Below are 70211 nucleotides of genomic sequence, written 5' to 3' on the forward strand. Positions count from 1 at the left end.
TCCTTGATGTCGTCATTTATAAATTTGATTATTCTTTTACAATAACATAATGAAAATAATAACAAAACAAAATTCCTTATAATGTTTTTAATTCTACAAATAAATGCATAATATCACTAAACTTCAGGACGGAATCTACATGATAATAATGTTCACTGGATTTTGGTTATTTTTTCATGTAAAAATAAATAATTCAATAAACAAACTAATATATAATAACTGTATTAAAAGTATAGATTTAAAATCTTATACTGAAAAACAGTTCTAAATTTGAATGAAATTTTGAAATGTAAAAATTACACTATTAGATTACCTCCCCTGAGCAGTTCTTCCTTCTAACCGAAAATGTCTTGTTAGAAGAATCTTACACCTAAATAACCTAAAGTAGAAATGTATTAGATAATTCTGAATATTTCTTAAATCCTATAAATATATTTTTCCTAACATTATTCACAGTTATTCTTAAGCCTTCAAAATATCAGTTGTGTGTCAAAGTTTTTTTTTCAAATTAAGTTCTTTAAACTGATAACGGTTTGTTCATTAAAGTTTTCATGTTTATTTTCACAAGAATTGTGTCCAGAATATATGGAAGCAGCTACTGTAACATATCATCTAGCTTTTACAAGGTATAATTAAAGGTGAAATGGTTGATGTTTGATGCCATTTAAGAAACAGCAAATAATACTACATAGATGAGAAATCTATTCTAAACGATAAAAATGCACAATCATACTCCCATTAACTGAAGAAACACACGAACCCAATATATTAGAGCTTTAACCACACTAAGTTAATTCAAAACTGACAAATTAATAATATAATTTGTCCAAATATTTAACAGCAGATAATTTTCATAAATAAACAAATCAAAAGCCATTATATATGTGCAATTTAGTATAAGTAAATTTCAAAGATATTTTATGATTTGTTGATGAAAAGGCTCACAGAAAAACCATTTAACGTTTGAAGAACCATTTTTTGTTACAAAAGAAACAGCAAGCCATTATATTTTAAAATGCAAACTACATATAAAGGTATATAAACTAAAGGCTTAATAAAAAATATCACAGTTAATGTAAAAATAAAACTATAAAAAAAAATCACAGATTTACAAGGCTCATTGTGGTTTTATTGATATGATACAAATTATAATAGAGTTACTTCTCTTATATTGGACTTTTTTTTGTTGTACTCTTTCCAATAAATCTATGCATATTTTCTTACTTTATCATTCTTTTACATAGATATATCTGACTGTGTATAATTTGATTAAAATCTTTCATGTCATACATCTTTTTTTGGGGACTTTATAAAAAAAAAATCTAATCTCATTTGAAAAAGCACTTTAGAAAAGAAAAAACCATAGTAAATATCTTTGTACCAAACATCAAGTCTAAAGTCTCTAAACAGAAAAAAAAAATATCACAACTACCTTAACAAACAACAATATAATTTAATAAAGAAAACTTAAAAATAAAAAACTGTGTACAGTTAATACTGTGAAATAATAAAAATAAAAGAATAACAAAAATGAGCAACCAATTACAAGTACATAACATCTGTACTACATTTGTACTTTTCAATTTGTACAGTTCAGTGCATCAAAAACTGAAACTAAATAACTAACATTTTGTTACTGTTTATATATGGTATATGGAAAATTTCGAATACTGATTTATATTTTCAAGCTAAAAATTGAGCTTAACATGGATACCCTGTGATGATCAAATACTGGAATGTTAAAGAAATAAAAAATCTAACTAAAACTTTGTATACATTATATAACATGGATGAATTATTTAAAGTTCTATATTAAACTCTCAAAACATCAATATAAAAAAGAAGGGAAGTTACATCAAAACCAAAACAAGTGTTCACTATTTTTTTGAAACTATTCACTTCATTTTGAATTTTATCTAGTGCTATTTAAACATTTGTTAGGTATTGAAAACAAGATTAAAGAGTAAAATTGTTGTAATCAGGTGGCTTAATGTTTGATTTATCCCACTTCCAGTGGACAACTTATTAAGAATAAGTATATTATCCCTTATTTCACAAAAGTTTGTTAGATTTTCCTCAAAAAAATAAGTAATGTGTGAAGATATTTAAAACACTAGCCATATTGATGTATATAACTGTGTATTCCATAACAACAAATATTGGAAAAGGGAAATAGTGAGAATATAAACAAGTGGGGGGGAAAATAATACATTGTACTTGTAAATTCTCTTTAAAAAGGCTGTTAGCCGGTCGTGCATTTCTTCTACAAAAAATCACCAATGATGCTCAGATTAAAAAAAATTAAAAGGCATAATAAAGTACGAAATTGAAGATCATTGTGGGCCAAATTCTGAAAGGTTTTGCTATATACAGCTAATGTAATCTATGCCTGGGGTACACAAACCTTAGAATTTCAAAATATTCAAAGTTTTGTTAACAGTTATCATGATAATTCATGTCAACATAGAAATTATCATTACTGGGTTAGTGATTCCCTCGGAAGAAACCTACACCAGCTTGGGCTCCGACCAAGTAGTTATGTTTAAACTAGGAAGTTTGTGTCCTCAATGCTCTTTAACTTTGTATTTGCTTGGCTCAATAACTATTTTCTTCTGAGCGTTGCAGATATATAAAGCTGATAAAGTGTAACTCGTGTATAGTGATGTTATGGCGGCAACGCTAGTTTGTCTATATCACAGAAGGGCCGAAGTGGCTGAGAGTCTAAGTAGTTCTTCTACTTTATCAATTATCAGTCAACACTGATGTTGTGGCACTGATGTTGTGGGTTCGAGTTCGCATGTGGGAGGTGTTTTAGACTCAAATCTCAATTGTCTAGGAATGTTAGTTTACCTGTCAAATGTAGGTTGTTTCCACCAAAACAAGTTCAGTAAGCAACTTTTAAATACTGTGGATTCGTTATTATTCGTTGGATACCAATTTCGTGGATTTCTTGGGAACACGTGAACCACGAATTATAATGTTCAACAAATAACAATTTTTCTATGGACTTTGAATGTAGAGATTGGGGGAAATAAACAAAATCAAATACCCATTAAAATGCAAGTTTTCCTCAATCCACGACAATTGATACTAACGAAAATAAATGAATCCACAGTAACATAAATTGATTAATTAACTAAAGGAGTAGGTCCCAGTAAGACCCCTTTTTGGCCCCAAAATATAGCAGTTTTACAAAATTGTTAAAATGTAAACTTTTACTTATTTATTGGACAGTAGAATGCTTCTGCTACATAAATATGGGCTCTTTTTGACGATACAATGCATATATATCGGGTACTAGCACCATTAAGTCATGCTAAATTACTGAAATCTTCACAATTCTAACTTTTAGTTAAATTTTAGTGTAAAACGAAAGTGGCCGCAGTCGTGTTCATCCTTAATATTGAAATGTAAGTTGTATTTTATGATAATACATAACATATATAAAGGTTGAGGATGAACACGGATGCGGCCACTTTCATTTTTGACAGAAAACCATCTGAAAAGTGACATTTTTCGGCATATTTGGTAGATTTTTCATATTTGAACTTGAATCGGATCGTTTTTAATGACTACATTAGTGAAAATCTTTCACATAACCTAATTGATTCAAATGAAATAGACACTTAAGTGTTTAAAAAGTGGTCAAAATCTTTCGTCAGATGAACTTGAAATTTGAGGCCAAAATCGGTCCTTACCGGACCTTCTCCTTTGTTCTTCAAACTTAAATCAAAATCTGATGAAAAAATGGTTCAAATCCATTTCACGGTTCTTCTGATTTATTATATTGTGTTTATTGCCATTTTCAGTATAATTTGCTATTTCATGGCGATTAGTTTTTATTGGTGGAGAGAGCAAGAGTGCCAAAAGAGGGAACCACGACCTTTGGCAGGAAGACTGACAGTCTCAAAAGAGAGAAAGATACCAGCGGGACATTCAATTTCGTAAGTCTTAAATAAACTTACAACGCCATGGCTACAAAAAGGACCAACAGACAATCAATAGTACACAAAAAACAACATAGAAAACTAAATAAAGACTTAGCAAAACGAACCCTACAAAAACCGAGGTTGATCGCAGGTGCCCCGGAAGGTTGAGCAGATTTTGCTCCACATGTTGCATCCGTCCTGGTGATCATGTAAGTACAAACCCTGTTACAAATCTAATTCGGTGGGTCACATTCGTGAAAAGGAAACAGGATTATAGTTACGACATTATTAACATTTCCGCTATCATCTGTGAAACGATAATTCGATAACGGTCAACCAACTCGTGATGGCCTCGGTAAAATTTAAAAAAAAAGATTATGATAACCTCACCACCATGAAGTCTAGGTTTAATTACTTAAATACTGTAAATTTAGAAATTATTGCGAAAATGCGACAAGGTTAGAATCGCAATAATGTGAACTCGCATTTTGAAATTTTGTATATCAATTAAACAGGATTTTTCTCAATATATCAAAAATTTAAATTGAATTTTAGACTAAAATGACAATATCGCAATAATAAATGTACCCAATAATATCTGAAATAAAGAGTAGTTTCCTTGTGAGCAACAACCCGTTATCTAGAAAATCATGATAGAAAATACAAGCCCTGGAATATCGTATCAACTGTATTAACTGAGAGATATATACTACGTATGCAGGTACTGGTGGAATGTTGCTACCTAGAGGAAATTTCGCCATTGGAAATCTGAAATCGTAAAGTTTTCTTTTCAACCGACCCTCAGTGTAAATTATCAGATGTAAGTCAAGATATGAGGTAGACTTAACAATATCTGTTGTATTTTTAATCTCAAGTTTGATGGGATAGATGCGTTCGACAGTGTCACCAAATTTTGAATTATTTAATGAGAGAACATCATCTATAATGGGGAAAGTAAAGTTAAAGGATACTTCTAATTTCTTTACTTTCTTCCTCAGAAGTTTCTGTGTTAAGTAAGCCCCATATGAATAAAAAGAAACAAGTTGACAAGAAGAGGAAAACAGCTAATTCTCATCGGAATAGACTGCAAACGTAGCATATGCTGTAAATCAAGAAATCGAGCATCATGATAATGTCAGTTTCAGGATTTTTTTTGTTTAAATCGTTGATTCTTTAACAAAGTAGAATGTATCCCTCCCTAAGACGTCTTAGATTGAGTGTTCTAAAAGATCTTTGGATTTTTTTAAATATCCAGATTTCAGATTATTGTCGAGCACACTTGCTACTTACCAGACTTAAAATCACAACCCAAGTCTTTGACAGGCTAGTAATACAGTAGCTGAGCAACTTAGACCCCTTGGCCACGGAGGCCCTACAAATCAAATCAAATCAAATCAAATATATTTTATTGCTTCAAGAAGTGTTCAGTCCGGTTCAACTACTATAAAAGTGTTTGTTGGTAAATTGGCATCAATAAATGAAAACTCAGAATGGACCTTGTGAGAAACATGTCTAACAAGTTTTTCTTTTCATTTCATTTTGATTAATGGATTTTGAGAAGAAATTCAAAATAAGAAATGTTAACAGATCATCAGAAGATAGACACCAAGTGAAGTTCCTTGAAAGGTTTGAAAGGTCAATCTTACAAGAGGGAATGGATAGGGGACAATTGGTTTCCTCTAAACCAAAATCTGAATTTAAATCTGTTGAAAGAAAAGTTAAAGCTGATTGAAACACTTTTCTTTGATAATCTGAAAATAGTTAGATCTGTCCATAGCCTTTAACCCATAGGTAACCAAATCAACAAATTAGTTGCACATGCAGTCTTAATTGAACTTAGTTTTAGTGATGCAATAACAATAGGGCTCTCAAATTCATGAGCAGTGTTCCTGGCAAGTTTTATGTTACCTTACTTTTACTTTTACACTGTGGTAAAAATATAGTGAATCCCAAAGTAAATATGTACGGTCTACAACAAGTATGTTTAATATGATTACATAAATAGTCAGCATGAATCATGTTCATGTCAGAGTGAAGTAAGTTTATGCTTTATTTCTTATTAACCTGCATTAATGAACTTTTTTTTTTACTAAAAGAATTCTTTTTGTTACATGTAGTCATGAACGTGTTAATTACGTCCTTGATGTCGTCATTTATAAATTTGATTATTCTTTTACAATAACATAATGAAAATAATAACAAAACAAAATTCCTTATAATGTTTTTAATTCTACAAATAAATGCATAATATCACTAAACTTCAGGACGGAATCTACATGATAATAATGTTCACTGGATTTTGGTTATTTTTTCATGTAAAAATAAATAATTCAATAAACAAACTAATATATAATAACTGTATTAAAAGTATAGATTTAAAATCTTATACTGAAAAACAGTTCTAAATTTGAATGAAATTTTGAAATGTAAAAATTACACTATTAGATTACCTCCCCTGAGCAGTTCTTCCTTCTAACCGAAAATGTCTTGTTAGAAGAATCTTACACCTAAATAACCTAAAGTAGAAATGTATTAGATAATTCTGAATATTTCTTAAATCCTATAAATATATTTTTCCTAAAATTATTCACAGTTATTCTTAAGCCTTCAAAATATCAGTTGTGTGTCAAAGTTTTTTTTTCAAATTAAGTTCTTTAAACTGATAACGGTTTGTTCATTAAAGTTTTCATGTTTATTTTCACAAGAATTGTGTCCAGAATATATGGAAGCAGCTACTGTAACATATCATCTAGCTTTTACAAGGTATAATTAAAGGTGAAATGGTTGATGTTTGATGCCATTTAAGAAACAGCAAATAATACTACATAGATGAGAAATCTATTCTAAACGATAAAAATGCACAATCATACTCCCATTAACTGAAGAAACACACGAACCCAATATATTAGAGCTTTAACCACACTAAGTTAATTCAAAACTGACAAATTAATAATATAATTTGTCCAAATATTTAACAGCAGATAATTTTCATAAATAAACAAATCAAAAGCCATTATATATGTGCAATTTAGTATAAGTAAATTTCAAAGATATTTTATGATTTGTTGATGAAAAGGCTCACAGAAAAACCATTTAACGTTTGAAGAACCATTTTTTGTTACAAAAGAAACAGCAAGCCATTATATTTTAAAATGCAAACTACATATAAAGGTATATAAACTAAAGGCTTAATAAAAAATATCACAGTTAATGTAAAAATAAAACTATAAAAAAAAATCACAGATTTACAAGGCTCATTGTGGTTTTATTGATATGATACAAATTATAATAGAGTTACTTCTCTTATATTGGACTTTTTTTTGTTGTACTCTTTCCAATAAATCTATGCATATTTTCTTACTTTATCATTCTTTTACATAGATATATCTGACTGTGTATAATTTGATTAAAATCTTTCATGTCATACATCTTTTTTTTGGGACTTTATAAAAAAAAAATCTAATCTCATTTGAAAAAGCACTTTAGAAAAGAAAAAACCATAGTAAATATCTTTGTACCAAACATCAAGTCTAAAGTCTCTAAACAGAAAAAAAAAATATCACAACTACCTTAACAAACAACAATATAATTTAATAAAGAAAACTTAAAAATAAAAAACTGTGTACAGTTAATACTGTGAAATAATAAAAATAAAAGAATAACAAAAATGAGCAACCAATTACAAGTACATAACATCTGTACTACATTTGTACTTTTCAATTTGTACAGTTCAGTGCATCAAAAACTGAAACTAAATAACTAACATTTTGTTACTGTTTATATATGGTATATGGAAAATTTCGAATACTGTTTTATATTTTCAAGCTAAAAATTGAGCTTAACATGGATACCCTGTGATGATCAAATACTGGAATGTTAAAGAAATAAAAAATCTAACTAAAACTTTGTATACATTATATAACATGGATGAATTATTTAAAGTTCTATATTAAACTCTCAAAACATCAATATAAAAAAGAAGGGAAGTTACATCAAAACCAAAACAAGTGTTCACTATTTTTTTGAAACTATTCACTTCATTTTGAATTTTATCTAGTGCTATTTAAACATTTGTTAGGTATTGAAAACAAGATTAAAGAGTAAAATTGTTGTAATCAGGTGGCTTAATGTTTGATTTATCCCACTTCCAGTGGACAACTTATTAAGAATAAGTATATTATCCCTTATTTCACAAAAGTTTGTTAGATTTTCCTCAAAAAAATAAGTAATGTGTGAAGATATTTAAAACACTAGCCATATTGATGTATATAACTGTGTATTCCATAACAACAAATATTGGAAAAGGGAAATAGTGAGAATATAAACAAGTGGGGGGGAAAATAATACATTGTACTTGTAAATTCTCTTTAAAAAGGCTGATAACATGTACACATTTACAAGTTTCCAGTTGAATATCTTATTCATCTAGACAATGTGATTTCTAAAAATGCAACTAAATTTTCCTGAAGACAAAATACCACTAAGATGAACAAATGTTCACTTCAAAACCCCAAAACAATCCCCATCTAGTCTAATGGCTATAATTCAATTTGACATTATGAAGACAGCATAATGAGTTCTTCTATAAATAATTTCCATATATATACAAATATGAAAATGCATAATGTTTAAATTTAATACATAATTCTCAACATGCATCCATTAATGGATTAGATTCGTGAAGAATACATCTACAACAATGATTGTGAATCTACGTAGAGCTTACACATTCATATTCAAGACATTCAGTCTTCTCATTTCAGAAATGAAGGGAAATTGATAACAACAAACAACTTCCATCTCAAGAACCATTGTCTATGGCATCACTATTGTTTGACACTATATCAATATTTCAGTTAATTAGTCAAATCTGTAAGTCCATTTTAGATTTATAACATAACAATGACAAATAATTTTGATCAGTTTTTTAGATATAACTATTCACAAGTGGCTACTGTGGTCGGTGCTGGTGCTGTCCACACCAGCTTTGGTGGATCGGCTATAACTTGTGTTGTTTCTCTAACAGGAGCAGTTTGTGTAGGCTCTTGGTGGAATGTAACCTGTCGTTCACCCTCCGATGTGGGAGCCGGTGGATGTGGCATAAAACCATCAGTCTGGGTTGCTGACTTTACTGGGGCTCTAGGACTGCTTACCCAATTTAAGCATGAGGCAACTGTTTCCCTGTACCTTATAGGTTTTGCAGACATACATCGGTTTTTCCTGTTTAAAAGACTAAGTTTTACAGATTCGTTGTTGCTTGCATCAATAGTTGGTTTATTAGGACCTCCTTCACTATGAGCATAACGATAAGTGGATGTTGGAACACCATCGAATGAAGTTTTTGGACGTTTTATTATTATCTGTGGTACAGGTATAGGTATGGGTACAGGAATCTGATTTGATTTACCACCCGAAACTTTAAAGTCAACTCTGTATGTTGAACATAAAGGTCGAGATCTCTCTGTGAATTCTCTCTCTGGCATCCATGTGATGAAATCTTGTTTGAAGTTATACGTCTCATTAGGAACTCTCTTTCTGCCAAGACCCTGAAATGAAGGCATGTAATATTGTTATATCATTTCTGCCATAGCTTATAATATTTATATCATTTCTGCCAAGACCCTGTAATGAAGGCATATTTATATTGTTATATCATTTCTGCCAAGACCCTGTAATGAAGGCATATTTATATTGTTATACCATTTCTGCCAAGACCCTGTAATTAAGGCATATTTATATTGTTATATCATTTCTGCCAAGACCCTGTAATTAAGGCATATAATATTGCTATTAATTTCTGCAAAGACCCTGTAATAAAGGCATATATTACATTTTATAAATCATTAAGCAAATATGATTTTTTTCCTTCTAAACTTTGACTTTTCTTTAATATTGTTATTTATCAAATAAAATGTCTTTTAAAAACCTATACAATATTTTGTGCTTCTAATTATTTTTACATGGCAAACTATCCTTTTACGAAGAAGATTGAAATCATCCGTTACATAAATGTATTGTAAATTAGCAATTCCAAATCAGTTTTGTACCAACAATTCTGTCTATAGATCCAGACAGACAACTGCTATAGGTAGCACCTTTGACCTTAGTACAATGTACATAACCTTGAGAAATTTCTTGAATACTCAAAAATGTTGCAAAATCTATATCTTATATGATCTTAATCAGTATATATAAAAAAGGAGATGTGGTATGATTGCCAATGAGACAACTTGTCACAAGAGTCCAAATGACACAGAAATTAACAACTATAGGTCATCTGTATTTTTTGCAGATAAAGAAAAAACAGTGTGATTTATATGCATTCTTTTTTTCTAAACTTGCAGGTTCCAACTACTGCAATATTATATATAAAGTTGTGACACAAATGTTTTATGAGATAAACATCAAATTTCTCATGCATGTGACGAACACAATAAGCATTTAAATCGCACAATACAAGAAATACCAGATGATATTCAAACCCAACCATCTGTGTAGTCAAGACATGTGTTTATCAAACATTTCTTATTTACAATCAAATGTTTGGTGTTTATCACAAATAAACGATGTTAGTTTACAAACATTTTTTTTTAACTTGAATGTGTAGATCTTGCTGCTATGGAGCGTTTGTCATTTGCTTCTTTTAAACCTTTTCATAAATCAAATTAAAGTTTTAAATTTAATCAATGTTAATCAGTAATAACCCTCAAGACCATATAAACTCCCAACACCAAATGTAAATACATGAAAAAGCAATTTAAACTATTTAAAACCTATCATATTAAGTCTACTCAACCTTTCAGTTCTAAACTATATACCCACCCAACGAAAGCTATAATCATTTCTTACTTCATGGCATGTTTATACAACAACAATAATATCAAATTATTCTGATAACCACTTCTAAAATCAAATATAATAGTACTCAATTTGGAATTTTTCTGACATAATATCAAATTATGACTTTACCAAAATTCAACTGATCAGAAAGACATTATTAAGCTAAGTAATTTAATGTTCATAAAATTTTAAAATCATTTAAAACATTTAGGTATTTCTACTGCTAGGTAATAATGACCTTAGCCAGGTTTTGGCACAACTCATTTCAATTTTGGGGTTTTCAATGCTCAGGCTCAACTTCATGATTAATTTTGCCATCCAACTGATTTGAGTCCCACTTATAAGTCTGATAACTAGTGATAAAACATGCATGGTTTACAAAATTATAAGCCTTATATTATTGATGACTTAAAAAAATATATACATATACATGCATTATATCAACAGTCTACATGTAACTCCCTCATTAACATATACAAAGAGATGCAATGAAAAGTTATTGATGACATTCTGTGCTTGTATATTTGATTACATACCATACTAGTATACATTGTACATGTATTTGAACCATGAACATTTTTCAATGATACAGAATATTTAGAAAAAATTCATGCATTTTTATAAAACAAATCAGTCATATTGGAAAAAATTTCACTTTCAAACTGTGTTCATATCAGTGTAAAACTGAACATGTGAATTCCTATGTAAACGTGGTCAATCAAAATTAATACTGACATAACGAACTGCTCAACTAAAAATAAACATAAATTTGAGGAAATACCATCTAATCCAACTAAAAGTCATAGGGAAACTGGATTGACTTACTGTGAAACCATATACAGCTGCATTGTATTGCTGTAAAATTATTGAATTATAATACATCTACTGTAAACAAACTTATTTCCAGAAACATTCGTTTAAAAGACTTGTAGGAAAATAACAGTATAAAATCATTGTGATGAGTTAAATATGGAAATTTCCCCAATAAACTGTTTGAAATGAATTCATCAACAAAGTTTTAAAATCCTCAAAATACATCAACAACAAAAATATCAAAATTGTAAATTGTATTAAGTTCGATATCAATTTAATCACCATAAAAATCTATAAAGACAGGTTCCCATGATAGACCAGTCAGATATACTCTAGGTTATGTAATAGCTAGAATGTGGGACTCTCAAATATCTTCAAGTGAAATCCCCATATTAGTTTGAGGAGCTTTTCAACTGCTCTTAATATATATATCAACTGCAAAGTTGTGTTGATGCCAATGAAACTCTACTGAGCTTATACATTAATCAAAATATTTCCATAAATGTGTTTAAATCTTTTTTGATTAAATGAAAAACATGAAAACTAATACCTTGAACAAACAGTTCCAAGTGATCAATGAATGTTTTATAACTGGATATATTTTATCAACATTTCAGCTGTTAATACTGAAGTACTATTGAAATATAGCATGTATTAGTAGTTACCAAATGTCTGTTAAAAGTCAGTGTCACCATAATCAATTTCAACAATCAGAGATTTTGAAGTTATAAAAAACAAGAGGGTTAAACAGTCAACATTTATTTTAAAGTTTAATTCAGAATTTGCTCAAAATTAGACGAGTCAATGATAAACTCCTACACAGAGATTGATGATTGATGTTTTTTGTTACATGCACTCTACATTAATATCTTTTTTTTGCAAGACCAAAAAAATCTGTAATGCATGGAAAAAGAAATCAAAACCTATAATAGAAAACACTTTTTAAAGGTATTTTGTACCAATTATAATCAGAAAACATTAAAATTCAGACCTCTTCAATGATTTTGAAGTAGTGTTGTTTATTTCAGTGCAGATGGCCCACCACCTGGAGAAAAGATTTGTCAATAATATTGTCAGCTGATAGTCTAATTCAACAAATTAAGGGCATAGGATAAAGTTACAGGGGAGGTAATGACGTTGCTAACGTAAAATGTTATTTTCGTGACATCAAACTGTGACATATCGGGAAAAGATGCATTTTCCGACTCATTTTTATCATTCAAACTGATTTAATTTAAAAACGAGTGCATGGACTCCTATTTCTTAAAACGACATTTTGCTTCATATATGCAGGAAAATTATGTAGACCAAATTTTATAAAACTGTTTATAGTGCCATTTTTTTTATAATTTGATAAATACATGTATACAGCAAAAAATTACGCTTTTTTTCTCAATTCATGACCATTTGATAAATATGACTTATTTCTGAATAAAAAATGCATAAATTTTTATGATACTTATAAAATACAGAAATTACAAATTATTTAACAAAAAAACAATTTGTGTTTATCTTTTAAAACAAAAAAGTTATGCCTTTCTTTTGAAAGGAAAAATACGGCCACAAATCCAAATTTTGAGCAAAAATACAAAATTTCGACCTCATTTAACTCAAAAAGTAGCACATGAAGGTATATTTTTTATTACATATTTGATTTAATCAGGCAAAAAATAGCCTATATGGAAATTTTCATCAAACTGTAAAAATGGGATCAAAACTGTATCGTATGCCCCTAAGTATTATTCTATTTCAATTTGCATACATCCTGGTTTGCCTTCATTTAGTGGTAAACTATATATAAGATCATATTTTTAGTATCTTATCGTTTTTATAATGTTTATATGTTTGAGAAAAAATGTATTCTGTATGGTCTTCAACCAAGAAAAACTTTGATTTCAGAATTCAGTAAAAATAGCCCAATGGAAATAATATTGTTTCAAAATTTCTACCAAGTTCAGGGTTGGCAAAGTATTACCCGCCCGGGAATTCCCGGGTGGGAAAACCCGGGTTTTCCCGGGCTGGGCAATACTCACAGAAATGGGGAATACTGGGCATTACTGGGCAATATGATTTTTTAAGCTTATTTTAACACAAAATAGTAAAGTCTAGTTGTAGTTTTGTAGTATTACAGCTAAATATATACTTTTTATACAGATAACTATTGACAGTCATTTCTAAAATAATGAAAAATTCTATGTAGACAAAATACAAGATTTGCACATTTAAGGAAACCTTGTTAATTACTAAGCATTGTTTCAATAATCCATACTTTGAAAAAAAAATTATTGCAATGTTTAAGTGAATTGTTAATTTCAAATGTTATACATTCATACATTTGTCACATTGCTACATAAACACCCTAAGGGGTCATGCCATTAACACTTATAGAATTGAAAGGGCTGATTATTGTTACATAAACAAATCTGCATTCTAATCTGAACGGCACGGGACGTTTGCGCTTTTTCATAGGACATTTGCGCTTTTTTTTGTGGACACTTGCGCTTCAAAACATAGATAAAGGAAATAAAGGCAACAGTAGTATACCGCTGTTCAAAACTCATAAATCCATGGACAAAAAACAAAATCGGGATAACAAACTTAAACCGAGGGAAACGCATTAAATATAAGAGGAGAACAACGACATAACACTTAACACTAAAATGTAACACATATAGACAAAATCCCACGAGAATAACAAATATAACATGTATATATAACATCAAAACCAAATACATGAATTTGGGATAGACAAGTACCGTGACACGTCTTATCGCAATGTGAATTTACACTCAAAAATAAGAGAAAACAAACGACACAACGTTATAATGTAATACACACAGAAACGAACTATAATATAACAATGACCATATTCCTGACTTGGTACAGGGCATTTTTAAAGGAAAAAATGGTGGGTTGAACCTGGTTTTGTGGCATGCCAAACCTCGCACTTTTATGGCCATGTGAAATATAACATCAAAATGACAACACAGGACTACAATATAAATAAATTGGAGAACACAATTGACAAAGAATCACACGAACAACAGCCAACAAAAGGCAACAAGTTCAAAATTTTAATACGCCAGAAGTGTATTTTGTCCACACAAGACCTATGTGTGACGCACAGATACAAAAGTTTGAAAGCCGAAACGAGTACAAAGTTGAACAGCATCGAGGACCAAAAGATCAAAAAGGTTGTGCCAAAAACGGCAAGGGTTTTCCGTTAAGTTACCAGAAAATCCCTATAATTTAGAGTAATTTATACTTTTGCAAACAGTAAATTAATAAAATGAATATTCAAAAGATGTACATGATAAAGCTGAAGTATTAACTAATTACAGGAAACAACTGAAATACATTTACATAACCAGACATTTGAAACACAAAAGTAGACACATCCGAATACGTTTAAACCTCTACGCCAAGTGACGTCCTATTTGAAACTGAAAAATGACGAAAAAATGACGTCATTAGAATTAGTAAAACAGAGCATCAAAAAATGAAAAATGACGAAAAAATGACGTCATTAGAATTGGGATTAATTTAAGATTATATATTTGAACTAAATACTGATATTGCATTTAATAACAAAGCACATTTTAATTCTTATTAATATAAAACTGAGGTAGCAATTAACTATATTATAAAACTATGTCAGGTTTGTTATGAACATTTGCGCTTTTTAAAAATGGACATTTGCGCTTTTTACATAGGACATTTGCGCTTTTTTTTATATATATATCTATAACTTCCCAGCCTCCTCTTTTATCCGGGCTTGGGACCGGTAGGTTTGACCTGGCAGAGTTAAAGTCATCTTTATGGTTAAAAGTTTAAAATTCATAGCACCTTCATATGTCATAGCACATTGTTGATATATGTTTAAAGTGTATGTACAGAAATAAAATCAAGTACTGTCATCACAATTACAGGTCAGTTTTAGCTTGATATTTGAAGCCCAATGAGTGAACAAATTTTGCTCTTGTTAACTGTCCTGATTGGTACTTATCCCACATCTCAAATAAATGAGCGAGTTTCTCATTTTCAACGGTACATCTCCTTAAAAGGTCTCCAATTTTTAGGGTTTGGTCGAAACGATATAAAAATCCATCAAGACATATTCATTTTTTTCCTTTACTAGTCACTATAACTTTAAAATCCATGTTCACTGTGTAAATGTGAACTAACTAATGACAAATATAAGTTAAATTTATTTATGTAATGATTTACTTCTCATTAAGATTACAGGTAGTCGACTATAGGTAAATAGCGCAAATGTCTGGTGAATTTAATACAGGTGAATCAAAATTAAAAGCGCAAATGTCCATAGTATTTGAAGCGCAAATGTCCTATCGTTTTACAGGTAAAAAAGCGCAAACGTCCTGTGCCCAATCTGAATAATTACTTACTAATTACTAATGACAGTACATATACATTACTTAAATGTAATTTTTCTTACATGTAATTGTTAATTCTTAATAGTTATATTTATTTTAAAAAAAAGTGTTTTGCTTTATGATTGACAGTTCCCCAAACAAAACAAACAAAAAAGGTTATATATAAATGTATAAAATTTGTGTTTGATCACTGAATTCTATATAAAATTCAGACCAGTATTTTATATTACCCAGTATTGCCCAGTATTACCCACTAAAACCCAGTAAAACCCGGGTTTTCCCAGTATTTCCCACTGGGCTGCGCAATACTCATAAAACCCGGGTTTTTGCCAACCCTGACCAAGTTAACTCATATTTACCTGTTCAAAATATAATGCACTGTCTAAAAATGATTCCCTGTTATCATGATGAGAAAATACATGTTTGGCTGTTGGTTGCTGAAATTATAAAAAAAACAGAGTCAGTAAATAATGTGTATAGCAATCATTGACTATAATGATGTTCTTCACACAAAAACCAGATTTTGAGAAATGTTATCATGCATTCGTATTTCTCTTGGTACTAATTTGGTGAGCATTGAATTTGAAATTTTTGAAATGGTCTGCATCCATTGGCAACATAAAAAAAAGCCTTGATAAATATTAAAATATGTACCAGAAGATCATTGTTTGTTTAATCATTAAATAACTGTTGGTTTAATTTATTTCTGCATTTTGCAAACATTGATACTGTGGATTTGTTTCCTTTTGGGGGCACCAATAAGAAATATTTTTGGACTAGTTTTTCTCTAAGAAATCCAAGAAAATAGAAATGCTGATAATGAATCCACAGTATGTAAATTTGAGAAATAGATCAGATGTGTAGAAAACAAAATATTTAAACCATTAATTAGTACAATGTAATAAATTGTATTTTAGTTTCTTGTGTACAATTTGGAAATTAGTATGGTGTTCATTATCACTGAACTAGCATATATTTGTTGAGGGCCAGCTGAAGGACGCCTCCGAGTGTGGGAATTGCTCGCTACATTGAAGACCTGTTGGTGACCTTCTGCTGTTGTTTTTTTTTTTTATGGTCGGGTTGTTGTCTCTTTGACATATTCCCCATTTCCATTCTCAATTGTATTCCATTATAGTTTCATTGATTTATCAGTGTTTCTATTCTAATTTTGCATGTAAGAAGTGGTATGCCGTATGAATTGTGATACAATTTTATTGGAAATAAAGATCATTGATCTTTTTTAATTATTTATTACCAGTCATGGTTAAAGTATGGTTTAATATTCTAGATATCAATAAAGTCTTGAATTTTATGTAAGGAACACCAATTAGCAGATCAACTGAAACATTTATGGTACAATGAAAAAGTGGATATATGTAAATTTGAAAGACAGAGATCAATTATCTTGATATAAATGCATATAACAATATACTTAAAACCATAAATGAGTATTGGATTGTATATCATTCATGTGTCATTATAGATTCATTGATTAACCAAACTTTCAAGTACCATAGCCATTATATTTAAATGGCACCTTGTGCTATGCATTCTAAAATAAATAAAAGGAGATGTAGGCTATATATTCCAGTTTTTCAATGTTCAATATTTATTTTTGACTGTCCAATCATTGTTAATAACAATTCTGAAGGACAGGAAATTAAAAATTACATATGTTTTAGCGCCACTGAATTTAAATGAAAGTTATAAACATGGATAAACATGGATAACATGATACAATCCATTCTGGATCAACATTTACTTGAACAATCGAGAACAATATCAATGAAAATATCAGTACCTGCCATAACGAATAATCCTCTATGCATTGTTATAGGAAACTTAAAACTGTTTTCAGTAACTAAGACACAAACAGTATTTTCAAATTAACCAAGCAAATTCATTGCTTTAATTACCAATATCTGTCATTTTGCAAGCGCTCGTCCTTTATTTGTAAAATTTAACATCTAAAAGTAATTTATCTTTATATTTGATGAAATTTTATGAATTCTTGAACTTCTCCTCCCACCCTGATTTTAGAGAGAAAGGCTGTTTTTTTTAAATATAAATACCAGCTAGAAAAGTGGCTAAGTAATAGATAAAACATAAAAAACCTGACTGAATTTTTGCTGTGGGCAAAATTAAGAATGATAGCTTTGACAAATTACAAGATTTTTATTTTTTTCAGCTCTGCTCATGTTCTTAAAAAAACAAAACAATTGCTGTATTTTTTATCATACATTAGAATATATCAGACAAAAACTATCTGACTGCTTTGTTAAACTTAATGCAAATGTTTCAAGAAGAAAAAAATCAAAGTTAGAAAATACCATACATAAATTATCTGCAAGCTATAGCTATGTAAAAATGTACAATCAAGAAAAATCAGAGATCAAGAGGTAAATCTTTCATGGAATGTTAAAGTGATCAATAGGCAAATCAATAGACGGATTATCTAAAGTGGTAGAGCTGGTTTTCTGTCTGTTTTACAAGAGTCGACAAGATAACTTCAAACAAAGATTTATTTCTCTAATCCTTTTGAATGCTACCACATTATACCAAATTGTAAACCATTCATGATTGTAATTTAAACAAGACAACTGAATTTATCCCAATGACTACATAATCTACTTATTAAACCCATTCGGTATTGTCTTCTTTAAAGCCGTGGTCATACAATGTAATATTATCAATTGTATTACATAAAACAGTAAAAATAAGGTCAATATAAAATAAATAAACAGAGAATGTGTTTATGGATACAGATGATACCCCCCTATTCTATTATTTACATGTTTTATTCTATATTATGATTGAGCTGTTTGAAGGTTCTAGTGCTTAGATGAACATATTATTAATATGATGTGGGTAACTGAAAAAAAAAACAATAAATATATGTTTCCTTTAGCAATGATGTCAGTCTTTAACACAACCAAATGTAAGAAACATAGGTAATCTAAAATTACAATTTCCCAGTTTTGTACAATTTGCTTGAATAATTCAATATCAGAATAGCTAAAATTAAAAATGGTGGGTTTCTTTTTCTTGTCATGGTGACCTCATATGACCTAGAATTATATGCTGACTAACACTAGGTGTCTCCATTAAACCAGTTTATGTGATCATTTTATATCATAGGATTTTGTAAAATGACTTTGATATGAACTTAAAAGTAAACCTAACCAAGGGCAATAAACAATGAAACAATATAACTTTTAGAGTCAAATGATCTCATTGTCACAAAAAGTAAGGATTACTCAAATGCACTTTATACAAAGTTTGATGGTTTTATGCCAGGCAATTATTGAAATATGACTCCTTCATACATGTAGTTAATTAATATATACACACAAAGACACTGTGTTCTACTATGTACCAAAAATGTGCAAAGGTATTGAAATATATCCACCGGTACTGAATTAAAAAAACACTGAAGCTATTATTTTGGTGGATTGATTAATTGATTGTTTTCGTTTTAACGCTACTTTTAAGCGCCACATTTGATTTTTTTTCTGGTGGCCAGTTTTATTGATGGTGGAAGCTGAAGTGGCCAGAGATAACCACAGACCTTCAATAGGAAACTGACAACCCTAGTCAATTAAGACTGGAGTCAGGTGCATTCTTAGGGCAGCACAAGCTCACAACCTCAGTGTGGACTGGTTAAGTGATTACAGTAGTAGAACTACCAGTACAATGTACTTAGACCACCATTTTTGGTAGATAAAGTAAAATAAGAAAAATGGTGTGGTTTATCATGGAAATTTCAAGTCATTTATCAAATTGTCTGTCCAAAATATGAAATGAAAAGTACCACTTTTTTTTAAAACAGGTATAGACTGTTAAATATATAGTGAAGTTCAATTCATAGCTTTATAAGAATAAAAAACATCTAGTTTTTTGGTCTCAATTATTTCCAGACTTTATTTTCAATAAATTAGTCCCTGTGAGGGCCAAGTTAAACAGAAAATGTCTTCTGATATCCGCAAAAAATTTCAACAAAATCATATTCTGTCTATTTAAATAAAATGGCAGTATGTAAATACTCCAATTTTATCACCTACTGTAAATATAAAAGTAAATATAAAAATATACCATACTTTGTGGTACTTGTCAATACGTTATTGTATTAGTAGATATACATTTGTAACTGTGTGTTTAATATCTCTGAAGAGAAGGTAATATTTACTCAAATAAAATATTCAAATAACTGTGATCAGTTAATGTTATATTATTCTGTAACTATTTGATTAGTTTTACACATCCTTCTTGATAGGATAAATTGTGGTGTTTGTGTAATTTATATACAGTTTTGTACAGTAATTATTAGAATGAATCGATGAAATTATTTGAATGAATTGATTTAGAATTTGTTTATGTAAAATCTTAAATGTTTGACTTACACGAGGCAAGTAAATGTTACATACATTGTATATGTATACATTTTGTAACTAAACTTTTTTTTATCTTTATTTATAATTATTATTAATAATTCAAAATATAAAGAATGTGGTATGATTGTCAATGAGATAATTATATACACAATAGACTATGGCCAAGTGACATCAATATTAGCAGGCTGTGCAAAAGTGTTTCATGATTTGTCTGATCGAAATAGAAATTTGAACTTTTCTACTATACATGTATATTCAACTAAAATTTTTTTAAAGTTCTGTCTGACAGAATGATTTTTTGTCCGACATTTTGTTGGTCAGACAGAGTTTGGGATATATATATATAGTATTAGCAACTATAGGTCACTGATTTTACAAACATAAACTTACTCCTATTTTAACAAAAATACATTTACATGTCTATTGGTCATGTGGGTGTTTAAAATTACTTTAAACACTCTTTGCTAGATCATGACCAGAGTCTAATAGCTTAATGTAATGAGCTGGGTTCAAACTCACCACATCAGGGTTCACAGACTAGAGATCACCAAAGATAAACTTCTTAGACCACTCCGTCTTCATGCCTGGGAGAGACCCTCCCCCCCCCCAAAAAAAACCAACATAAGATGTTACCAATATTTAACAGTGATGCATTTAAAAATATTAATAGGAACCTCATAAATATACAAAAATAAACATGTATTACATATCAGAGTTCTAAATAATTGAAACTTTTCACTTTAGATTTTGCAAGGGACCATATATACATGAACCACACAGATCAATTAAATACTTATACGACTTTTACATTTTGATACACTTGGTCTTACCCTAGCTCGATTAAGAAATCTTTTTGGAGGCACTGGTTTTGCTATTTGTCTGTATTCACACACAAAGTCATTGCGAGATTTACTGCGATAATGACCATAATATCCAGATGAAAACTGAAAAGAAATGCAAAATTTGAGAACCAAGCATTACATGTACATATAATTTTCTTCTTTTAAATTAAAGCATTTAAGAAGATACCCTACATGAACATCATACATGTACATTGTATGTCATAATATTCTTCCATGAAACTTGGAGAACATGTGTCAGCTTAAACAGTCTTTTTTTTCAACCAGAATACATTGTACCTGTACATTATGCAATTTACAATCAAAATCTACATTGTACATGTATGTTTTGGCAAAGAAAATCTCTGAAATATACTTTATCAAGTCAAAAAGTATATGCAAAATCTAGCGCCTAATCGAAAAAAAATCGAAGTCAGGTAATATCTAGAGCTCTGTTATATATCTTTCTGCTTAAGACTTATGGAAGTTAACAAAAACTCAAAATTGTTGTTAGATAATTTTTTTCTTTTAAGTTGGCTTATCAAAATCAAAGGTTTCCTCTGGGTTTTTCACCATCAGATCATTTTTCCAGAGTATCATTAAAACTGGCCAAGTAGTTTCAGAAAAAAATATGAAAAAGGATGATGGAGAAAAACTGCATGAAGTTACATTGTCTATTGAATTTAGATTTAAAGAACGCTATTAAATATTTACCAATATGTTCCTTCAAATATTTCGCAAAAAAATACTGACAGAAAATACCCTTTTATGCAAGAACTTTTTCAGTTTTAAAAATAATGAGTCCATATTTTAATTAGTCAAGGATTTGTTGCTGGAGCAAGATGGAATAGCCAGGAAAACTAGTCCATTGAATTAGAGTCAAACTCATCTCCAACTCATCTTATTAAAATATAATATTGGGGTCAGAATTTCAATATGCTGCTTACAGTTACTCTTTGGGCAAACAAATTCAGACCTATTACCAACAAGAACAATAACAGTGATGATCATATATAATTTGGCTAAATTTATATGTTATAAATAGTTATCAAAGGTTATTACAGTACCAGGATTATAATTTAGTACGCCAGACACGCGTTTCGTCTACATAAGACTCATCAGTGATGCTCATATCATAATATTTATAAAGCCAAGCAAGTACAAAGTTGAAGAGCATTGAGGATCCAAAATTCTAAAATGTTGTGCCAAATACAGCTAAGGTCATCTATGCCTGGGATAAGAAAGTCCTTACTTTTATCAAAAAATTCAAAGTTTTGTTTACAGGAAATTTATAAAAATGACCACATTATTGATATTCATGTCAACACTTAATCGCTTTATACTCTTAATCGGCTGGTGATACCATCAGGGACGAAACATTTACCAGCAGTGGCATCAACCTATAAAGTCATGGTTGGTTGGGATACCATAAACTTCAATAATTTGTTTTTTTGCCTTATGTTACATTTTAATTCTCACTTCTTCCATTTCTCCTTGATTCAACAATCAATTTGCTGAATATTGTCAAGTTACATACGTACATCATACTTTTATATTACATGTAGTTACATTATTATATGTATGTTTCATTATAATAACTTAAACATATTTTTGGTTGGCTAACATGTACAGCAATCTGGAGTCATTCTGAAATTAAGACTCACTTCAAAATAAAATGTAACATTCATGTTGACACCAGCTTCCAAAATAAAGTGCACATTACATAATGTACGTTCGTGACCATGTACAATGTATTGAATGCTACGAAATGCTACTTTTAGTAATTTTACAGGGTTATTAATTAAGTGTTGATGTGCTATTGCACTTAATTCAATATGTACTTCAGTCTACACTTTAATACCTCAACAAATTTACAAAAAAAGCATTCAGTTCTTAAATGATTGATTGAATCTTGGTTGCTTAATGACCAGTGGCAAATATTTCATGCATGTTCATAAATATCACATAATTGCATCCAGTGAATGATAAATGTACATAATCTTCAAACTGTATTTGACATTACGAAGCAATTATCTTTTAGTTATTATGTCTAAAGACATGTTTCCCTTGAATGATCCCAGCTCAAACGGAGCAGTTCATTCATAAAATTGAAACTTGTCTATCTATTGAAAAAAACTTTCTTGACATAAACTATTTCTGGTCAGTATTTATGTTCCTGTGACAAGCTGTTGCTATAATTTACTATTACTTATTTTTAAATGAAATTGCAAAATGTCTCGGATTTTTATGTATAAACTCTATGACAGTTCATTAGATAAACTTACCCAGCTGCCACGGACATCAGTTGCAGCAGTCATTGTTACAAATCCCCAGTGGCTTATCTAAATCCTCATTAACACATAATGGGGCTAAATGACAGAGAATGATTGACAATAGACACGCAAATTAGGTAATTTGAGTTACCATGCAATGTGAATGATATGGCTGTGTAAACAAGTGCGTGTCGCTAGCTTGCCGAACATTCAAGCTCGATAAGCCAATCAAAACGGATGTTTCTTTTAGCTTTAGGCTTTCTGAGTTTCCGGTTATCTTTCGGAAATACCTCGGATATGTTCTCATTTTATCCGACAAAGTTTTGTCGTCTGCTCACATCAGAAAATAATATTGACAGATTGAAGACGAAAAGGGTAGAGTGGATATGACAGAAGTCCAAAAACATTTCTATCTGAACGTATTTTAAAACTGAAAGTTACTGACCATAATTATCATCTTTAATGACACATACTGACATAGAATAATGTCAATGAATTTGATTTTGATATTAAATGAAAGTCTCATTATTACAAAAATACACATGATACAATACATAAATTAAAACTAACAGTTATAAAGAAATGATCACAAATGCCTGAAATCGAAAAAAAATAATGGCTTTTTTTACACCTCAAATGATATGAGACAGGTATGACCTGTAAATGGGGACGAAGTCTGTATGAATTATTTGTTGGTAACTTTAATACATTAATTGTTAAAAAAAAAGAAATGGAAATACTGTAACATTTCCGATTTTGGTTCTGTTGTTAGGGATTTTAGTTATGACGTTATTTATGTTATGACGTCATATACAATGTATACAAAAAAACGCTATCATCAGGTAACGTTTTTTCATATCGAGGAATTATTAAAAATGAAATTGGTATTGCGTTCCTTCCCATTTTATACAAACTGATAAATATATATTTTACTCAAAGTTTCATACAAACGAGACCGGAAAAAGGAAGTACATTGTAGATTTCTGCGCAGATGAGGGAATTCAAAATATGACATCTAAAAAATTGAACGATTTTGAGTTCATTAGTACAATGGAAATTTCGTCCCCATATTACTGAGACAAAAATGTGTTATTGGATTTACAGCAAAAATGTTCAACAAAGTAAGATCTACAAATAAGTTTATATGACCAAAATTGTCAACTGACCCCTTTTAATAAGGAGTTATTGAATATTGTACTTGTTTTTACAATTTATTCATCTAGTTTGCCTACTTTAAAAAATCTTCTCCTTTGAAACTGCTGAATCAATTTCAGCCAAACTTGGGCTGAAGGGTTTCTGAGTATCTAGTATAAATTTTGTATTTTATTTCCTTGTACATCATGATGATACATGATCGTGAAATATTGTCTAGGATGGGGAAACAATTTTGCTTTAAATTACACAACTGCCAAGCCTCATGTTTTTGTGTTATGTTTAGTGGTGAAGTAATTTTGCTCCAAGAAAGCTTCTAAGGGTAACTAAATTTCTTCAATTGAAAAAAGAAAAATTTGGGTCCAAGTTCAATAAAAACACATTTACATAAAGTCTAATATAACTTTGCTTACAGTAAAATAAACAATCTTCTTTTATAATTCCAGATGTGAAAATGTCTCGAATGTACTTCAATCAAGTGTCATCACGAGAGCTTTTTAATGGTAGAAGGTTTGTAATGACAATCTGAGTTACTTTCTGTGAATTATGTCAGTCTTGTATGACTATATCTGATAAAAATATTGGTGAATTATGAGTAATTGAATAAAGCTTAAGCGACAAGCAAATTTCAAAATTAAGATTTTACTGTACCTGTACATTTCTAACTTTATACACTGATCAAAATGACTAACATTGATCCTAGTGGTAAAAAAAAATGTCATTTAAAGTTTGAAATGAAAAGTAATTTTGTCTTTCAGGGATTATATATAATCTATTTTGTGGGAAAAAATATGCAGCTTTAATTTAAGGATGAAAGATTTAATACCAGACAACATAATAAAAAAACCTAAAATATATTTAATGAAGATATATTTTTAGTGTGTTTTAAATATACATGTATACATCCAGAAATTGGTTTCAGTTTGCCTTATCCAAATGGTACGAAACACTATGATTATTGCCACTTTAATAAATTGAAGAAATTGCTGAATTTGCTGTTGCCAATATATAAATTTCAATAAAAGAAAAATGTCAATAGATTTGAATTAGCATATTTACTCCTGCATGTTTTCAAGCAGTGGCATCTGCGTCCCAGGGTCACATTCTTTTATTTTTAAACGTTTCTTTCTAATCAGGTTCACTTGTGTTTAGATGTCTTTTGGCAGCAGTTGATATTTTTGAATGCTAGACAAGAAAACACTTGTATATTTTAGACAGTTGCATTGTGATTCACTTACACTTGCTCTATGTCCAACTTTTGGCAAAGACAGAAAAGTAAACCAAAATAAAGTAAATAGCTTATTTACCAATAAAATAATTTGTTTTGAACTTATAAAAGCGATTTGCTTTCAAGTAACTAAGAATTATTAATTCCTGTTATTTTCATTACATTTTCAGAGATAAAAGGAACAGTCAAATAAGTGATAATGGTTCACAACAATTATATCAAAACTCACAGATAGAATTTTCAGAGAATTCCCAAGATGCAACATATTCCCAACCTCTGTCAGGAGACAGCGAATCACAGGTAAAATAATGTAAAAGGAGGATGTGTTGAATTCATACAAGACACCAAATCAATCACCCACTTAAAGAAACGGAAAGCACAGTGCTGTTCTTCATCTCAAAATCTCAGTAAACCTTCAACCATGTGCAAAATCCATACTTTTTATTAACCAATAAAGGGTATTGTTATGACAAAATGTTTTATAATTCATACAAGAAAACCAAGGATCTTGTCTACTTACAAAAAACCTAATAAACAACAAATAATATTGCAGACAACAACCAATGACAAACACTGTATGATAGGCTCCTGACCTTGGAAATGTTTAGTTTGATCTAGCGAGGAATCATACAAACCCCACACTTGAAGCAATCACTCTAATACTAAGACCACCAATCAAAAATGCTTTCAATGGGTGCTTGTTCTGAATAAAGAAGGGTCATGTACAATTCACCATCGTTAAACAATTTTTAACTCGAGTGTTTATTTATCAATAAAATTACAATAGTTTCCATGTTTGTTAATTTTTTTTTTCAAGTCACAAGGAACACAAGGAAGAAGAGTATTTGACAGATTTATGACGAAAAGAACAAATTCAGAGACATCTTTCAGATCTACTCCTGCAACAAAGCCATCTAATGGATACAATCCTGCAGTGTCACTACCAGTGAAGCAACAGATAAGATCAAATTTCCAACAGCAAGTGCTGATGAATAAAACAAAGGCTAAAGAAAGAGATGATAGGTTAACTAATTTTCAATTACATGAGTTTTAATTCAAATCATTATTTAAAATGAGATCTTTAATGAATTATAAATTCACAATTATTTTGAAAACGGGAAAAAAGCAAATAATGCATTCAATACTCATTATGACAGAAACCATACTCTTTTATAAAGATTTTTTTAAGATAGGGCTTGTCCTTTTAAACAAAACATACTAGTAGTTTTAGGTTATAACCAATGAGTATTTCTTGTTTTTTTGTATAAAAAAGACTGCATGAACCAAAAAAACTGATGTTTTCAATAATAGAGATACAATGTATAATAAAAACTTAAACTATTATTGTATATATCATGCGATAATTTTGTGAAATGCAGCAAGAATGTTTTCTCTTATAGACTTAAATAAAATCAAATTATTTTTACTCAGTAAAACTTCAAACTTTTCTCTTTCAATTCATGTTGTTAAGATTCTATTATTCTTAGTTGTTTGCTTAAAAATTCACCAGACATACATTTTTTTGTCTGGGTCCTCTTTAGTATGCTAAATACTCCAAATGCAGCCAAGATATTCCAAGCTAACTGTATAAATTATTCTGTGCAACTTATTAATTTTAGGGAAATGTATGAATCAGTAGTTAACACTGTCAAAGAATGTTCAGATGAAATGAGAGGAAGCATTAAAATGTTTCAACAAAACATGGAACAGATGTCTGATGTTTCTCATGAGAAGTTCAGTGCTATGACTAACTCAGGTCAGTTTTGAATCTGCACAACTCAGTGGATTTTTCAAATTCCATACCTGCCAACCTTTTAAAGCTACAAAGTGAGAGAGAACTTATTTCCAGCTCCACTAGGAGGGAAGATATGACACCATTTTGTTTTATTTAAATACATATTCTTTTGTGCAATACAGGAAAACTAAATCACGAAAAGTTCTATATCCATAACTCAACTACACAAGTAACTTGCTTCAATCCTGGTTATTTTGTTAAAGGGGAGATAAATCAATTTAATTTCTTCAATCTTGCAATCTTTGCTTCTATAGTTGTGCAATAATAGCACAACTCATCCTAAAAGGTCAAACTGATCTGACGAAACTTAACACCTGCAGAACACTGAGGATGTGCATGAAAATATAATTCTGGTCCTACATGTTAAAGGGGAGATAATCAAATTTAACTAATTTAATATTGTGATTTGTGGTAACAGTTTCTGTAATAGCAGTGTCCATCAAGCTTACAGAGGATTTGAATTATGTATTTAGAAATAAGAATACAATGCTAAAATGTCGTGAAAGTCATATGCTATATTATATAGGAAGAGCCACAAAATAAAATGTTTTCAACAATCTTATCATACTCAGTACTTTGAGTGGTACATGTTAAGAATTTGAAGTGATTCCAAAATCTAAATATTCACCAGTTAAACACAAAAGACTTTCATATTTCAAAATAAACCTTTTCAATATACTATTTTTTTTTCTATCTTAGTGTTTGATGTTTTGAATGACAACTTCAAGAAAATGATTGAAACTATGCAAGACAGAGATCAAGAGATTAACAAGATGCAAGATTTAGAAAGAGAAATCTTTGTGGTAATTATGATATAAAATATATGTAGATAAGAATCAATAATTAATGTCACAAGTGCTTCATGTTGTTGTTTAATAGTGGATAAACTATTACATGTAAAACTGAATATGGCATTGATTTCCATATCATTTGCAACTGAGAATGTTGTGTTAGCAGTTATTTTTGAAAATCCTAAATAAAAATAATTCTGTTTTATTTTGATCTAGAGAGATGCTAAGATAGAAGAACTTAATAGCATGATGGAAAAGCAGCAGGCAGAGAAAGAGAACCAGATTGTTGACAGTTTGAGAAGTGTAATGACTTCACTTCATCAAGAAACTATTGGCGACCTCAAGAAGATTGGTGATACTGTGATGCTTAACACTAACAACCAATGCCAGCTTAAAGACAGTCACAAACAACAAAAGGATCTCATGGAAAAACACTACCATGAATATAAAAATATTCAGAGTGTAAGACATGAGGATATTAAAAGAGGGTAATTTATTTAATTTAAATAGCTGATTTAAAAGGATTGCTAAAACATATGGTAGGAAATATAACAAGTAATATGAATTTACCGGTAAATGGAAGTGAACTGTGTAAAACATTTGGTGAACATAAGAAAGCAGATTTAAAATACAATTTTTCAAATGTGTACTTTTAATGTGTGGATAGGACATATGGCCTATGATCAGAAGGTTATCTCCAATGCTTGGTAATATGTGACACTATAAATAGAAAGATAAAAAATGAAATAACATTCATAGGGAGATTCTAAACTTTTTTTTCCATCTTTTTATTCATTGTTTATTCTAGGGGTTGAAGGGTGTTCTAGTATTTCATATCCTCTTGATTTCTATTTAACATACACCCTTATAAATAATATAAAAGCAGTTGAAATCTGAAAGCAAATTATACCAAAAAAAAAACTAGACAGTTCCAAGATGTAAAACTTTTCCTGTTCTACAAATGTCGCGATGATGGGGAATATAGGAAAGTTCTAGAGAAGCGCTTTATTAAGACATTCAAAATAAAGCTAAATGCGTAAAGGAAATACACAATTTATGCACAACAATGAAGTAATGTCACACTACCCCTTGATAACATTGCTTAGTTACATAACTTGATAAGTCCTGTGAAGGGTGAAAACGTTAGAACAATGTTATTAATATTTTATTATCTACTTACCTGATTTTTGTGGGTTTTTTTTAATATATGAATCTGCACATGACTTATTTTAAACATTTATTGATGTATATTTATATATATTATATCTATCCTGGTTATTTGGACACTGTTGGATATTTGTCTCATTGGCAATCATACCACATCTCCTTATTGTTACATTCATGTCAAAAAATTTAATAAAGATTTAATAATTTTTGACTTCAGAGTAATGAATGAACTACAACAATTAAGACAGGATTTAGAAAGTCACACAAGGCAGCTTGAAGACTTTTACTGCAAGGAATTATCAACAACCCACTATAAAGGTATGAAAGAAATACAGTACCACATAAGCACAGGATTAGAAAAACATACACATCAAAGTAGAGATGATTCCAGAGAAATGTGTAACTATCAAATCAATGAGATAAAAGGTATGTGTAAATACCAACAGGAAGCTCACAAAACTCTTATGAAAACTCAAATGCAAGAACAAGCTATGATAAGGAAGCATGAAAATGAACAATTAGCAAAACAGATTGAAATGATAACACTGAAAACTATGAGTGAGATCAGCAACAAACAAACTTCAGACAGACATACACAAAATAGTATCCCAAATACAGTTACAAAAGGTGTACAAGAGCAATTGGATAAAATGTTTGAAAGATACAATGAAGATTTTTCTAAAATGAGGACCCAAATGGAAACAGTGGCAGCCAAGAAGAATTCTTATTTTGCAGAATCAGCTATTGAGCCAGTCTCTGATGAAAATTCAGTACAAAGAAGTCAGGATATAAGTTCCAAAGTTTCTACTATTGAAACAAACAGAATTAGTAATATATTATCAGATAGTAATAGAAATTTTCAGTACAATGATAGTAACAAGAAAAACTTTACTTTTGTTTCACCGAGTTACAGGGGGGACATGTGGAACACCACCAAATCTTTGTTCTCTAAAACTAACCCTTCGCCTGTGGCAGCAGTAATTCCTCAGCCTCAGATTAATGAAAACTTTGGAAACAAAAAACAACCAGTCAGAGAGAATAACAAGAAGAGTCGGAGAAAGAAAAGGACACATGGAGAGCCATCAAGAAAATCTCAAAGATTAAATAGAACATGCAGTGATGTCGACTATGATACAAGTGATGCTTCTCAAACTTATAGGCTTTCTCAAGATCTACAAGCAGTTAGAAATGATTCTGAGAGAGAGAAAAATCAGCGGTCATATTCAAGTTTATTGCCATTGGATGAATCCCAAATTAGAAACAATGGAATGTGCATGGAAAAGCAGCAAGGAAAACAAGTAGATGTCAGAAATACAAACAGCTCTGTATTTAAACAACCCTTCTCTCAAATATCTCATAAGGATTCAGACCATGGCTTTTGTAACTTTGTATCAAACAGAAGTGAAAATATAGGAGCAAAAGTTACACCATTCTCTACAAACTCAATGAGCAGAGAAAAACAGTTAACACAGTTTGAAAAGGTACTTCCTGTAAGACCAAACACATACTCCAGCGGCAACCTTAGAAGATCAACTCCAAGTGTGATAAATTCTTTGCAGCCTGTTAGAAGATTTTCACAGCATAGGGATAGCCAAAGCATTAACACCCATAATAAACTGAACCACAATTCTGCTTTACAACAGAAAAATGGGAGTGTCTATGACTTCAATGACTCCCCTGCCGGCAGTACAAGAACTGTAAATGAGATAAAACAAAGGTAAAGTATTTTTGCTATCGGGTTTGTCAAAAAAATGTAAGTCTTTGAACTGTTATCATACATTGTGAAAAGACTTATTACCATTGATTGGAAAACAATGAATTAATATAAATATTTTTTAACCAGAATGTTTGCTTTATTAAATGTTTCACAATGTACAAACTTCTACATTTAGTTCAATTACAGTGCTGTTTGTTGTACATCCAGAAATCTGATTTTTAGTATGAAATTGATGATGAGTTTATAAACATTATGACGCATGGTTGATCTTGGTGATTTGTAGACATTTCTTGATTGACATGAACCTGAACGGGAAGACTTAGAACTTACAAGCATTTTTGTGTCTAAATTTTTCAAAACTTAAAGAGAGGCAAAAGATGCCAGAGGGATATTCAAACTCATTAACTGACAATGCCAAGGCTAAAAAAAGACCAATAGACAAATAATAGTACATAAAACAGAACATAGCAAACAAAAGACTGAGCAAGAGGACCCTCACCCAAAACTGGGGGTGATCTCAGGTGCTCTGGAAAGGTAAGCAGATCTTGCTCAACATGTGGCACCTGTCCTGTTACTCATGTTTGTACAAACCTGGTAATAAGTCTAATTTCGCAGATCACATACAGGAAAAGGTGACAGAATTGTAATTAGGACATTAGGAACATATCTGCAGTCATCTTTGAAGCAGATATTCCATTTCCATATGATAACGGTCAACCAACTCATGATTGCGTACTATATCCTTGTTTATCCAAACTAAATCAAGAAAATGAAGATAAAAAATAGTGTTTTGCATTTTTACACTTTTTATTATATTATAAATTTCCTTTAATATTATCCTTAACTATGCACAATAATTTTGTTTAACTGATTTTAATACATTTTTTTCAGGGACAGATATACGGTTAACAGACAAGAATCAGCTGTGAGTCTTATATTTTGTTTGTTCTGTAAAATGAGAAAATGTCTACATATCATCAGTTTAAACAATTGTCATGTTACAGGAACAATTTTATAAACACATTAACTCATTGCCTTAGGGTCTTTTTTCAAAGGTCTATGACTTACGTCTTTATTCCATATTCAGTGACTTAGATTACAAATTGGCTTTGAAGATTTTTACAAATAAAAAGTTCTTAAGTCCTAAATCTTCAACATGCAGAAAACTCTTTCATCTCACTGCAAAAGCTTGATGGCCTCTAGCACTGGATTGAGCACAATTCTTTTACAAGATCTTCACCAAGAATGTAATCTTAAAATGAATATGTATTTGTCTTTCGCTGGTTTCTTGGATGACATATAGCTTCAGATTGATAAATATTGCATTATCTCCCTTTCAGATTTTATTTATTTTTCTACAAACAGGCATAAATGGAAATATATTTAAATAATGTTGTTTTGGTAGGAATGTAATGAATTGCAGGTTTTCATAGATGTACTGTTACTTTATATCAACTGAAATGGTTCTGTTGATAAAAACAATTTGTAAAAGCACAGACTTTAAATTGTGACATTTCATACAAAAATCTTTTTGACGTTTACCTGTCAAAATATTTTTGATCAATTCATTATCTGAATGTATTTGATTCATACATAAATCAATTGTCTTTTATTTTAGACTGAAAGTAGCAGAGAATCATCACCATCTTTATCAATTACAAAAATAATGATTCAAAGAAAAGTTAAAAATAGAAAAAGACAACAAACTAGCACTCCTCTTCAAAAAGATGGAATTCAAACTTGTAAGCTACTATATTAAGCTTCACTATCTAAGTCTGATCTTTTGACCACTTATGAATCATTTTTGGTTTTGGTCTAAATTAGTAATAATCAAATGTTGTGAACTCTATGGATGAACCTGTTGATGATGTGTTAATTTTCCTAATTTCCTGGTCCTTGTTTTTATTTGCCTTATTAAAGGAGTAGGTTCGGTAAGGGCCGATTTTGGCCTCAAATTTCAGGTTCATCTAACGAAAGTTTTTAGACACTTTTTAAACACTTAAATGTCTATTTCAATTGATTCGATTAGTTTATGTGAAAGATTTTAACTGATTTTGTCATTAAAAACGCTCTGATTCAAGCTTAAGGTGGTACCCAACACTTTAACTAAAATTAATTTGTCTCGTTTAATTTTCTTAAAGTTTTGACAAAGTATTTACTTTGACCCTTTGACAAAAATATAAAAATTTGAAAAGAATTGAACCAACTGTTTTATCAGAAAAATTACACAGGTTATATAGCAGTTTGACAAACACTTATTTTGATCATTGAGAAGCTTAATATTCCCTTAACAACACAATGTAATTAAAATGTTTAGTTGATTTTACAGAGTTATCTCCCTGTAGTGTTAGGTACCACCTTAAATATGAAAAATCTATCAAATATGCAAAAAAGCGTCACTTTTCAGATGGTTTTTGTCAAAAATGAAAGTGGCCGCATCCGTGTTCATCCTCAACCTTTATATATGTTTTGTATTATCATCAAATACAACTTACATTTCAATATTATGAATGGACACGAATGCGGCTTTATGTAGCAGAAGCATTTTACTTTCCAAAATATAGCTTAAAGATTACATTTTCACAATTTTCTAAAACTGCTATATTTTGGGGCCAAAAAGGGGTCTTACTGAACCTACTCCTTTATGCAAATGGATATTTCTGAAATTTTATATTCATTTTTGAAATTAGAAAATTTAAACCTCTTATAAAAAATTCTTTAAAGAGTTAACCCCCTTGATTATATGATAAAGAATGTCTGTCTAGTGTAAGGGTACTTATTTATACCTCAAACCTGTTTTCATCCTGATATACATGTAATATTTGTAACCAGATTTTGAACACCAATTCATCATCATCATCATAGCATATTATAATTGGTGATTGCTAAAATGCTTCTGTGTGGATCTTTGATAAATATATATATATTGAAATAAAGTTTGTGTAGTTTATGTTTGAAACAATTGAAAAACATAAATACCAACAAAAAAAATGCATGATTGATAAGTGTTTATACCTTATCGATATAGTTTATTAGGCCAATTATGTATCTACATCTAATATGATAAAATACTGATAAATTTTAACCCTTTCCACCATAATGACGCCTTTCAACGCCAACCCCTTTACTCCATAATGACGCCTTTCGACGCCTGTGTAGTGCCTCAGTTGAAATGTATTACCTAGGAAAAAACTTCATCAGGCTTTAAAAAAAATGTATCTAATATAAAAAGGATATTCATGAAAACATCTGACTGGAATTTCATTGATGAAAAAAAAATTTCACAATGCATTTATACTTTAAACCTGATGATTAATTTTCATTGAAAAAATCCTATGCGAATCAAATATGTAAAAAAAAAATTCCATGGAGGAAAGGGTTAAGGAAATTATAGATTCATCAATATTTCTCACATATTTTATCTTTCCTCGTTGATGGTTTGTGTGAGATATGAAGATTTAACTACAAACATTTACCATAACTTCTGTTCTATTTTAATGTAATAACTCTTGATTTGAATTTGGATAAGTGAGCTTTCAGTTGTATAAATTTCTAATATTCAGTTTCTAAGTCTTTTTCACTCTTTACTTCACAGTATCTCAAAGAAAAGAAGATATATCAGATGATTTCTTGAGTACACCAAATGTGGAGGACACACAGAATACGTCAGATAATTGGGAAAGACAATCTGTGGTATGTTTACATGTCCCAAATTCATTTGAGATCTATTTTCGTTGTAATGTCTTGAATCGTTGCTAATATAGTATTTTCCAAGAATGTGTTAATAGGACACATTGTCCCACTCATACTATCACATTTGCATGTTAAGTGAACCAAGAAATCTAGGTCCAAACCCTTATTCCACATATATGTTTAAACGTTCACATCATAATGAAAATGTGAACAAAGTTTCAATTTAATATGATATCAACTTGATGGTAAAATACCTTAAACCAAAACTTCAACCTGATTAGTGAAATCAGGGTCACAAGTCTTAAATTTGACATATATAAAAGTCCATATAATAAATGTGCACTAAGTTTCAAGTTGATTACAACTATATAGTTACTTGTCTACAACTATATAGTTACTACAACTTTATGATAAACTGCCATAAACCAAAAATTTCACCAGATCAATGAACCACAAATCCTAGTTAAAAATACTGAATGACTTTTGGTATTGTTTATTTATTAGTCAAACTCAGTGCTGATGGTTGTGCTTTAGTATGCCACAGAATACTTCAGTATTGTATAGTAACATGAATAGTTTTTTATTCCAACCTTTACTATTTTGTAGATGTCTGGTTACAGTAGAAGAGGTGAGAAAAGGAGACTTTACAATTTCGACATTGGACAAGAATTAATCGCAATCAAGAAAGCTTTTCATGTTTAGAATGACAACTTACTTTTGAAAACTTAGTTTCGATTGATTAAATACGACATTTTCATATGGACAGGGAAGATTGATATTGAGGCTCTATTTACAGAGAAAAACTTATGAGCAACTCGGGATATTGATCACATAACAAGTTTAAGAAAACTTGTGACACTTTTAATTTATATTTACTTTTTATACAAAGTAATTTGTTTTATCATGGTAGTCAGGGATAATATAATACAAAGTAATTTGTTTTATCATGGTAGTCAGGGATAAGATTTTGAACAAAAAATACACACTGTCATTTCAACACTGTAAGGGATAGTAAAAGAATCAATAACTTAAAAAAAGAATGTATATAAATAGTTATGCTTTATTAGACTAGATGTCATTGCATTACATATGATAAATGTTCATGGTATAACTTTAAATGTGATGGCTTATGTTTTGATCAAATGTTACATTATTAAGTGAAGCTGTTCATAACTTTTGAGTGATTAGATTTTTTTAAATGGCCATGCAACATTGATATTTAGGCTTTTTTGATAAGAAGGGAAAACAATTGTTTTTTCATTTATGACATTTTAAAGTATTCAATACTTTTTTTTCAGTTATCTTTTCTTTTTTTTTGTCTTGCAGAGTGACAAAAAGAATAGTTGCTGTATTATATTAATGAATTACAAAAGCTAATAAATCTGTAAGCTCACTATGCACTCATCCTAAAGGTCTTCAGATAGCCAAATAGCTTAGCTTATAATAGTATACATTGTAAAATATGTAAATTGAAAAAAATATTGTTTGATAAATAGCGTTACAGATCTCTAGTTGACAAAGTCTGTGATATTTTGATATGTACTGTTCTGTGATATTTTGTTACTTATTGTTACTGTTTGATTAAAATTGTTACAAATTTATTTGTTTCTTTAATTTTCAAAATGGACTGGCTCAGTTTTGTTCATTCCTGCGGAAAACAAATGATGTATAAAATAGTTTTAAAAAAAAGAACTGGAGGAGCCTGAAAAACTCACTTGGCAACATGTTACCATATTTGATATTTATTTCACCTATTTTTGTCAGGGCTTTCCAGAAAAAAATGTATGGGGGGGGTTGGAAGGCACATTGTATTAATAATACATGGGTAATGGGTATCAGAGCAACTATTCACACCATAATGCACTATAATTCTCAATTACCATGATTACAATTGTCTGGGTGGCGGGTGCTGACAAAAACTGCCTTCCAACCCCCATACATTTTTTTCTGGAATAGCCCTCATATAGATATTCATTTCACCTATTTTGCCATATTGGTATTCATTTCACCTATCTTGTTAATTGTTTTACCTCAAAAAAGTTATTTATGTTCAAATACAATATTATACAATTCTTTGAGTGTGCAATGCCAGTTAAGGGGCATTATTTGTTTGGAGCCAGGACAGAACAAGTAAGAAGGAAAAAAATATTAACAAATATAAAATAGAAGATAAGGTTTGATTGCCAATGAGACAACTCTCCACAAGAGGCCAAATGACACAAAAATTAACAACTTTAGGTCACTGTACAGCCTTCAACAATGAAGAAAGCACATACCACATAGTCTGCTATTAAAGGCCAGGAGAAGACAAATGTAAAACAATTCAAATGACAACCACTGAATAATAGGCTTCTGACTTGGGACAGGCACATTCATATGGAATGTGGCGGGGTTAAACATGGAAGAGGGATCCCATCCGTCCCCTAACCTGGGACAGTGGTGTAACAGTACAACATAAGAACGAACTAAAAAAATTACTTGAAAATGGCTCAACTCATTAGACATACAAACAGAAATACATCTAACAAAAGCATAGAGTGGACGTGGCAGGGTACTTGTATATCCTAACAACAGAAAGACACTAAGTACTGATCTGAGATTACTCACAGTTACAGACAGCTGGTCAAAGCCACTAACAACTAATAAAAAAAATCATGCATCTAAGACGTAATCTTTATAGCAAATTTTTGGTTTATCAATTTTGCTGTAAATGGTTTCACTCTATTTATTATAGAACAGCTGACCAGAAACAAAGGGTCAGTGCGAGCTATTGCTATCACTAGACATCTATCATCTGTTAACTTTTTCAAAAATCCTCTTCTAGATGCAATAGAAACCAAATTAAGCCACAATGATCGGTTGAATATCTAGTTTAAATTAGTATTCCCACATCGAATTGTTTGTTTAATCTTCTTTACTTATCATTATTGAACTTACGTTACAAGTCTCGTATATGAAGATTTTAGTATCACATGTACAGTGACCTATAGTTGTTAATGTCTGTGTAATTTTGGTCTCTTGTGGACAGTTGTCTCATTGGCAATCATACCACATCTTCTTTTTTATATAATTATTGTATATGGCATCTGATAAATAGACAACTGTTAAAACTTGACAAAGAATAATGAACCATATAAATGAGGTCAAATTCAGATGACCCTCCCCCAATGTGTACACCTTACAATAATTTCATACACCAACAATCCAAAAATATAGTTGATTTTATGGTGAATTGAATAACACCGGTATCACCCAGATTACAATTCTACCTTGACAGGTAAGTTTGTATTTAGCCTATAAAATACTTATTTAGCCTTGAGAATTGAAAGGTCAGTTTATCCCATTCATACAATAGAAGTTTACCTATAAGAGTCAGAATGGGGTTTACAGAATAGAGAATAAATGTAATAGCAACAAAAAATAGAGAATAGAGAAAATGACCAACAAAATAAAGAATAGAGAATAATGCGGTGCAAAAAGTATAAAGAATAAATGTGCAAAATAAAAAGGAAACTTAGGTAACTGTAATGCAATACCGATAATATAATGATCAATGTGCATAATTGATAAATAATCTTTTAACAGAAAGACTATATATGAAGTAAAATCATTTTCATGAGAATTTGCTTTACAGAATGAGAGTTATTTTTAAGGCTATTAAAAGAAAAATGCCCTAAAAATTTAAAGATGATATATTAAAAAACCCATGCAGGTCCTCATGTCATTTACATTGTCAAAATATAGGACACAGTATCTAAATCTAGTCAAACTGGTTTTAAACTAGACATCTAGTCAAACTGGTTTGGTATAACTGACTGTGTCTTGCCCTAGATGTCTATTTCACAGTGACCTTATGTGTTTGTGCTAAGAGTACATTGTACTGTCAAATTCATTGATTTTCTGTTGGGACATGACCTACATTGTAAACATGCAAAATAGTGGCTTGAGATTTCAACTGATATTAGTATAATAAATTAAAATTTGGAATATTATATCCTGGTTGATGATGGTTTTTTTTGGGACCAAGATGTTTTCTTCATTCTTGTTCACATTATGATTATTTTAACCTTCAACATTGTTCAATGCACATTAAAAGATAGAAAAAATTTCAGCTCTCATTTAAAATATTTTGCAACTTAATAATAATCTGTCAGATTTGGTGTAAACAAAAAACAAGACCCTGCAAGCATAGTCTATTTCTATAACAGTCAAGCAGATAGTTTTTTTTTATATCTGAAAAAAAAACTACCATGTAAAGAAATATGCAATTAAAAGTCCTAAAATAACCCCTAAAATTCAACATTAACAGATTTTTAACAATTAAATCAAGATGCACAAAGTTTTAAGTATTAATCAGAATATAGGGTTCTTTTGTACTTTAACAATATCACAATAACAATAAAGTGACCATAATTTTGGACAAGGTAAATGGCATGAAGCCAAATTTATCACCCACTATTGTATGAATGGGAAACTGACCTTTCAATTTTCAAGGCTAAATAAGTATTTTATAGGCTAAATACAAACTTACCTGTCAAGGTAGAATTGTAATCTGAGTGATACCGGTGTTATTCAAGTCACCATAATGTATCTGATAAACAGACAAAATATGAAAACTTAACATTGAACCAGAGTCAAGGTCAGATGGAACCTACCAGTCTGACATGTACACCTCACAGTAATTCTATGTACCAATTATAGTTATCCTATAGCTTATAGTAGCTGAAAAACAGACAAAACCATGAAAATGAGTTAAAGGTTATATGAACCCTGCCAGACAAACAATTGCATCTTCAATAATTCCATACACCATTTATATAGTTGACCAATTGCTTATAGTATCAAAGAATCAACCAAACTGGAAAAACTTTACACTGTCTATATATATATAGCTATTAAAACATGAAAATGAAAGTCAAGGTCAGATGAGGATGTAGGCAAGAAAACTTATTTGACTCCAGCAGATTTTGTGCTTTTGTGATTTTTAATATTTATTTTGGTATTTGTCTTTTTCTCAGAGGAGGATGGTGTTTGTGGTTATTTAGGACTGTTATAATGTCCAATTTTTTCCCTTCTATCTTCGTGTATTTGCCAAAATATATGGTTGCCATACAAGATTATTTCCAGCAAGGTTGACTTTTTGTTCACAATTCAGGTAACAGAAAAAAAGAAAGTTTGATTGAAGGTACTGGACCAATTATTTTCAATGGGAATAAGATATGTCAATGCTATTATAGATGCTTACCAATTATCTTGTCTTATCGGTATGTCCAGAATCTGACCTTATTACAAATTTTAACATGTAAACACTGCAAAATTTCTAAATTCAATTATCCATGATTGAGGGGGCATGAAATATAAACTCAATGGAAATAAAATGAGCTAATGCTTATATAACTTGCATACCAAATATAACCATACTTAACATATCACAAACCTAAATGTGTTAACTATACAGAAACAGTATCAAAGTCAATAACCATGACTAATGGAGCTGGGCTTAAATAATCAAATATAATTTAAGTCAATGCTAATACAATTGAATACCATATATCATTGACTTAAGGACATACGATACAGTTTTGATCCCGTATTTACAGTTTGATGAACATTTCCATACAGGCTATTTTTTGCCTGATTAAATCAAATATGTAATAAAACATATACCTTCATGTGCTACTTTTTGAGATAAATGAGGTCGAAATTTTGTATATTTGCTGAAAATTCGGATTTGTGGCCGTATTTTTCTTTTCGAAAGAAAGACATAACTTTTTTGTTTTAAAAGATAAACACAAATTGTTTCTTGTTAAATAATTTGTAAGTTCTGTATTTTATAAGTATCCTAAAAATTTATGCATTTTTTATTCAGAAATAACTCATCTTATCAAATGGTCATGAATTGAGAAAAAAACATCATTTTTTGCTGTATACTTATCAAAATTAAAAAAAATGCACTATTTACAGTTTAATAAAATTTGGTCCACATAATCTCCTTACAAAATGAAACAAAATGTCGTTTTAAAAAATAGGGGTCCATGCACTTGTTTTCAAATTAAATCAATTTGAATGATGAAAATCAGTCAAAAAATGCATCTCTTCCCGATATGTCACAGTCTGACGTCGCGAAAATAACATTTTACGTTAGCAATGTCATTACCTCCCCTGTAATTGTATTGTATGCCCTTCATCTTTAACTGACCTAATCACAACCTCTTGCTTTTAAACCAATAAATTGTTTTAAAGTCAATATACCATGTATGGCTGAAGGAGCAGGTCCAAATTATCTCAAGGAAATGATCTGTGTCAAAACTAATACAACTGCATATTAAATATCATTGATTTACTAATAGGGATTGCTGTTAAACTGACCAAATCACAAACTTTAACAAATTGTTAGGAAACAGCACATGTATTGCTTTTAAACTCTGTCGGGGCAAACACAGTTTACCTAAATTCTTTACAATAGGACAATGCCAGTAAAAGGTCTCTATGCTTGCTGGTTTAGAAAATTTCACTGTCCATTATTTCAAAGGAAAGAGAAATTATATTTACAGTGTTTGTCAGTATGCTTTTCCCAAGTTTAAATATAGTCATTGTATAGGTTTCTCTGTGTCAATTCAAACATTCATTTCCTTAATAAATGTTGCTGGAAAAATTGTAAGTTTACTTTAAGGTGTTTTAAGACTATCTAATCATGACCTCAGACACTTTTACATATATCCATTTAAATAAAGATAAATAAAGAGCTGCTGAACCAACGCCTCTTATGTTTTATGCTGGTAGAGTTCCTTTATATATATACATCCATTTAGTAAATAAAACATTTTTGTATGTGCCAACACTTGTTATTTTTGCCTGGTGTACTAGTATATTTTCATTCAGTACCTAATACAAAACATGTAATTATGTTGTTTCTACTTGACTCCAATTATGAAAAAAGTATGTTATAAAAATTATTTATTATGTATAACATTAAAAAAAATACACCTAAAAACTATAAAATGTTAATAATCATATTCTTCGTCTATATTTCCTGAGTATTCACATATTTTGTCAAAGTCTATATTGATCACTTCATCTCTATCCCTCAATAATTGTAATGTTGCTATACATCTTGACTTGTCTTTCTTCATTATTCTGGCTAACTGTAAAAGAAAAACAATATGAATAAGTGAAACTGCGAGCTACTGCTCACTGATGATACCCCGCCGCAAGTGGATAATTTTAATAGTGTAAAAATATGCAAGTGTTCGGTAAACAGGAAGTTGTTGAGTGATGAATCTGAAAACGCATTACACGGTATAGCTGACTTGTATAAATCCTGAAACCAAATTTCAGAAATCCTTGTATAGTAATTCCTGAGAAAAATGTGACGAAAATTTTCAACTTGGCTATCATATGTCAAATCATACAAGTGTTCAGTAAACAGGAAGTTGTCGAGTGATGAATCTGAAAATGCATCACACAGTATTGCAGACTTATATAAACCCTGAAACCAAATTTCAGAAATCCTTGTATTGTAGTTCCTGAGAAAAATGTGACAAAAATTAGTGTAAAAATATGCAAGTGTTCGGTAAACAGGAAGTTGTTGAGTGATGAATCTGAAAACGCATTACACGGTATAGCTGACTTGTATAAATCCTGAAACCAAATTTCAGAAATCCTTGTATAGTAATTCCTGAGAAAAATGTGACGAAAATTTTCAACTTGGCTATCATATGTCAAATCATACAAGTGTTCGGTAAACAGGAAGTTGTCAAGTGATGAATCTGAAAATGCATCACACAGTATTGCAGACTTATATAAACCCAGAAACCAAATTTCAGAAATCCTTGTATTGTAGTTCCTAAGAAAATATGACAAAAATTTTCAACTTGGTTATCATGTGTAAAATGATACAAGTGTTCGGTAAACAGGAAGTTGTCGAGTGATGAATCTGAAAACACATCACACAGTATAGCTGACTTATATCAAGCCTGAAACCAAATTTCAGAAATCCTGGTAGTGTAGTTCCTGAGAAAAATGTGACGAAAAATATTCATGGGACGGACGGACTGACTGACAGACTGATGGACTAACGAAAGGACAGACAGAGGTAAAACAGCATACCCCCCTTTTTTTCAAAGCGGGGGTATAATAAAAGAATAGCGTCCAAATATCCCTCATCAATGCACATATCTGATCTGTCATGAGGTATTCATTTTTTATTATTTTTTTTAAAAACTTTTTCATAAATATTCTACAAGAATAAGTGTCACATCGTACTAGTTATAGACATGCAAACTGTGGGATAGCCAAAGATTCTAAACGCATAGATCAAATAATATGAATAACTAGCAGAAGACTAAACGTTGTGTGTTGATTTTAATGTTGAATACTTTCACATTTTTTTTTCTTCTCATGCATATGCATGAACTTTACTCTTTTGTATATTTAAATCACCACTGGTAGTCTTCTGACAGACTGAGTGAGCGTAAAATCATTGTTATGGTTCAATTTATCAAGTTAAAGGTAAATGATTCAGTATTATTACCAACATGAGTATTGCGGTTGTCCACACTGTTACTGGATTACCTCTATTTATGAAGAGGAACAAAGCCTATCACTCTTAATTTTTCTACTGTCATTGATATATACCATATTTGTTCATAATGTAAAGTAAGTTACCTGTCCTTTCTGTTTCCCACTCACAATAAGTACATGGGCATTTTCTTGCTTTGGAATTACTGTTTCCAGTTCAGATTGAGAAATTTCTACAAATAGATACATTGAAGTTAAATCTGGTGAAAGCCTTACTTGTGTATCTAATTATTTAAAAAAAAAAGTCTGAAAAGTTTTATTTCAAAGAAAAATGCATACTTTTATGAGAAATTTTATGTGTTTTTATTTTATTTTTGAACATAGATCAGTTTTCTCCAGCTTATTAAGATTCTTTAATTTGTTTTAAGCCAAAATGTGCTTTTGTACCATTAAGAAACTAGCAATCAATCATATGAGATACATGTAAAGTACAAAATAGTAGTATATGAAGTCAAAAACAACATTTGATTCCATAAATAATATCCATAATACCCAGGGGAGTTACTTCCTATATTTTTAGTGGTACAAGTGTGCTGTAAAACAGGGTCGCCTTTTCATACCTTGCTGATTAGAACAGGGTCCCCTTTTCATGCCCTGCTGGTGAGAACAGAATGTTTAAAAAAAAAAGTATTTCTAGAACAGGATTGCTTATTTAACTCTTTGAGATACACTCTAGAACCCGGGTCTACATTTATACATTTTCTGAGTATGTCTAGAATGGGGAATGTTTTGCAATATTTCTGTTAAGAACAGAGTATGTTTTTCAATGTTTTCTGGTTAGAACAGGGTATGATTTGGCAAGTGACATCGGCACAGTTATACCTGAAAGGATAGTCAGCAATCCCTCCTGGCCATTATAGCATGTTGTAAAGGCATGTTTGTCTTTTTGTTATTGCCAACATTTATAATAAACAAGAAAGTGTCCCCAGCACACGGATGCCCCATCCGCACTATCATTTTCTATGTTCAGTGGACTGTGAAAATGTAGTGAAATCTCTAATTTGGTATTAAAATTAGAAAGATCATGTCATAGGGAACATGTGTACAAAGTTTCAAGTTGATTGGACTTCAACTTAATAAAAAACTACCTTGACCAAAAACTTTAACCTGAAGTGGGACAGACGGACGAATGAAAACAAAGAAACGAACTGAGGAACGAACGGACGAATGGAGGCACAGACCAGAAAACATAATGCCCATAAATGGGGCATAAAAATACAAAATTACTCGCTATAATATGAAGAACACAATGATACATTTTTAATCAATAAACTTGTAATTCTTAAATTAATCTAAAGTGTATATCAAACTTACCTTCCAATACTTTACCATCATCAGTCTGACAAACACAGTTATCTAAGGACAACACATCTATTACATTTACCTGTAAATATAAATAATCAATTTATGAGTTATTTTAAATATCATGATAGTCTATGCTATGAAACATTTCCATGGATATGTTAGTTCTGTGAATTTTCTAATTCAACATATATAACAAATGTCTCCATGGAACTAAATTCCCAGCTAAACTATGCTCAATATTGATATTTACATAAAGAAACATGGTTAAAGCTTTCCTCCCCAATTATCAAATGGCAGTCATCAAAATATCTGCAACAAATTTCAATGGTTTTACATAAACTTGAATTTCTGGACATCTTCTACATTCCTAGTGCCGGATTTTCACTTTTTACTACAGTATTGAAAAATAAAACGATATTGTATTTCATGCTTGGCCTACCTGTAACATATGTTTTTCTGTTGCAAATTAATTTTTCATATTAACACTTAGCAGAGCTTGGTTAACAGGTATTTGGTTCCGTAAAAGTTATATGTAGGCAAAGAAACAATACAATACTAAAGCAAGGTTAAGAAATTTCTTTAAAAAATATTTTTTATAAAACACTACCTTTATATTATAATATCTGCCTTTCTTGTAATCTTTACTTATAATTCTGACTCGGATCTGAGGTTTTATCCAAAGAGGCTCAGATCGGCTGTTACCATTCTGACTGCTTTTGGGTTTGTCTGCATAATCATCTAATCTGAAAAAGTAAAATACATGCAGTTAGACCTTATTGTTTCCAAATTCTTTGTTGAAGTATAGGTTTTTTAAACCACAAGAACTTCCATAAGTCATATTCCCATTATCTTTGAAAGATAATTTCAGGATGTTTTTCTGGTTGTCATATTTGTGCACCCACTTTTTTTTTTAAATAGTATCAATGCAGATTGATTGAAAATAAAACAAAATTTAAACTTGATCTGCAACTCATCATGATAAATCTATATGTCAATTTTCAAATCAATATTTCAGGCATGCAGAAAAAAAGTGTGGAAAATTGACTGATGGACAGAAAGACAGACAGACAGAGTGCAAACCTTAAGTCCCCGTTGACTTCGTAGGTAGGGGACTTATCAACAAATATATACCTATCATGTTTTCTTTTCCTAGAATCAGATCTGGGTTGTCTATTATCTTCTTCATAATGTTTACTATCATGGTCAGAATCTTCATCTCTATGTTTGTCTCTCTTTGATTTGTGATGTCTTTCTCTTTTTCTATCCTTCTCCTTCTTTCTTTCCTCTTCTTCCTTGTATTTGTCTGCTTTTACTTTGTCTGCAATGTGTTCATTGAGTATATTAAATTACGGATTTTACTTTGTCTTTTTACATAAAATAAACTGTATAACAATTGCAAATTATGTAAAGTCCTCTAAACAGAATTTTGTGTCATATGATTACCTGAAATTTAACTACTGTAAATTCAGAAATTAGTTGCGTGCATTTATTATTATGATTTTGTGATTTTCACGCTACCAGGCGACTTGGGCGAAGAAGTCGCCTTCCCGACCGTCACTTCGCTTTCCCCGACCCCCAAAAGCGGAATCAAGTCGCCCTGTTCTTGACGATACTCGCTTTCAGTCGCTTCCGTCATCGGACATTTTCAATTTTTACCAAGTTGATTAAACATCAATTTTTTATTGATAATTAAAGAAATTCAGACATAAACGATTCATTATCTTTAGAAAAGAGGTTGAAGCATTGTCTTCGCAGTGTGTAGCAGGTTATTTGATAAAAATACAACTTTTTATCACTTCAGGTATTTTCGCAAGTTCCGGTGCTTGTTACTCGAAAACGTACATCAACCTAAATTTCGGCGGCAAATTAAGTTTGTTACTTCATTTAAACGTGATAAATGTTGCCTCCAGTAAATGTTTAATCCATTTTTTGCATTAAAAACGTCATGTTCCTTTTCAAATAACTTGTCAAACATCGTTTATTTTTGTAAATTTTCTTGCATTCGTCCGCCATTGACCGACTTCTAAGGTAGCAATAAACAGTTAGAAAAAAATACTAAAATTTGCCCTTTTGAATTTTACCATCCCCTTTCCATTGCTTTTTTTCAATATCAAGCTTACTGTTTGTGTCATATATGGGCATATGTATGTAATCAGAATCTTCCATAGATTTTATATCCAGTATATAAAATGGTAAAATATAATTTCTTTTTGGTGTATCCATGGCAACAATCTGCATTTATTCATTATAAAATATTGCAAAAAGGGGGGGAAAGATGTCACATATTTTCCCAAAATTTGGCTAAAAGTAGAATTTCAATCGCTTGAAGTAATACCTTTTCTGAAACTGTGTACATATATCATTCAGCAAATCCAATGAAAATCATATGTCTTTCATCTCATTTTTTTGTAAAATTGCGTCAAAAACTTCGTGTAGAAAAAGAATATTTGTAAACAGTACATTAATTTCTGGACCGATGGCCGGTCTAGCTATGAAAATACGGATTGTCAAACAGAAAACAGCCCATAAAACATGTAAAAAATAATCTTGATGCTCTTATAAACCATCTTTGAAGGCTAAATTAGCACTCATCTGTCTAAAAATGAATTTTAGTACACAATAACTTTCCTATTTGAAAAATCCACAGGGGCCAAAATGCGAAACTAAACTCCTAACTGTGTATTGCTACCTAAACGACGGATCTGAACCGGACCAGCTATGACCGAAATCCGTACTTTTACAATAATTACTACGGCACACGGACGGAACAGCTGACAGAAGAATATTGATCCCAAAGGGAAAAATTACGCATTCCACACACATTAAGAGACTTTTGGTTACATCTAATTGATTGGTGTATATAATTCCCTATATTTTTTATGGATTGTTTCAAACTTTTGATTAAAGTTGCTTAACTCTAAGACTATAATATTATACTAATTTCAATATATTATGGCCCAGCTTAATAACTTTTATATTTTTTTATGAAAAACACTGAATTTCATACACAAGATAATTTTTAATTAAATTGTAATAATGATATATTGTAATTTCTTTACATTTTTTAAAATATTTTTTTTTTTAGTGCTAGATATTTAGTTGGAATAAGTTTCTCACAAGAACCTTAGTAAAACTTAAACAACTTTTAATTTCAAATGTTACTTTAATCGTATTTTTTTTACTCAGATATGAATTGAACAATATAAAAAGAACATTATTTACATATGGCCCTTTATACTAATGTAAAATCCAAACATTGTAGCGCACCGCGCGAATGAGCACTTCTCTTTCAAATCTCACCACTTCTCCCTATCAGTTTCAAAAAGAGAAGTCACTTCTCCCTATAATTCTGAAGTAGTGTGAGCCCTGTTTTAGACTTTAGATTTTGAGAAAAAATCTGTTAAATTCATATAAAATATTTCAAAATGCGACTTTAAATTATTGAGTTTACAACTTTTTTGCATTTTTCGCAATAATGAATACCTCACATTATTTCTGAATTTACAGTAACTTCATTTCAGTAATTTTAATTGTGTGGTGTTAATCAGAAAAAAAACATGCTTGGAGCAATAACCTTTGCTCATCTTGTTGCAAAAATGCAGAAGAAATTGATTTTGTTGTTTTAGATTGTATCTTCAATTTGGAAGATGATAATTTTATGCAAAATATCCCCAAATCAAGTACCGATTTTTACTTCGAAAATCCGGTTATCAAATAAAACTGGACTTAAAATGGTTTTACACTAGTAATTTTGGGGCCCTTTATAGCTTTTTGTTCGGTGTGAGCCAAGGCTCCGTGTTGAAGGCCGTACATTGACCTATAATGGTTTACTTTTATAAATTGTTATTTGGATGGAGAGTTGTCTCATTGGCACTAACACCACATATTCCTATATCTATTAAAATAGCTATTCAGTAATTGACTTAAATGTGAATTCATTTTTATTCTCATTTATTCAAATCATGAAAACTGTGTCAAAACCATGAATTAATGGTAATGTCAATAATAAATTTTATTCGTAACTTTCCATCGTTCTGATGGTACTTACTGAGATATTTAGAGTACTTTTTATAGTCATGACTATCTACCAGTCTGATTGAGTATTGACTTTGAGTGACCATATTACCACCCAATGTTAGCTTGACCATCACTCTTGCATTGTCTTCATCTAAACCTTCTATCTGTTGATAAAAAGAGAAATAAATTGTTAATTTAGTTGTATACAACTTATTGTATTTGATCAAATTATATTGTTTATATCAATATCTATACGAAACAGCAAAAATAGTATAAATATTATAGTCATTTTAACTTTTTTTCCTCCAAATATTAGCTATTTATCTATTTCATACCTAATTATCTATCAACTGGAAGTGAACAACTTCAACAAATGAAGACATTTCATAGGTGATATACATAAGAAAAGACATAGAGTCTGTTGCAGACATATTCAAACCTATGATGGAGGTTAGAAAATTAACTCTTGAAAAGAAATTTCCTATCTTTTTCATTACATGGTATTTAAGTTGATTTGATTTTTGGTATTTAACGCCACTTTTAAGCACTGAATTTAGGCTATTTGGCCTTCAGTTCTTATTGGTGGAGGAAGCCGGATTGCCGGATAAAACCAATGACCTTTGTTAAGAAAACTGACAATCCTAGTCAATTAAGATTGGAGTCATGTGCACCCGCACGAGCAATATTCCAACTCACAACCTCAGTGTTGACTTGCTAGTGATAACAGTAGTAACTACTTTACATTCAGCCCCAAGGCCCCTACATGGTATTTAACAAAGTGAAAGTTATTCAATTAAAATCTGAAAACATGCCACATTGTTATCTGTTGATTCTTTTATTTTCTTATACTATACAATTACTGTCTTTTGATCAGGTAAATATGCAGTTTTATTGACTTTTGAAAAACTGATATTCACTGAGGCAGAAGGCCTCAGTTAATATCAGTTTTTCAAAAGTCAATTAAACCGCATATTTACCGAAACAAAAGACAGCAATTGTTTTATTCCATATCTGAAGAGAAAACAATGTATTTAATGACAAATATTTATTCAAACCAATTGTACACCAAACAGTTTACTATAACGTTACATGTAAAAGCGTGTGATGTTTAGTGCAGTGAATAACACTTTTCTCCAGGTGAATAGGCTTTTTTATTTAAAATCCAATTCATATAGAAAAACCTACTAAAATAATACTAATACGGAATAATCTCAGTTATCAATTTTCATGGATTGAGGAAAACTTATATTTTTATGGTTTTAACAATATCTTCATACATTCCTACATGTATATAGACAATAAGTAATTTGCTGAACATATAAATCCCACAAAATCCACGTTAATTGGTATTTTAATCTAAGGAATAATAATAAATACATGGCTTACAGATTTGAAGCCTAGTCTATGAAGTCTATAAGTGTTGTCCTTTTTTCTTTATACTACTTTCACACAACTTACAATTCCATACATATCTTTATTTGCTCCCTTTAGAAGAACACAGTAAGCACCCTTCTTCAAAACTAGTGCTTCCTCATTGTCATTTTTTCCTGATCCTTTCTTTGAATCATTCAACTGGGCTGCTTGTGACCTATCAGCTCCTAAGCCAAGGCCCTTTGGTCTCAATACAGCATTCACAGGAGCTACAGCTCTATGTAAATAAATTGAAATAACAAAAATTGTTTAAATATGCATATTAAAATGTGTAAATATCTGATTTTTACTTATAAAATTGTCTTTTACAATTTTGAAATGAATATCGTGTGAGTCAAGCAATTTGCTTCTAGTTTGTTACATGTATTTAATCTGATGAAATTCTAAAAATAAAATTATTAAATATTTATAGATTATCGTTTATCATCTGAACAAGATTGATTTACTCACTTGAGCCGGTATGTATTGAGATGACCAATGATAATCTGTTTATTGCTATATAACCTATGACCTATTAATTTCATTGACACTGGCAAGTTCAACCTTAATTTCTAGTGATAATTTTTCAAACCACTCTACTGTGCTGAGAAAGGAAGTTATCAGTAACTAAGATTAAAGGAAGTTTTGTAAAATAGGGATAATTTGCATTATCAACAGATTCAGCAAGTATTCTACTGTTTCTCATACTTATTATTTTTTCCTATACCCTGTCCTTCTTGCCATCCCATTCCTCTTAACATAGCTAACCCAAACTGGTCTATAGGTATTTCTTCATAGTCATTTTCTTCAGGCTATAAATATACCAATGAAAAAAATATTATTGTGACTGGCAACACTTTTATGCTTACACATGTTTCTTTTTAAAGTAAGTCCACTAAAAATGTATGCAGTGCACATACAATTCCAAAATATATTAAGATATATACATGAGATATGTAATTGATAAATATCTAATTGACATCACTTAAATGTTTTTGACTAAAAGTATAACAATACAGCAAAATGGTAATTTAGTTCAAAAGTGTAAGGAATTTGAATAATTTGTTCATTAAAATATCCTTTGCATTAATTTCATATAAATATATGCAATCTAAAATTATCTTGTAGAAAAAACAATCCTGAAATTATTTCTATTAGATACAAAAAAGCAACAATATGATATACATGTATGTAAATTACAATTATGAAATATGTCAAAATAAACTTTGAACAAAATATCAGTGTGTGCCAAATCAAAAGAGTCACACAGATAATTGTTAGATTGTGTTTATTCCAAAATTAATATAACTGATATAAGCATTAAGTTTCCAATAATGCATAGCTGAAAAATATTCTACATCTTTATTTGAAAGTATAATGTACACGGCTATAAAATATTCCTAATTTCATTTTTTTTTATAGTACCTCATCAGGTCGTAAGCCTACATCTAACTTATCATCTGTTTCAAAACCTTCAGGAATTTTGTTTTGCATCAAAAGAGGAATATTTAATCCCATATCAGTCTGCCCCTTTCCTTGTTCAGCTTCCTGGAACTTTCTTGCGTCTGAAAAATGTCAATTAAGTATACATATACACTTTAATTTACATGCTTCGATTCATTTTGCATAAATGAATTTATACATCTCATTAACTAACAAATCACCTTACAAATATGTCATATTTGTTTATGTTTAATTAATACCAACAATCTATCAATTTCTATTGTCTTTTTTGTGAACGTTTATTGGTGCAAAACTATGTGTTGTCCTTGTATATATATAGACTATTGCAGTTTTCTGAGTTGTTCTTTATCTGGTCACTTTTTTATTGGTGTTGATTGCTGAGGACAGTTTATAGTTGGTTTACTATTTTTTGGTTTGATTGATGTTGATTTACTTGTTATCAGTTTTGCTCTGTTGTCTTTCTGAGAATATTTGGTTAGTTGTGCAGGTACACAAGTTGTGTTTGATGTTTTCATTTTAACACTTTTGCTGTTGTTGAATTTTCTTATGTAATATGGACACTTATTCATGTGTGAATCCAAAATCAGGTGCTTTGCACTAATGTCAGGTCTTTTAGCAGTATAGTATCCTTATTCCCATCATTTCTATAAACAGGAGGTGATTAAGAGCTTGACAGTCCATATAGGCATGTACCAACTGTTGAAGGCTCTGTTACCTTCTCTCTCATGTTTAACACCAACACTTTCTTTGTGTGCCTGCCGCAATTCAGGAGACAGCTAAAATTTGGTGGATGTAGTTGGTTTCTGTCTGTAGTCTTGTTTTCTTGTAAAAATTTCTTGTAATAAATCTGTTCATTTGGTTTTTTTTCATTTAATTTGTTTCATGTTTTGACATATCATTCAAGGGCATTTTATTGTTTATAGCTAACCAAACGGTATAAGTTTTTCTCCTTATTGAGGAATGTATAGTACAGATGTCCTGTTGAGCAATCATGCCAAATCTATAGATTTTTTTTATAGTTGTAAATTTAGAAATGTTTGCAAACCACATTCTACAAAATTTAGTTTTACCTTCTACCAGTTCCTGAACAGCACTGTCTTCAATTTGATTTCCAGATGCATTTACCCTCCACTTGTTTTCTTTGATTAAGGGTATAACAAACTCTTTGGCTTTGGGTTTTGTGCTGCAAAAAATAAACCATAAATTAATATGGAAATGGAGAATATTTTATCCCTCCACTTTCATTTGGCTTTACAAATAACAAGTGTACTGTGTTGTGATGTATGACTTTAAGACAAAATACATGAAATAGAAAAACATATAACAGTTTTTATTTAATATTAATCTGCCAAAAAATATCCTTTCTGTAACCAGACAAGACTGTTTAAACATATTGATAATAAAATAATAATCAACTGGTTAATGAACATTAAGTTTTCAGCAAATAAAAGAATATCAATTTTATTTTTTAATTTAATTTCACCATCCAGAAAAGAAATTGATGTCATAACAACATGATAAATGTTGACAAAAATTCTTCAATTAGTTTATTTTTAAAAGATGATAGCCTAATATAACTTGAGTATGGAGCAATAAAATATGACACCTACACATCTACTATCATCATAAAGCTTTAAAGAATACATCGACAAGCTGCAAGAGACTACAAATCCAAAGATGATGGTTGCATCTCAAACATCCTTACTAAACTGGATTTACAGGTCATAAAGACAAGCACACAAGCCAGAAGTGAATATTTCTGTACAGGCTAGTACAGGGGCTAGTTCCTGTTATAGAACCAGATGCATATTTAAAAAAGGCACATCCAATAACACCAATTACTTAATACTGCCAATAAATTTGGCAATTGTTAGACAATTGTTGAAAAACAAGTCAGGAACAACACAACATGCACAAAGTGTTTTGAAATTGAACTAACTTTACCCTAATTCATTGTTTTCTTAAAACAGTGAACAAGTCAGTGGAACCAACTTGAAGACACATTAGACTAGAGTGTAGGGAGTCTCATTCGGGGGTTCTGATCCCGGATCCCGCTTACTATTTTGTTTGATTTCCGTATCCTGCTTACGCTATTTACGTAAGCAATTCTCAATTTTTTGTTATTTCCCGTACCCAGCTAGACACTAAGACTTCATTTCCCGTTTTCACAGCACAAGAATTTGACATTCACATGTCACGCTTACAAAAAATGGGCAATCCCGTGTCGCGCTTAGACCCCAATGAGACCCACAGTGTACATGTATTATGTATAGCACACATCATCATTGAGAACTTCCAAAACTGCTTTCACACCATTAACAAATTGACAGTGCTGCCACTACCATAGTTTTAAAGACAGTATTGATATTCACAACATGTTCATACATATACAGACCCACTTCAAACAACACCTTTTCAAAAGAGGGGAGAAAGAAACATAAGGGACATTCAAACTCACAGATCAAAAATAAACTGACAACGCCATGGCTACAAAAGAAAAAGACAAACAATAGTTCACAACACAAAACATAGAAAAATAAAGACTAAGCCGATAAGCAACACGAACGGTACCCCAACACAACTTCAAGGCTGTTCAAGCCTTTTGTTACCTTTTAGCAAAGTTCTCGTCAACCTCGGTTACAAATTCTGCCTCTTCATTCTTTTCGACTTCTCCTTCGCTTATTTTGGATATTCCCAAAGATTTGTTCTTTTTTATTTTTGAAAATCCAAAAGACACTGTTTTCTGTTCCATTTTTTTGTGATTTTGTGAACTTGCGACGATTTCTTTTCAATATTTTATAAACAGGAAGTATACGTTTTACGTACGTTCAATACAGGAGAGTCCCAGTAGATTGCAATTCAGTCATTCAAAACAATACGTCTGCTGGTTGTATTTTTGCAATAAAGATTATTACTGCATAGGGAAGATTTCTGATACTCGAGCTATCCAATCAATATCTGATTTATGTATTGCACATGTCATTAGTTAGGATTATGTACCCATCTGTTCGATCATTCTATGCTAAACATATGGAAATTTTGTACTGAGAAAATCCACAGCCTTCCCCCTTGTTCTCTTACATTTGGCAATTCGGTGCTTGATAGATAGAGGATTATTGCATGCAGTGCTAGCAATGATTTCCTTATAACAAGTTTATAAATTTAGATATTGGTTAAAACAAATATAAGTATAGACCAATTCAAGTACACCTTAGGGTGCGCTCGACTTTAGTGACCCAGCACGAGTTTTTTTTTTTGGAATTAAGTAGTTCAGGACTTTTTGTAAAAAAAAATGCTAGCACATCATAGAAAAACAAGTGAGTATAAAATCTATTTTGAAAATTTTATTACAAAAATCTCTTTTATAAAGTTTGAGGATTTTCTACAAAAATCCATTTTTTTCTATTAAATGCAACAAAACAATAAATAATATTGCTTTGCACGAAGTTTCCCCTTGGTATATGTACAAAATGGTCCATCTCTATCATTCAATATTTTGACTGTTTCGATACTACTGCAATTTGAAAAATTCATAATTCACCGTGATGGCTACAGAACAGCAGAAGGAGTTCCAACCGGATTTATAAATACTTGGCGGTCACTGAGTTGACTCCAAAACGAAATTAAGACAATAAAGATGGTCTTGTATTATTTTTAATTCTAGATCATTTATATGCAAAGTCACCTTGGGCTAACTTAGGAGGAACTTGTGAATAGTTGTCTCATTGGCAATCATACCACATCTTCTTTTTATATTGAGAAAGATACTAGAAGCATGTAGAAAAGCAGCCTAGCCTGGAAAATATACATGCAAGCGGATATACAAGTAAACAAATTGGAATGTATACAAAACAGAGGCATACGATTCATTAAGAAAAACTACAGGAGTCGAGAACCGGTTCCATCTCCTACATGAGACGCCAGTTTGAAATTGAGACACTGGAGGAACGAAGACACAGTCTCCGTCTGATCCTGATATTCAAGATGGTTGAGAATCTGGTGTCGGAACTGCCAGCCGACAATTTTGTCACACCAGCAAAATCGAAAAGAATAATCAAAACCAAAATATAATAAAATTGTGAAACAGACAATATGATCGACTGTGACGGCACATAATAAACAACACAAACTAGCCCTGCCCCCCCCCCTTTTGAGACTGAGAAAATTTGGTTGCTTATATAGGGAATCACTGAGGCGTTACGAAATCGGGTCCCCTCTTAGGCAGCCAGTGGGCCCCCACTTATGAAAATTTCTGGATCCACCACTGGGGCTTAAAGTGCCAGACAACAATATGCCACAATAGTCAATAAAAACATTCTTATTTTTAGTGAAACAACCATATACTAGAACCAACTGCCAGATAAAGTTGCGCATACAGATTCTGTAGAGCAATCAGTTGAAATCGCTCACCAGGAACATCTCCATTAACAACAGCGCTCTTCTCCACCGTGTATACAAGCCGAAATAAAATTCTACATGTACCAATACAGTGTATGAAAAAGTAAAAAAATATCTCTTTTTGTAGTTGTTATGTTTAACGAATTTTGTATAACTTTTTTATGTTTCAATTTATGTTCCCTTACTTTAGAATGGGGTCTTGCATATATATAATCCACAAATCTTATAATAATTTAACCCATTCCCACCGCGAAAAAAAACCTTGACAATTGGATCTTTTTCTGTAAGATTAGTTTTTATATTTCAATGCTCATCTTTTTATTCACCTATTGTCATCGATTGTCAAATAACAATGTTGGGAATAATTCTGCACTGAATAGGGGCACCTACATTGCTTGTCATCGGATTGCCAAATTCTTGGTGATACTACACCCTCAGTTACCTACTGATGTGTCACTCTCTAAAACTAACTTAATCTCGTAATATTAAAATTATCTTCTCTTGTAAAATGATCATCACAAAATGTAGTTTCTCCTTTGTGTTTTTATTTTTATTTGTAAAATTTATTTCCGAAAAGGATACTTTTTTTGTCAGTATTGATTATAATAAAATTGAGAATGGAAATGGGAAATGTGTCAAAGAGACAACAACCCGACCATAGAAAAAAACAACAGCAGAAGGTCACTAACAGGTCTTCAATGTAGCGAGACATTCCCGCACCCGGAGGCGTCCTTCAGCTGGCCCCTAAACAAATATATACTAGTTCAGTGATAATGAACGCCATACTAATTTCCGAATTGTACACAAGAAACTAAAATTTCAAAAAATACAAGATTAACAAAGGCCAGAGGCTCCTGACTTGGGACAGGCGCAAAAATGCGGCGGGGTTAAACATGTTTATGAGATCTCAACCCTCCCCCTATACCAATGTAGCCAATGTAGAAAAGTAAATGCATAACAATACGCACATTTAAAATTCAATTCAAGAGAAGTCCGAGTCTGATGTCAGAAGATGTAACCAAAGAAAATAAACAAAATGACAATAATACATTAATAACAACAGACTACTAGCAGTCAACTGACATGCCAGCTCCAGACTTCAATTAAACTGATTGAAAGATTATGATTTCATCATATGAATATCAGGCACATTCCTTCCCGTTAGGGGTTTAGTATCATACCATCATAACATACATGAGAAGAACATAACCCGTGTCATGCCAACAACTGGTTTTTTAATAAATGTGTTTAGTTCCGATGCAAAGACCCTATAAGTGAATCAATATTAACGCCAAAATAAGCAATCTTTAGTGACCTGACAACAGTATCGTAACTATATCCCTTCTTGATAAGTCTATTTAAAGGTTTTGTTAGTTTCTGAGGTGAATACTGACATTTTTGTGCTTTATAAAGAATATTTCCATAAAAAATTGGATGTGAAATACCTGAACGTATAAGAATTCTGCATGTTGAGCTATATTTACGAATGATGTCCTTATACCGATGCATGATAAAATTTAGTAAATGTTTTGACTACTTTGTCGGAGATTATATACGTAGTATATTCATTTTGTCGTATGTCAATCTCCTTCAGGAGGAAATAAAGTTATATATGATATACACTATATATGTTTCTGGTTTCATGGTACCAACAAAATCATATTTCACATGGTGGCACTATATACCTATTGTGGTATTCTTAAGGATAAAAGATAAAATACAACATTATTATTTGTAACCTTTAATAAAATTAAAATCAATAATAAATGTATATAATATAGCTAACAAGTACAATAAAAAGATTATTTAAATCAAAGCACTGAAAGTTTTTATATCACAGATTAATCAAAGCACTATTTGTTATAAGCAGCTGCTTTACAGTCCTAAAATTTCATCACTTTTCTGGCAAATCTTCGTTTTTCTCCAAAAGTCCATGACTTTGACTTGACTCTGAAATGTCGCAAATCTTCTGAGTGGTCAGAGTGAAGCATTGGTCGATAGCTCACTGGGTCACAACGGTGAGGCTGTTCATTAAAGAATGACTTATAACCACCGTCAAGTAAATAAATTTCAGGAAAGTTCAGTGATGGATAGTTTTCTTTATTGAGATCTCTGTCTTTGCTTCTTAGGAATCTCAGCATTTTCGGACCTCTCTCAGAAGAAAACTCACAATGAAAGACGAAAATCTGTTTATCTTTAGTAGGTTGTTGAAGTAAAGTTAAAATGGTCTCGTTCAAATACATATTTTCTGCTCCTCTGATATGTCCGCCTTCAAATTCATACGGGTATCGACAGTCGATGATCTTGTAGTCACTGATTACGTCATCGTAGTCTCCGTTTAAAACATCAATAAGTGTCTGTGAAGTGATGCTTTTCAAATCAGAATGTTTTCCAGTGACAGTTGGTAAAGTATGTAATCTACTACCATCGGCAATGAAGTCGTCGTTCTCTTCAAGTTTGGTTACCACAGCCTTTATATCTGAACCAACTTTTGGACGTTTTGAACATCTTGAGTTATCATCGTCTTCATGTTGTCTCTTGGCGGATTTCGGCAAACTCGATGTAAAATGGTCTTCCATACCGAGGCCAGAATCTTCGTCATCACCTGGAAACAGATTCCTTTTGCTGTTTGGAGTCATCACAGACATTATGGCATTATCCTTTACTGGAGGAGAATCAAAACTCAGAGAAGATACAGATGCTGGAATTGTATAAAATTCATCATCTACTTGTATGTCGAATAATCTTCTTGAAAGCATATTTATGGTTGCTGATTTCTGACTGCTTAAATTTGAAAGTTTAATAGTGAAATTTGAAGTATTTCGAATTTTTATAGTACATATTTTGAATTGACAATAAGTAATAGCGGTCTCTAATTGGAAACTCATGCTCATCTCGTTACTCAACCAATTTAAGCAGCGTTCAACTTGTGGTCGAAGTTGCAAAGCTATTGTTAATTATTTGCTTGATTGCCAATCACAGACTTTATTAGATCTGAAATATTTCTTGTTGATTAAAGGATACATCGTTGATTGCCGTAACGATGCATAGTAATTAATGTACAATAATTTGAAAAGTATTCACATGATATTTTACATTTCAAGCAATCAAAATTAACAGATTTATTTACATGAAATAAAGGATTAATAAATCAAATAAAAAAAAAAATATAACATTAATTCAAAAAAGACAAAAAAAACAACAAAAAAAAACGTATTAAATTTTAAAAATAAATGAAACAGAAAGAAATTTAATTTTAAAATAAACAAAACACAAACAAATCATAAGAAAGCTAATTGAAATAATAAACAATTTTTTTTAAACTAAATGAAAATTGAAGTTATAAATGCATTAAACACAATTTTTTTTTACAGTCAACTTTATTTGATAGATATATCATGTTTTACGTGTTTTTTAATGAGTTATTTTAAAATAATAAACTTATTATAGCGACATAATTCATATATTAGTTCAAAAAAGCAAAGTGGAATATAATTCAAAATAAACTTAGTTTGGAGCAATGGAGAACCTTGGTGGAATACAATAGGATGCAATATGAAAATTAGACAAGCCATTTTAACATCATTGAAATCTTGTTGTGTTTTCAATGTATTGGTGCACTAGTACATTTGTATTATCTATATTGAGATCAAGCTGGGTTGCCATAGAGCTAGACATCAATATCAATATTTGGGAACTTCCTTAACTTCAAGTCCAAAAAGTCCACATATCTCTGTCTAATATAGAGCAGACAAAACATTTCAAAAACAAGAATGTGTCCTAAGTACTTGGATGCCCCATCCGCACTATCATTTTCTATGTTCAGTGGACCGGGAAAATGGGATAAAATCTCTAATTTGGCATTAAAATTCGAAAGATCATATCATATGTGTACTAAGTTTCAATTTGATTGAACTTCAACTTCATCAAAAACTACCTTGACCAAAAACTTTCACCTGAAGGACGCACATACCAGAAAATATAATGCCCCTTTAAGTAGTACTATCGTAGGTGGGGCATAAAAAGCAAAGTGGAATGTAATTCAAAATAAACTTAGTTTTTTGAGCAATAAAGAACCATGATGGAATATAATAGGATTCTAATTTACACTTCAGCCAATTGGATTACTTTTGAATTTTCGGAAGTACATGACATATGTAATAAACTAAAATGCAACAAAGCATGTGGTCATGATGACATTGCTAACGAACACCTGCGTTTCGGTGGCAAACTGTTTATGAAACATTTGTGTTATTTATTCAATCTGATTCTGCAATATGCCTACGTACCAAAAGAATGGCACAAAAGTATGATTATCCTCCTGTATAAAGGTGATAACAAAAGCCGAACTAATACAAATTCATATCGGGGAATTTCGTTAGTACCAAGTATTACAAAAGTATTCGAAAAACTAACCGACATCAAGCTATCCAGCATAAGAACAGATTTTCCAAATGGACAGAAAGTAGCGTATCAAAAGCTCTTAAGCAGCCTCAATGCGTCTTTTAATCTTCAAGAAGTAACTTTTCATCATATTGAAAAGAATGGGATTATTTATAATGTTTTACTTGACAGCACGAAAGCTTTTGATACTGTTCCGCATGATGGACTTCGTTTAAAACTGCACGAGTACGGACCTCATGGTAAACTTTGGCTTTTGCTTGATAGTATGTACACTAATCTGTATGGTGCCGTGTCTTCAAATGGTAAATTGTCTAAATGGTTTGAACTAAAGCGTGGTATTCGCCAGGGAAGTCGTTGTCAGCTAAACTGTACTTGATCTTTATAAATGACCTTATAAACGAACTAGAATCTTCAAAAGAAGGTGCATTCTTTCATGATCTTAATGCTAGCTCTCCAGTTCAGTCAGACGATATTGCTATTATTGCTACAAACTGCGTTTCGACACAACGGATGGTAACAATATATGAGAACTATAGTAACATCTGGGGTTTCACGTTTTCATCAGCAAAAAGCAAATTATTACAATTTGGTAAACGCAGAACTTCTACTCCAACATATCTATCTCAAGAACTGATAATCTATGTAACTTCTGCTCGACATTTTGGTATTCAACTAGATACATCTTTAAAAACAATGGGCAGAACTCTTAAAGCTTGTCGCACCTTGCGCTCGACAACGACATCAGTTATACGCCTTGGAATACACCCAGCCATTGTAAATCCAATTGTATGCGCAAAGATTATACGTCAGCTCTGCTATCCGAAAGCACTATACGGTTGTGAACTCTGGGGGAAACTTACCTTCACTGAAACACTGATGCTTGAAAGAACTCACCACTATATTTGTAAATTTATACAAGGTTTACCAAGAAGAACAAGAAGCGGCATGTGTGTATCATTGTTAGGATGGCTTTCAATTGAAAGTTTTATATATGTGAACGAAAACTGTTGTTTTTTGGAAGAACATGTCGCCTTCCATACTCAGCTGTCTCATTCCGTATCCTTTTCCGTAGACTCATTGATGCTAGATATAATCAATATGACACCAGATCAGGTTTCGCTTGTGACATTATTGAAATACTCACAATATACGGTTTATCGAAATATCTATATCAGCTTCTCAATGATGGACAATTTCCAAGTTCGGCAACTTGGAAATCGGTAGTCAAGACGTCAATTTATCAGGTTGAGGTAGTAAAGTGGCATCATCGTATGGCAGTGAATCCTGATTTTGTTGTTTTTAAAGACATTCACTCGTTTTGTGTACAGCATGCGGCTTGGAGAGTAGCACTACGTCACCCACTGATGCGCAGGCAGGCCCATTTTGTAACATCAACGTCTTATACGCGAGAACTTACAAAACAACAGAACATTGTGCGATAAATGTGGTAAACAGCAGAAGGAGTTCCAACCGGATTTATAATTACTTGGCGGTCACTGAGTTGACTCCAAAACGAAATTAAGACAACAAATATGGTCTTATATTATTTCCAATTTTAGTTCTTTTATAAGCAAAGTCACCTATATCAGCTTCTCAATGATGGACAATTTCCAAGTTCGGCAACTTGGAAATCGGTAGTCAAGACGTCAATTTATCAGGTTGAGGTAGTAAAGTGGCATCATCGTATGGCAGTGAATCCTGATTTTGTTGTTTTTAAAGACATTCACTCGTTTTGTGTACAGCATGCGGCTTGGAGAGTAGCACTACGTCACCCACTGATGCGCAGGCAGGCCCATTTTGTAACATCAACGTCTTATACGCGAGAACTTACAAAACAACAGAACATTGTGCGATAAATGTGGTAAACAGCAGAAGGAGTTCCAACCGGATTTATAATTACTTGGCGGTCACTGAGTTGACTCCAAAACGAAATTAAGACAACAAATATGGTCTTATATTATTTCCAATTTTAGTTCTTTTATAAGCAAAGTCACCTTGGGCTAACTTAGGAGGAACAAAAGAAAGATACTATAGAAGCATGTATAGAAAAGCAGCCTAGTAAGATCTACGATACAACCATCTAGAATCCATATATATGAAAGCGGATATACAAGTTAATACATTGGAACGTATTCAAAACAGAGGCATACGATTCATTAGATTCAAGAACAACTACAGGAGTCGAGAAACGGTTCCATCACTTACATGAGACGCCAGCTTGAAATTGAGACACAAGAGGAACGGAGACACAGTCTCCGTCTGATCCTGATATTCAAGATGGTTGAGAATCTGGTGTCGGAAATGCCTTCTGACAATTATGGCACACCAACAAGAACGAAAAGAACTTGAAAATCAAAGCCAAAATATATAAGTAAGAATTATCTTTTTTGTTGTTGTTATGTTTAAATTTAATGCCATTGGGGTGTTGCATATATAATCAACAAATCTTATAATAACTTAACCCATTCCCACCGCGAAAAAAAAATCGACAATTAGATCCTTTTTTTTTGTAAGATTAGTTTGTATACTGAGTGCCAATGAAAACGCAACACTTGGTTTTTCAAAAATAAAATTTATATAGGAAACGATAATCTCTCAAAATAAATTGTTCTTGAAAATTAACTATTTTAACAATAGATCGATATCAAACAAAAATGTTTTATTGTCATCTTTCGGGCGCAATAGGTAAACGAAACATCCAATGTCGAATCATCAACTAACAGTCCTAACAAAAAATGTTACAACCCCGTGGTGCAGCGCAATCTCGACAGCGCCGTGGAATTGATCATCCCGAACGTTTAATGTGATCCCGAGGAATGTTATTCCACTTGTCCCGCAAAGCAAACTCAAGCTGACTTTATGATATTTTAAGTGGTTTTCGTCGTCTAAAACATGTCAAATCTGAAATTTGGTCGATCGGACCAAAATCCGGCGAAAAGCATGACTTTTAGCCAAGGCGGGTGCCAAATGTCTATGTAACCACCATTGACGTTTTTTGTACATAATGAATGATTTTTGGTCTACAGAATTCGATATTTACGCCAGACGGCCGTTTAAATGTCACCAAGGAAAGACTGTGGTGCTCTTAAACAATTTCTGCGCAAATGGAGCTTTCAACTGAATTGCTCCAAAGGTTCTACCGTGACCACCATTGAACTCTTTGACCTTTGGACAGCCATCATAGTCAATATCGGATATGTGAAAGGCCAAATGTATCGGTCTTGCTGAGCGTTTCTTGCTTTATGTACCCCGAGATGTGGCTTATCATTAAATGATCCATTTTGGTTGAATTTATGGATGATTTGGGTTATTGTAGAGGCTACAACTTCAGTCTTCTCGTAATTGTATACTGTGAAAGGCTTCATTGGATCATGCCCAAAACTGCATGTCGCTGGTTGTCGGAAAGTACTGGCATTAACTCAGATGTTTATTGCAGTTTCCTTACAATAAGGGCGGGAAAATTCATGACATTAGCCAAGCTTTAAATGACAAAATCGTGAAAATGGTGCGTATGCTGAAAAGCGGTGAACTCGGTTTTTGTTCGTTCAAAATAACCCTTACTTCGCATTTGTTCCGAAAATCACTCAACTGTAAAGTTGTCGAAAATTGTCTTAAAAGTCATTTTCAACCAACTATACAAAGTTCGAATATAAATAAAATAAAAATTATAAGATTTGTTGGAAAAACAAAAGTGTTGCGTTTTCATTGGCACTCAATTCAATGCTCATCTTTTTATTCACCTATTGTCATCGATTGTCAAATGCCAATGTTGGGAATAAATCTGCACTGAATAGGGGAACCTATATTGCTTGCCATCGGATTGACAAATTATGGGTGATACTACACTCTCAGTTGACTACTGATGTGTCACTCTCTAAAACTAACTTAATCTCGTAATATTAAAATTATCTTCTTGTAAAATGATCATTACAAAATGTAGTTTCTCCTTTGTATTTTAATTTTTATTTGTAAAATATATTTCCGAAAAGGATCATACTTTTTTTGTTATTGATTGCATTGTCGGAAATTATACATAATATATTCATTTTGTCGTATGTCAATGACAATCTCTTTTAGGAGGAAATAAAGTTATATATGATATACACTATATATGTTTTTGGTTTCATGGTACTAACAAAATCATATTTCACGTAGTGGCACTAAAGGCTTATTGTGGTATAAAAGATAAAATACAATATAATTATTTGTAACCTTTAATAAATCAATAATAAATGTATATAATATAGCTAACAGGTACAATAAAAAAGATACTATTTAAATCAAAGCACTGAAAGTACTTATATCACATATTAATCAAAGCACTATTTGTTATAAGCAGCTGCTTTACAGTCCTAAAATTTCATCACTTTTCTGGCAAATCTTCGTTTTTCTCCAAAAGTCCATGACTTTGACTTGACTCTGAAATGTCGCAAATCTTCTGAGTGGTCAGAGTGAAGCATTGGTCGATAGCTCACTGGGTCACAACGTTTAGGCTGTTCATTAAAGAATGACTTATAACCACCGTCAAGTAAATAAATTTCAGGAAAGTTCAGTGATGGATAGTTCTCTTTATTGAGATCTCTGTCTTTGCTTCTAAGGAATCTCAGCATTTTCGGACCTCTTTCAGAAGAAAACTCACAGTGAAAGATGATAATCTGTTTATCTTTAGTGGGTTGTCGAAGTAAAGTTAAAATGGTCTCGTGCAAATACATATTTTCTGCTCCTCTGATATGCCCGCCTTCAAATTCATACGGGTATCGACAGTCGATGATCTTGTAGTCACTGATTACGTCATCATAGTCTCCTTTTAAAACATCAGTAAGTGTCTGTGAAGTGATGCTTTTCAAATCAGAATGCTTTCCAGTGACAGTTGGTAAAGTATGTAATCTACTACCATCGGCAATGAAGTCGTCGTTCTCTTCAAGTTTGGTTACCACAACCTTTATATCTGAACAAACTTTTGGACGTTTTGAACATCTTGAGTTATCGTCGTCTACACGCTGTCTCTTGCTAAATTTCGGCAAACTCGATGTAAAATGGTCTTCCATACCGAGGCCAGAATCATCGTCATCATCAAGAAAAAGATTTCTTTTGCTGTTTGGAGTCATCACAGACAAAATGGCATTATCCTTTACTGGAGGAGAATCAAAACTCAGAGAAGATACAGATGCTGGAATTGTATAAAATTCATCATCTACTTCTATGTCGAATAATCTTCTTGAAAGCATATTTATAGTTGCTGATTTCTGACTGCTTAGTATAACAATTTGAAAGTTTAATACTGAAATTTGAAGTATTAGGACTTTTTATAGTAGATATTTTGAATTGGCAATAAGTAATACCGGTCTCTAATTGTAAAATCATGCTCATCTCGTTACTCAACCAATTTAAGCAGTGTTCAACTCGTGGTCAAAGTTTCAAAGATTTTGTTAATTATTGACTTGATTGCCAATCATAGGATTTGTTAAATATAAAATATTTCTCGTTGATTAAAGGATACGCCGTTGATTGGCGTAACGACACATAGTAATTAATGTACAGTAATTTGAAAAGTATTCACCTGATGTTTTACAAGCAATATAAATTAATAGATTATTTTTTTACATGAGAAACGTATAAAAAAATTTAAAATGAAATAAAACAGAAATAACACGAATAATAAAAAAATAGAAACATTCTTAATTTTTTAATTATTATTATACAGAAACAAATTAAATTTAAAAAATAAAATAAAACAGAAACAAATCATAAAAAAACTAACTTAAATAAAATACCAGATGTTTCGATTCAAACGAAATTTAAAGACATAAATGTATTAAGAGCAAAATAACCAATTTACAGTATATTTTATTTAATAGATTTATATTTTTTAAGTGTTTTTAATGAGTGTGTTTAAATAATAAACTAATTATGGGGATATAATTTATATATATGTTCAAAAAAGCAAAGTGGAATGTAATTCAAAATTAACTTAGTTTGGTTCAATGAAGAACCTTTGTGGAATATAAAAAGATGCAGTATGAAAATTAGACAAGCCATTAAACATCATTGAAATCTTCTTGTGTTTTCAATGTATAGCTATACAGTTAGCCAACGTAGAATAAAGAAACACTTTGTAATACACACAGTAAAACTCAGTTTAAAAGGAGTCTTGAGTTCGATGTCAGAATAGGTTACAAAAGAAACTAAGCAGAATGACAATAATACATAAATTAACAAAGGACTAATAAAAGATTATGTCTTCGTCATATTTCTGCACCATCAGTGACCCGTCTTATCAGTCGTGTTAAGATTCCATGGCCAGTTCAACACTTTTTCAGAGATTTTTCATTCGATATCGGTTTGGTAAAATATTTTTCTTGCTGCACCTGAAAACAATATGAAAGGAGTAGTCCAGTTAGACCCATTTTTGGCCCCAAAATATAGCAGTTTTACTTAGTTTTTAAATGTAATCATTAATTAATTTATTTATTTGAAAATAAAATGCTTCCGCTACATAAATATGGGCTGTAAAGTTTCTTGACAATACAATGCACATATATCGTGACTAGCATCATTAAGTCCTGCTAAATTACAGAAATCTTCACAATTTTAGCATTTTAGTTAAAATTTAAACGGTTTCCGTCTCAAATGGAGTGGCCGCACTTGTGTTCATTCTTATTATTGAAATGTAAGTTGTATTTGATGATAATACATAACATATATAAAGGTTGAGGATGAACACGGATACGGCCACTTTCATTTTTGACAAAAACAATCTAAAAAGTGACATATTTTGGCATATTTGATATAGATTTTTCATATTTAAGCTTGAATCGGAGCGTTTTTAATGAGTAAATCAGTCAAAATCTTTCACAAAAACCAATTGAATCAACTGAAATATAAACACTGAAGTGCTTAAAAAGTGTCCCAAATCCTTCGTCAGATGAACCTGAATTTTGAGGCCAAAATCGGCCCTTACCGGAACTACTCCTTTACTGAAAGCATATGTACACACAGTACACCTGTTGTTCTATTTTTTCTTTAAGACGACTGAATGTTAAAGATTCGGATAGAAGCCAGTCACATATTTTACCAGAGACATATGCATATATATATTGTGTATTATTTGTCCTTGTTTTCACAATGACGAAGAATACTGAGACAAGATCATGGAATCAACATCCATGGAAATAGACGAGACGCGCGTCTGGCGTATAAACAAAATTTAGTCCTGGTGTCTATGATGAGTGTATTCACAACCACTGGTTCGATGTCATTGCTGGTGGAGATTTATTTCCCCGAGGGTATCACAAGCCCAGTAGTCAGCACTTTTTGTGCTGACATGAATTATCATTGATATGGTTATATTTATAAATTAACGGTTTACAAAATTTTGAATTTTTTGAAATACTAAGGCTTTTCTACCTCAGGCATAGATTACCATAGCTGTATTTGGCAAAACTTTTAGGAATTTTGGTCCTCAATGCTCTTCAACTTCGTACTTTACTTGGCCTTTTTAACTTGTTTGGATTCGAGCGTCACTGATGAGTCTTTTGTAGACGAAACGCGCGTCTGGCGTATAAACAAAATTTAGTCCTGGTATCTATGATGAGTGTATTTAACAACCAAAAATGAAGCAAAGGAAGCACGATTCGAACACAACGAAGATATGAATTCGAGACACTCCGGAAGGTTGGTAGTTACCCACTTGTATTTCAACCGGTATCTAGTGACGTAGACAAGCCGCATTCGGAAAAGTTAAGGAGGACAGGATAAGTAAAAAATATAAGGAAAGCAACATAACCGTGCTCATCTCCGTCAGACTTCCTATAACGGTCACTAATTAAGTCATGAGCTCTAGATATAAGAGAACCAACTTCACCGTAAATTATGATCGTTGTAGGTTACTCTAAGCGAATTCATTACTAAGTTAACAGCAACCCTTCTTGTAATCTGGAAATTCAAAAAGAAAACACACTGAGCTCTTGAATGTCAAGAAGTGCAAAGTGAAAGACATCATATACATATACTCAATATGTAGACGCTTCTTGAAATTTAACAATGCAAGGGGACGAGTATTTCTAAAAAGTAGTCTAGATGGTATGGATGAGGTCTTGATTTTTGTATTCTTTAATAGACATTTCTTTAGATATTTAAATGATATTTCTCTAAAATTTTTTGTTTTGTTCTTTCACGTCTATTCTTTATATTCAACCACTCATTTCCTCTATTCTTTAATTTTTGACAAATATGTTCTCTATTTTTGGGGTTCATTACTCTCTATTATACACATCACCAGACCATCAATACAAAAATAAGATGATGTATAATTTGCCAATGAGATAATTGTCGACCAGAAACCTTGAACGAACGTAGATGTTAGAAACTATAACAACAGGTTCCGTACGGAACCGTTTTAAAATCGGTGGAAAAAGGGATTTAGTTGTCAGATCGAAGAAACACATTCACCTGAATTTATAACACAAAGACTTAGATACCCGAAATACCCGGCGATCTGGGAGTACAAAGGCAGTGTACCGCATCGAATTCTATAGTGGCAGTGTACCGCATCGCATTCTATAGTGGCAGTGTACCGCATCGAATTCTATAGTAGCTGTAACTGAAAACACTTTTTAACATACGATTCAGAATAAAATTCGGTCCGAAGTTTATGTAACTTATATAAGAGACCAGAGACATACACATGTAACGTTATATATATGCCCCCACCCTCTTTTCATGTCTTAATCTGGTTCTCGGCTTTGTTTGAGTGTAGCGTATTAATCACGTGACAAGCGGATTCCAGTCTACTCATGTCTCTAGTTGCTTATATGCTCTTAGTTTTGTCATATTCTGAACATTGAAAATCCATTCACTTTTTTGAAGATATCTACAAGATAAGGGAGCTACCATTTGATTTTTATGGGGGGGGGGGGGGGGGGGGGGGGGGGGGGGCTAGTCGGGATGAAATTTGAAAAAAATAGGCAGGACAGGAGTTTTGAGTAAAAAAAAGGCAGGATGAGACACTTGCAAAAAAAAAAGTCAGGACGACAATTTAGGTAAAAAAAGTCAGGATAAACAAAAACAAAAAAAGGCAGGACCGAACAAAATGAAAAATAAAAAGGCAGGACAAAGATTACAGCTAAAAAAAAATGCAGGACAAAATGTTTCATCCTAGTCCCCCCCCCCCCCCCCCCCATAAAAATCTAATGGTATCTCCCTAAGTATTAACGGAGTCAAGTGCACATTTTGATATTTAGTAATAACGATTGCCGCATGGATAAGCGTTTAATTATTCCCGCCATATGTCACTATTTTTTTCCGAAGGTGCTGGGCCATTCGGAACGTAACAAATGTAAACATTAGTAGGAGTAACAACGTGTGAAGTCACCGAGTGGACAATCAACGTAATATGAAATGTCACACTTTACAAACATAAGATGTCACTTTATATCTACTATCTTATTGTTATCTGGATAACATGTGAAGCTGAGTTTAAGAATAAACCTTGTTATTCCGAGGTAAGTTGTTAGTAAATGTAAACATGCAACGGGAAAAGGGAAGGTCACGCTCAACTGGTCGATAACGAAAACTTTATAAACTTTTTTGCACACAAGCTCTTAAAAATC

At 31.4% G+C, this 70211-nt stretch overlaps 6 protein-coding genes across 8 annotated transcripts in view; 2 read left to right on the forward strand and 4 right to left on the reverse strand.

Annotated features, from left to right (window-relative positions):
* Positions 1-6138: 6138 nt before the first annotated feature.
* LOC139524828 (ciliary microtubule inner protein 7-like) lies at positions 6139-23715 on the reverse strand. Of its 2 annotated transcripts, XM_071319936.1 has the most exons (5): positions 23492-23714; positions 21198-21311; positions 16336-16413; positions 11595-11624; positions 6139-9475 (listed from the first exon to the last, which is right to left on the reverse strand). In XM_071319936.1, exons 1-5 carry the CDS (start codon positions 23522-23524, stop codon positions 8867-8869), a joined length of 864 nt encoding a protein of 287 aa, XP_071176037.1. In that variant the 5' UTR covers positions 23525-23714; the 3' UTR covers positions 6139-8866. The 2 variants fall into 2 exon arrangements, with proteins under 2 accessions (XP_071176037.1, XP_071176045.1); XM_071319944.1 differs by lacking the exon at positions 11595-11624 and having other exon boundaries at positions 23492-23715.
* A 51-nt stretch (positions 23716-23766) lies between these two features.
* On the forward strand, positions 23767-36623 carry LOC139524843 (interaptin-like). The gene is made up of 12 exons (XM_071319954.1): positions 23767-23854; positions 25078-25141; positions 26030-26159; positions 26677-26882; positions 27479-27615; positions 28354-28457; positions 28662-28933; positions 29830-31329; positions 32221-32254; positions 32948-33071; positions 34925-35022; positions 35629-36623. The coding sequence occupies exons 2-12, from the start codon at positions 25086-25088 to the stop codon at positions 35722-35724; spliced, it is 2757 nt and encodes a 918-aa protein (XP_071176055.1). The 5' UTR covers positions 23767-23854; positions 25078-25085; the 3' UTR covers positions 35725-36623.
* A 5343-nt stretch (positions 36624-41966) lies between these two features.
* On the reverse strand, positions 41967-54628 carry LOC139524853 (G-patch domain and KOW motifs-containing protein-like). The gene is made up of 11 exons (XM_071319965.1): positions 54408-54628; positions 52869-52981; positions 51760-51899; positions 51043-51146; positions 50383-50572; positions 48956-49088; positions 46039-46225; positions 45515-45650; positions 44917-44986; positions 43690-43775; positions 41967-42167 (listed from the first exon to the last, which is right to left on the reverse strand). The coding sequence occupies exons 1-11, from the start codon at positions 54548-54550 to the stop codon at positions 42027-42029; spliced, it is 1443 nt and encodes a 480-aa protein (XP_071176066.1). The 5' UTR covers positions 54551-54628; the 3' UTR covers positions 41967-42026.
* A 3444-nt stretch (positions 54629-58072) lies between these two features.
* LOC139524861 (M-phase inducer phosphatase-like) lies at positions 58073-58962 on the reverse strand. The gene has a single exon (XM_071319979.1). The coding sequence runs from the start codon at positions 58953-58955 to the stop codon at positions 58080-58082; it is 876 nt and encodes a 291-aa protein (XP_071176080.1). The 5' UTR covers positions 58956-58962; the 3' UTR covers positions 58073-58079.
* Positions 58963-64943: 5981 nt separating this feature from the next.
* LOC139511926 (M-phase inducer phosphatase-like) lies at positions 64944-65828 on the reverse strand. Its single transcript, XM_071299530.1, has one exon. The coding sequence runs from the start codon at positions 65826-65828 to the stop codon at positions 64953-64955; it is 876 nt and encodes a 291-aa protein (XP_071155631.1). The 3' UTR covers positions 64944-64952.
* Positions 65829-69899: 4071 nt separating this feature from the next.
* The window catches only part of LOC139524866 (interleukin cytokine receptor-related protein 1-like), a 29583-nt gene continuing 29271 nt past the window's right edge, over positions 69900-70211 (forward strand). Inside the window, exon 1 of one of the 2 annotated variants that reach the window (XM_071319993.1) lies at positions 69900-70103. In XM_071319993.1, coding sequence (XP_071176094.1) covers positions 70023-70103 — 81 coding nt within the window. In that variant the 5' untranslated portion in view covers positions 69900-70022. The remainder of the gene's footprint in view (positions 70104-70211) is intronic. The other variant, XM_071320002.1, reaches the window with a different exon arrangement.

The sequence above is a fragment of the Mytilus edulis genome, chromosome 1 (genome assembly GCF_963676685.1).
Source record: "Mytilus edulis chromosome 1, xbMytEdul2.2, whole genome shotgun sequence".
Lineage (NCBI taxonomy): Eukaryota > Metazoa > Mollusca > Bivalvia > Mytilida > Mytilidae > Mytilus > Mytilus edulis.

What these genes read in the sequence shown, in the direction of transcription:
- LOC139524853 (XM_071319965.1), bottom strand. Translation starts at nt 54,550, where the DNA reads ATGGAACAGAAAACAGTGTCTTTTGGATTTTCAAAAATAAAAAAGAAC. An exon ending in GGTATAGGAAAAAATAATAA is followed by an intron (nt 50,573 to 51,042) that starts GTATGAGAAACA and finishes TTATTTACATAG; the next exon opens with AGCTGTAGCTCCTGTGAATG. An exon ending in GCAGATATTATAATATAAAG is followed by an intron (nt 44,987 to 45,514) that starts GTAGTGTTTTAT and finishes TTATATTTACAG; the next exon opens with GTAAATGTAATAGATGTGTT.
- LOC139524828 (XM_071319936.1), bottom strand. Translation starts at nt 23,524, where the DNA reads ATGACTGCTGCAACTGATGTCCGTGGCAGCTGG. An exon ending in CTGATGTCCGTGGCAGCTGG is followed by an intron (nt 21,312 to 23,491) that starts GTAAGTTTATCT and finishes ATTTCTTTTCAG; the next exon opens with TTTTCATCTGGATATTATGG. An exon ending in GATTTCTTAATCGAGCTAGG is followed by an intron (nt 16,414 to 21,197) that starts GTAAGACCAAGT and finishes TTATAATTTCAG; the next exon opens with CAACCAACAGCCAAACATGT.
- LOC139524861 (XM_071319979.1), bottom strand. Translation starts at nt 58,955, where the DNA reads ATGCTTTCAAGAAGATTATTCGACATACAAGTAGATGATGAATTTTAT.
- LOC139511926 (XM_071299530.1), bottom strand. Translation starts at nt 65,828, where the DNA reads ATGCTTTCAAGAAGATTATTCGACATAGAAGTAGATGATGAATTTTAT.
- LOC139524843 (XM_071319954.1), top strand. Translation starts at nt 25,086, where the DNA reads ATGTCTCGAATGTACTTCAATCAAGTGTCATCACGAGAGCTTTTTAAT. An exon ending in CAGGAGACAGCGAATCACAG is followed by an intron (nt 26,160 to 26,676) that starts GTAAAATAATGT and finishes TTTTTTTTCAAG; the next exon opens with TCACAAGGAACACAAGGAAG. An exon ending in ATTGGGAAAGACAATCTGTG is followed by an intron (nt 35,023 to 35,628) that starts GTATGTTTACAT and finishes ACTATTTTGTAG; the next exon opens with ATGTCTGGTTACAGTAGAAG.